Genomic DNA, 72,089 nt, shown 5'->3' with positions numbered 1-72,089 from the left:
GTTTTCCTCATAGAGAAGGCCCGGGAAATGGAATCAATGACCAGCTCAGATAAAACTCTCTGTTTAGATGATAAACATATAGTATTCAGAATGTTTAAGTGCATATACTATGTAACTTTTTATTGCCTTAATAGAAAGTTCGATTTTTTCTTTGGAAAAAAATAAGAATATTTCTAATATAAATAATATAAATAATAACTATAAATTATTTTATCATATATATTAAATTATTTCTAATATAAAAAATATAAGTAATATCTATAAATTATTTTATCATATATATTAAAATAATGATTCATCATATGTAACCATCATATTTTAAAATTTCATATTAAAATTTAATAATTAATACTTATAATAAACTCATTTTCCAAGTATTTATATATATATATATATATATATATATATGAAATCACGTTTTTGGTAAGAGAGACGCTCATCGGGAGAGACGGAGCATTGCGGGGGAAAGCACAGAACGAGGGTTTGGAACAACAGGGGATTGTTGGTTACCATGGAAGGGCGAGGAGGGGGGAGTTCTACTCCCTCCTACAGCCACGTAGTGGCGAACAGAAACAAGGAAGCAGGCTCGAATCGCTTCAAAAAGCCAATGGAGGCAGGAACGGAGAGGATCAGCACAGAAAAGCCGGAAAACAACAGTTCTCATGAGCAGGAAAAGAATCATGAGGAAGTTAGAGGAGAGAAGAGAATAGAAAGCAGCAGTCAGAAAGCTGAGAACAGGAGTGTGACAGGACTCTGCAAACCTAGGTTAGCCATTAAACCTCGGGTTGTTTTAAATAATCCAGCGCTACAGGAGCACAGGGATCACATGGTAGCATATGCAGTTATATGTAAATTTATGGGGATATGACCAACGGAGAAAGAGTCGCAGGTATGGATAAGAAACCAATGGAAACCTAAGGGGGAAATAACCCTCCACCTTGGGTCCAAGGGTTTCTTCACAGTGGTATTCACAAACCTAGAGGACAAAGACAGAGTGTTCGAAGGAGGACCATACTTCTATGCGGCGGCTGGCCTCTACATGCGACCATGGGTGATGAATTTTGTCCCGGAACGAGAAACATTCACATCAGTACCAGTATGGATACGACTCTACTCCCTACCTTTAGATTACTGGCTGTCTAAATCCTTAAAGGCTATAAGCAACAAATTAGGTCATTTTTAAAAATTTCAGAGGTGACTCTACGAGGAGAATACCTCCTTTTCACACACGTGTAGAAATGGACCTATCAGGAGCACTTCCGGATGAAATCATTCTATAAGTTTATGATGAAAAATGGGTGCAGGCGGTCGACTATGAATATGTCCCATTCAGATGCCGCAAATGTCATGAGCATGGGCACCTCATCAGAGATTTCCCTTTAAACAAACTAGAGGACAATATGAAAAACAACAAAGGCAAAGACCCCGAAGGCTTTACTAAGACGGAAGGCAAAGGGAAAGGAGGAAAAAAGTACCAAAGGAAAACTAGCGAGGATAAACACTCAAGTCATAACAGTGTCAGGATTTTAGAAGAAGATGATGAGAACAATGCAATGAACCAAGCATCGGAGGATAATCCTGCAGAGAAGGAAAAAGATGCCAGCATGGAGGATGTACCTGAGAATAGAAAACTAAAGGAAGATATGCTAAACATCATGGAACTTGGCAGGGACCATGAGATGACCCCAAGTGAAGTGGGAACAGAGGACCACGAACTACAGGAGATTCTTGAGAGGGAGAACCTCGATCTAGAAAAGTTCTTGGAGCAGGGAACCACCAAAGGGGTTGATTCTCTACCACAAGAGGAGTTTGACAGAGTACAACAGCTCTTCCTCTGGAGATCTCAAGCAAAGGGTTCTGGAATCAAAAGAAACCATGACAGCCAGGAAAATAGAGGGGTTAAAACGATGGAGGCAACATCAGGACACACTTCCAAGAACCCAGGCAGGAAAAGAGGAAGGAAAAGACAGAATGAGCTGCTGACAGAGTGTGGGACACTCATGATTAACTCAAGTAAAATGAAATAATTTACTAGTGACTCATTTACAAATCTTTCATAATGAAACTCACAACCTGGAACATTAGGGGTCTAGGAAGCAAAAGGAAACAAAGAAATCTTAGCAATAGAATAAAAGAAGAAAAACCAAACATGGTGTTTATCCAGGAGACAAAATGTTCAATAGATAAAATCAGAGAGATACATAGAAAATGGCTCATTAAGTATGAGTATCTAGAAGTTAAAGCAGACAACACGGCAGGCAGGATTCTCACTCTCTGGAATCCTGGACGCTGAGGCATCCAGGAACTACCTTTCAATGGTGATCCAACCTTTGGGCGATAAGGAAATATATATGATCACAAATGTCTACGGTCCTCAAAAACTAGAAGACAAACTCAGGCTTCTCACCTCACTGGAGGAGTTGAGAGGGAGACATCCTATTATGCCCTGGATTATGGGAGGGGATTTTAATATGATCAGATCTCTTACAGAAAAGAAAAAAAAAAATGGGGACCAAAACACTAGGTAAAGACTCCATTGCCTTCCAGAACTTCCTAATGTTGGGTTGTGTTATATTCTTTCCACGACTAGCCTACGTAGTTAACGAGGGGTTAGAAGGGGGGGGGGGGGTTACAGGGGATTTGAGGTGTACCCGTAACCTCACTTTATGGGGTTCAGGGCAGTGCCCCGAAAAATTTTGGTTTTGGACCCTATGTTAGGATGGGCGGACCCACCTATGGTTTTGTGCACGATTTTCGCACATGTTTTTTGTATGCGGTGGTTTTCGGTCCATGGTTTTAGACGTGATGGTTTTTTGATCCATGGTATTAGATGCTTTGGCATGTATAAATATATATTGTAACATTGAAAGGAAAATAATGAAAAATCAAGCTAGTAGTCCCAGTTTTGGGATCCAGGGAAAAATCTTTGTGTATATGTGTTTTATGTGTTATGCTTTCGCATTGTTTATTTTCTGTGTTTTAGAATTTGTATGCCGATAATTTTTGTACGGGGTTAAAACCTACATTTGGTATCAAAGCAGTTTTGGCTTCAAGGGGACACCTTTGTTGTTGAGGGGTTTTGCTCGGGCCTGTGGTAGACCCTGTTCAGTGGAAGATCTACGAGATCGATTCTGGTGGTGAAAGAAGATGGCGAGCAGTGGAAAGATAGAGATCGATAAATTTAATGGTCAGAGTTTTGAGTTGTGGAAACTCAAGATGGAAGATCTGTTGGTGGATAAAGCTCAGTGGATCGCAGAAGATATTGGTACTAAACCAACGGGAGTGTCCGATGAAGAATGGAAGAAGTTGGATCAGAAGGCAAAGAGCACAATACGATTGTGTGTCTCAGATTTAGTATTGTTGAATATATCAGGGGAAGCTACGGCGAAGGCTTTGTGGAACAAGTTAGGCACTTTGTACCAATCTAAGTCTCTGGTGAATAAACTGTTCCTGCGGAAAAAACTGTATAACCTAAGGATGAAATATGGAGACTCGGTGACAGAGCATTTGAACGCATTTAATACTGTGGTAAGTCAGTTAGCATCTGTTGATATTAAAATTTCAGATGAAGATAAGTGCATCAGTTTGTTGTGTTCTCTACCAGATTCGTGGGATAGTCTGGGTATTGCAGTAGGTAGCAATGCAACTGCCTTGCAGTTTGATGAAATAGTCTCATCCTTGCTGACGGAGGAGATGAGACGGAAAAATATGGAGACCCAGAATGGTGATGCATTGTCTGTACGAGGATGGTCCCAGAACAGATACAAAAATAAGCCATCGAGTGGGAGATCTAAATCTCCAGGAAAACCTGTAAAGGTGGTGTGCTGGAAATGCGGAAAGGAAGGGCACTACAAAAGGGATTGTAAATCTAAAGCTCCTGATAAAAGACAGGGATCTGATGATGCTCCTTCTGCATAAGCAAAAACCACCTCAGATGAAAGTGGGGATGTGTACTTGGCTTTTTCAAGTACACATGTAGATCATGAGGCATAGTTGATTGACTCAGGTGCATCCTTTCACTTCACTCCCCATAGAGAGTGGTTCTGCGAGTATGAGAAATACGATGGTGGTGACGTCTTCTTAGGGGATGATAGGAAGGCTAGAATCATTGGTCGCGGAAAAGTAAAGTTGAAGTTGGAAGGTGGAAGGGTTAGAATGCTTCCACGTGTTCTACATATTCTTGCATTAGCCAAAAATCTGATTTCTGTAAGCAAGCTGGATGATGCAGGTGTAAAAACAGTGTTCGAGAAGGATACCTGCAAAATAGTTTAGGGAGCACTGGTATTGATGCGAGGAGTTCGGATTGGAATTTTGTACAAGCTGCAAAGTAGCATTGTTATTTATGGGTGCAATAGTTCTATGGTCCCTGAAAGCAGAGCAGAAAATCTAGTGGTCTCTGGAGAGAATACCATGTTGTGGCATCAAAGGCTTGGACATATTGGAGAGAAAGACCTTCGAATACTTCATGGTAAAGGTATGGTAGAAGGTATGAGTAATAGCTCTCTGGATTTTGATTTCTGTGAAAATTGTGTATATGGGAAGCATAATCGGGTGAGTTTTCCCTCTGGTGCTAAGAGGGCGAAACAGATAATAGAGCTTATGCACAGTGATGTGTTTGGACCTGTGAAGGTTCCATCACTGGGTAAGTTGTGTACTATGTATCATTTATAGATGACTTCTCAAGGAATACATGGATATATTTCTTTAAGAAGAAATCTAAAGTTTTTGACAGGTTTAAAGAATTGAAGGCTCTGGTGGAAAACCGAACAGAGAAGAAAATAAAGGTGCCGAGGAAAGATAATGGTGGAGATTTTTGCAGCAAGGAATTTAAAGAATTTTGTAAGAAGTGTGGTATAGCACAATAAAAGCCTACTCCATATACACCTCAGCAAAATGGAGTTGCAGAAAGAATTAATAAGACGTTGATGGAAAGAGCAAGATGCATGCTCAGTGGTGCTAGGTTAGGACAGGAATTATGGGCAGAAGCGGTGGATACTGCATGTTACCTGGTCAACAAGTCTCATCAGCGTTGGAGGATAAGACTCCACAAGAGGTATGGACTGGTAAGAAACTCTCCCTTTCACATCTAAGGGTATTTGGATGTGATGCATATGTACATGTTCCAAAGGAGAAACGAACCAAGCTGGATAGTAAATCTGAAAAGTGCATCTTTATTGGGTATAAGGATGGTTTAAAGGGTTATAAGCTTTGGAACCCAGTCACACGGAAGGTTGTGTACAGCCGAGATGTGGTGTTCAGAGAAGTAAAAGATGTTATTAAACATGAAGTCCAACCAAAGGAACCTGGGAAGATGGAGTTTGAGCTTAAGGAGGAAGAATCAGACTCTACAACAGAGAAGGAATCAGAAGATAAAAAGCCGTAAACTCTGAGTGTGAGAAGATCAGTTCAAGAAAGAAGGCAGCCAGAAAGGTATAGTCCATCTGCTTTCTATTCAATTTTTTCTTTATCTATTACTTACAATGATCCCAGAACTGTGAAAGAAACAGTGGATTCAGAGGATGGAAAACTCTGAAAATAGGCCATGGTTGATGAAATGGCATCTTTGCACAAAAATGAGGCTTGGGATCTAGTGGAGTTGCCCGCTGGAAGGAAACCCATTGGCAGCAAATGGGTGTTCAAGAAGAAGACAAATGCAGAAGGAAAAGTGGAGAAATACAAAGCTCGGTTGGTAGAAAAAAGTTATTCCCAAGTGCCGGGAATTGATTTTTGGTGATTACTTTTATCTGATGTTGTTGCTTTTGATTTCGAGGTAGAACAGATGGATGTGAAGACAGTATTTCTTCACGGGTATCTGGAAGAAGAAATATACATGAAGCAACCTGAAGGCTTTGCGGTGAAGGGTAAGAAAGAACTGATACGCAAGTTAAAGAAGTCTTTGTATGGGTTAAAACAGTCACTAAGGATGTGGTATCAGAAATTTGATACATTTATAGGAGGACTTGGCTTCACCAGAAGCAAAGCAGATCATTGTGTGTATTTTAAATTAATTGGTGACCGTGTTATTTATCTGGTCTTGTATGTGGATGATATGTTGTTGGTTGAAAATGACAAAGAAATTATCCAAGATTTGAAGACCCAATTATCCTCCAAATTCGACATGAAAGATCTTGGTGCTGCAAACTATATTTTGAGCATGGAAATTAAAAGAGATCGGGCAAAGAGGAAGCTCTGGTTAAACCAGAGGAAGCATGTCGAGACAATACTACAGAGGTTTAATATGCAGGATAGTAAACTGGTGAAGGTTCCTATTCCTGTAGGTGTGAGGTTATCTGCTAAACAGTGTCCCAAGACACAAGAAGAGGAAGAGAACATGTCGCTTGTTCCATATGCAAGTGCAGTCGATAGCCTGATGTATGCAATGGTCTGTACTAGACCAACCATTGCACATGTAGTGGGAGTATTGAGTAGGTTTATGTCAAAACCAGGGAAAGATTATTGGACAGTAGTGAAGCGGGTTTTCAGGTATTTGCGTGGCACTAGTGATTATGGTTTGTGCTACCAAGGAAGACCAGGATTGGACAGAGTGTTGGATATTCATGGCTTTGTTGATGGTGAATGGGCTGGAGATCTGGATGAGAGAAGATCTACAAGTGGGTATGTGTTTAACCTATTTGGAGGTGTAGTCAGTTGGATGAGTAAGAAACAAACTGTAGTGGAACTATCAACTACAGAGGCAGAATATATGGCAGCCACTCATGCAAGCAAGGAAGCAGTTTGGTTGCAGAGAATGTGTTCAAATATGGGGTTAGTACAGGGAGCTATAAGGATACACTCTGACAGCCAAAGTGCAATTTCCTTGGCAAAGAACCCTGCATATAATTCATAGACAAAGCACATTGATGTTCAATATCACTTTGTGAGGGATATGATAGAAAACAAAAAGGTGTTGCCGGTAAAGGTGAACACTTTGAAGAATACTGCAGATGCATTGACAAAATCTGTGAGCTCTGAGAAGTTCTCTTGGTGTAGAGAGACAATGGATGTTTCAGGGCTGGAAAAATGACTAAGCTCTCTTGTGGCCCCCTGTGGAAAGAAAACAACAAGTGGGAGAATGTTGGGTTGTGTTATATTCTTTCCACGACTAGCCCACTTAGTTAACCGGGGTTTAGAAAGGGAGGTCACAAGGGATTTGAAGTGTACCCGTAATCCAACATTATGGGGTTTTTGGACCCTATGTTAGGATGGGTGGACCCACCTATGGTTTTGTGCATGATTTTTGAACATGTTTTTTGGATGTGATGGTTTTCGGTCCATGGTTTTGGACGTGATGGTTTTTCGGTCCATGGTTTTGGACGTGATGGTTTTTCGGTCCATGGTATTGGATGCTTCGGCATGTATAAATATGTATTGTAACATTGAAAGGAAAATAATGAAAAATCAAGCTGGTAGTCCCGGTTTTGGGATCCAGGGGAAAATCTCTGTGTATATGTGTTTTATGTGTCATGCTCTCGCATTGTTTATTTTCTGTGTTTTAGAATTCGTATGCAGGTCATTTCTGTACGAGGTTAAAACCTACACCTAATCGATATGACGCTAGTGGATACAGAGACAATAAATGGTACTTTCACATGGAACAATAAGAGGGGAGGGGCTTCTCAAGTTGCCTCTAAACTAGATAGATTTATAATCTCGGAGGACCTCTTTCTCACTGGCCCTGACTTGACTGCATCAATCCTTCCTTTTGGAGGCTCAGATCACTGGCCTATCCAACTTGAAGCTTCTTTTATAGGTACTCCGAGGAACAGACCTTTCAGGTTTGAAAATGTCTGGCTCACTCACCCTGACTTCATTAGTAATATTGGTAAATGGTGGGTGGAATATTTTCCCGTTCAAGGCACTAATATGTTTCTCCTACAACAGAGACTGAAACACATCAAACTCAGGCTTAAAGAATGGAACAAAAAGGAGTTTGGCAATATTTTCAAAGCTAAAAGAGAGGTTGAACAGAAACTACAAGGAATCAATCAGATCCTTATCACAGATGGCTTTACCGAGGAAAGAAAAAAGCAAGCTGACACTCTGCAACAGGAATGGGATGACAGATGCCAGCAAGAGGAGATCTTCTGGAGGCAAAAATCGAGAGTGTAATGGCTTAAAGAAGGGGACCGAAACACCAAGTTTTTTCACAAGTCAACCATGGATCACAGGGCACATAACAAGATTTCAAAACTTAGAGACACTCAAGGGAAAGAGCTCAGCACCCACAAAGAAATGGAATGTGCTCTAGTACAACATTTCCAAAGCATAGCAGAGGAGCCGCTCATAGACAAATCACAATTTATCAACAAATTCACAAAGTATATTCCAAAGCTTGTAACCAGGGAAGACAATTACAATCTTAACAAGCCAGTGACTGAAGAGGAAGTTACTGAAGTTATTAAAGAAATGCAAAATGGGAAAGCTCCAGGACCAGATGGGTTCAATGTTGACTTCTTCAAAGCATGCTGGGAAATAGTCAAACAAGATATCCTTGAAGTTGTGGAGGACTCGAGAAGATCCAAAACCGTTTTGAGGGCACTTAATACTTCTTTCATAGCTTTGATTCCAAAGGAGGAAAAATCTATGACACCAAACAGATTTAGACCCATAGCTTTATGCAATGTGGTGTACAAAATTATTTCCAAAGTAATTGCAAACAGACTCAAGCCCCTACTTCCAACACTTGTGTCTGAGGAGCAAACTGGTTATGTGGAAGGAAGGCAGATTCTAAACAACATAATTCAAGCTCATGAGGTGGTTCATTCTCTGAAGAGCAATAAGCAAGCGGGGATGATCATACAGCTTGACCTAGCGAAAGCTTATGACAAGCTCAACTGGTCATACATAAGGGAAGTATTAATAGCATACGGCTTCGACCACAATTGGATAAGATGGATAATGGCCCTGGTTAGTACAGCGAAGTTTTCAATCCTACTTAATGGCTCTCCATCCAGAACCTTTACGCATTCGAGAGGCCTCCAACAAAGAGATCTGCTCTCCCCCTTCCTCTTTATTCTCATGATGGAAGGATTAGGCAGAGCCATTAAATCCGCCAACATAGAAGAAAGAATTCAAGGTCTCAAACTCACCCCAAATGGGGATGCCTGGACTCATCAACAATTTGTGGATGACACTATGTTGCAGGGTACACCCACAGTCAAGGAAGCTAAAGCGTTCAAACAAATCTTAAACGACTTTTCTATGGCCGCTGGTACAAAGGTAAGCCTCACCAAATCAAAAATTTTCTTTTTTAATACTGACATTGCTATTCAGAGAAACCTCTCCAGAATTCTCAGCTTTCAAAGAGATCAGCTACCATCCAAATATCTGGGAATACCTCTCACTGATAAACCTCTGAGCAAGGAAGTTTGGGAGCCAGTGACTAATAGACTGCAGGATAAAATCAGGAAATGGACAAGCAGGTCTTTGAATTTAGCTGGACGACTAGTGCTTACAAAGGTTGTCCTGCAAACTATTCCCACCTTCATGTTTTCAGCTCTTCCTGCTCCTAAAGGAGTTTTGCAACTCATCAGAAATATTCAAAGAGATTTTCTTTGGGGCAAAGGGGAAGAGAAAAAGAAATGGGCTTTGGTAGCTTGGGAAAAGCTATGTAAACCTAAGAACCATGGGGGTCTGGGACTTCATGACCCTGAAACCCTTAGCAAAGTCTTGGGGGCAAAACTTTGGTGGAGATGGCTAAAGGAGTCGGAAACCCCATGGGCCAAGCTCTGGAAACAGAAGTATGCAAACAATTGGCAAGAAAGGGATCATATTCAGATGTCTGGGCACATCAAAGGCTCCCACATTTGGAACAATGCTTGGGAGAATAGAGCCATAGTTCAGAAGCACAGTTTCTGGGAGATCAAAGATGGAAACCTAGCATTGTTTTGGGAATATAACTGGCAGCAGAAACCTAACCTGTGTAGAGAAGAATTAGCTAATCTTAAGGATGACACTGTCAATAAAAGTTTACTTAGGGTAAGTGATTTCTGGGATCAAACAAGATACAAGGATAAATGGAGAACATGGAAGAACCTGGGATACAGTGAAGAAACCCCTTTGAAGGCCCAAACAGAAGCTCTTGCAGTGATCTTGGAACAAAGGAAGATATTAACATCTACATTCTCTGACCAACTAAGATGGGGAGGAAACAATGAAGGCAACTTCAACCTCAAAGAAACCAAAAGAATTCCCATTAGGCTTGACTTTCCAGACCCTAATAAGATATGGAAGGACATATGGCAAAACTCGCACTGAATGGAAAATAAATTGTTCATGTGGTTGGCGCATCATAAAAAAATTCCTACTTGGGAGAATCTTTGGAAAAGAGGTCTAGTTGGTCTTTCTAGATGCCAGTTGTGTGGTCTACAAGAAGAAATGATGGATCACCTACTCAACATCTACTCATTCACCTCTACCTTGTGGAATTGGGTAGCCTCAATATTCAAGCAAACTAACAGGGACGAATCCAGCATTACTAGCACTTTAAAGAATTGGCGAAAATATTTCTCAGAAAATGAAATAGTCAACAAAGCATGGACTCTAATTCTAGGTTTCTTGATCTGGGATGTCTAGAAAGAACACAATAACAGGATTTTCAAGAACAGAATTGGCTCGACACAAAGCATCATAGATCAGATTATAAGACAACTCAAAGAAACTGTAAGTACCTGTCTTAAGCAACCCCCCGAAAACCCTCCTCTAAACAAGGATGCACATATACTTGTGCAATTGGGTCTCCAGTTGCTGATCCCCCAGGGCATAAGCAAGAACACAAGCTATACAACAGCGGGTAAGGATTTCTGGCAACCTCCTCCACATGGTTTTCTGAAATTCAATATAGATGGAGCCTCTAAAGGAAACCCTGGAGTGGTTGGTTATGGCGGAGTCATAAGAGATGAGCAGGGATACATACAAATCATCTTTCACAGTCATTTGGGGAATGCCACTAACAATATGGCGGAACTCATGGCCTTAGAGCAATGCCTAGAAATATTGATTGAGTCAGATTTACACAATGCTATTGTAGAAGCAGACTCTGAACTGATAATTAACTCGGTCAAGAAGATATGCAATGGTACAGCACTAGAAAAAGTGTCAAAACACTGGCGGTTATTGTAGGTCTATCAACGCATTCAATCCCACCTGAGAGCCCTAAGAACACTCCAATTTGTTCACATTCGCAGAACAACTAACAGGTTAGCGGATCGTCTGGCGAACGAAGGAGTACTATGTTCAAAAAACAATAGAAGATATGCCTGGATGAGGATGCCATTAGGGCAATTGCGTGAGGACTACCACAGGCAAGCTATCGAAGACAGGGAGCACTTTCAAAGAATGAGAAATGAACAGAGAGAAGACCAATGGAAACAGCAGGTAGTGGACCAATCACAGGGCAGAAGAAAGTGATAAATTGCGGGCAGGTTGGCAGGTGGCTAACCAAAGATTGCCCTGAAATCCTTCATCCTATGCATTTCGGGCGAAAAAATGCACGAAGGTTAATCTTCCAAACGGACCCAAACTATTATAAAGCGGTGGCCTATTTAATTTTTGGGTCCGTAAGAAACGGTAAAAAGTGGGCAAGTTGACGAGATCTCGTAAGAAATCCTTCATCCCATGGATTTCGGGCGGAAATCTGCACGAGAAATAATTCCCCAAACGGACCCGAAAAATTATTGTGTGGTGGCTTATAAACTTTTCGGGTCCGTAAGACAGGTTAAAAAGTGGGCTTGTTGGCGGGATCGCTTTGGTAATCCCCCATCCTATGGATTTTGGGCGGAGAAAATGATCAACAATTAATTCGTCATTCAGACCCGAAATAGTTTAGTGCAACGGCTTATATTCTCTTCGGGTCTGCAAGAAAGGTTAAAGTGCGGGCGAGGTTTAGGCCTGAAATCAATTCAGGGACATTAGATCTTCAAGGGTGAGATCGCACGGTCATTGAGTTTGATAGTTAATCGAAAGTTAAGGATGTTGCTTGGGTCCATTGTGGCATAGGTTTGGGCCTTTGGTTCAGTGGGCCCGCTTTCAAGGGTCAATAGGCAGGTTTTTTAGGCCGACGGTCATACATCGCGAACTATTTGGGTTTAGTTTGGATTCTTTGCCCTCTTTGTATAGTGGTTTGTCTTGTCCTTGTTTCTTTTGTAGCCTTAATTGGAATTCGATTCGAGGTTCTGCGATCCTAATTGTCTGTTGAAGTTTTACAAAGCTAGGTTTTGCCCTACTCAGCTCCGTTAAATAAGTGTACAATATGTATTTTGTTTAGATTAATGGAAGGTTCCACACTTATTTGATCAAAATATATATATATATCACATTAAAAAATTAAATTTAATAAAAAAAATATCAAATATAGAAATTTTAAAAATTAGAAATTAAAATATATTTTACTTATATAAATATCAATAATATTATTAAAAACTAGTATAGATCTATGTTAACTTTGGATTTACCATAAGTTTTAATTTACCAAGTTTCTAAAAGAAATCAAATATGTCAAGATGCAAATTTTTTATTAGGTTCCGTAATATATATATATATACATATCTTGAAATAATTGATCTCTTTGGATGCTTAATAAATTCGAAATTAAAATGAATCTAAATTGGTTAATAAGAAAAAAAACCATTAATAATCCAAAGATCATTTTTTTGTAAGCTTGGTGGTACTCCTTTTTCTATTAATTTTTATAACCAGATAATCAGATATGGTTTTCAAAATAAAGTTGGTGGCCTCAACCTGCCCACAGGAAACCAGGTTTGTTGCCCACCTATCCGCATCAAAAGTTGTCCAAAATTTAAGCAGTTTAATTCTTATCATTCAGACTGCATTTGCTACTTTATCTACTATGTGCTTCATACTTAAAAAGTAAATGTTAATCGACATAATAACAAAATATTTCGAGTTGGACTTCTGCTTCATTCATCTGAGGAATCTACAAGCGTCGGGTCTTTTGCACTTGGCCCAAGTGCTTCACTCTATAACAATGTTTGGAGCTGTTGCTCCATTCTCTTCAGGCAGAGATTGTTATGATATTGTTGCATTTGAACTAACTGTATCTCCTTCTAGAGATCTTTTAGGCTTGGTTTTGCTTGTTTTTCCACCAATGGCTCTTCTCTATCCTTGTAAGTTGCCATTACTTTAGCCAAAAGGTTTTTTATTACCCAATATTGTTGGATGGTCTGCCTAAACAATGTTTGGCAACCTCGGGTATGGCCTGGATCCTGAATTATAGGCTCCCATTCTGCTGCATGAATTTCTTCGTTTTCTATATTGGCATTTAACTCCCCTTCCCATTCAACTATGACTGCTTTTACTTCAGTCGGGGTTCCTACATAGTAGGCATTGATTAGATTCTGCATACTTTCCTGTCCTGTTTTTCTACCCCTTTTCCTCGATGGTTTGCTTGTTGATGTCTCCGGGCCTTTCATTTTCTAATCAGTCTTTTTTCTTGTTCTTCTGCTCCCTTTTCGTCCCTGTTGTTTGCCTTCCTTTACCATCTTTGTCTTCTCTTTGTTCTTACAGTCCCTGCACTCTTGTGCCCTTGCTTGATTCAAGTTCTGGTGCGTCGGGGCCTGATGAACACTGGATTTTATACTACCTATAATGTGAACCAGTAGTAAAACATTAAAATCTGGAATAATTTTGTCCTTAGTATTCTTACTTTGTTTAATGATCTGTGTTTTGGCCTTTTCTCTTCCAATTTTTTCTCTATTCTTCCCATCACTATCAATTTGAAACCCCTTCGTTGCATTCTCAATCCTCGTCTCTATGCCCCCTTTGTTTCTCATTCCCAATAAGGATCCCAGGTAACCCCCTCCACGCTCATGGTCTAGCGGGCTAGAGATTCACTGTCTTCAGGGTAGTTGAACTTTGTCGGCCATTCCGCCACTGGGACAGACCTCCCTTGGTTGTTTTGTCAGTTCCAGTGTCTATCCTTCTCCCCTCCTCAATCCAAGGGGTAGCAGCGCCCTCAACATCTCACAGAGGCCTCCAGTGCTTTCGTCTTCTCAATTCTGTGGCGGTTCCTACAAGCAGGCAGTCTATAGTTTTCTTCAAGTTCTGTTTTCCCCTTGGGCCTCTTACAACGCCCTTTTTTCCCTACCCACCACAACAAGATAGCCATCCCTTTATACCATAAGATTATCCTCAAGAAATTATGGAGGGAAAAGCTTAAAATATTGCTACTTTCAGCATCTATATGGCCCAACAGTCTTGTTCTTCCCCAGGACCAGTCGGTCATCTTACGGGGTTTGATTTTTCCTTCCCACCCTTCCCAGAAAGCTATCAGGTCAAACCCATTCTGGGTTAATAGACAATTATCCTTAAATACTCTAAATTTTCCATTCCTTCTCTCAACTGGGAGGCGAGTAACACAGAGCCAACATTTTTCTAGAGTATTCATTACTTTTCTTCTTAAATTCCAAATTCTTCTCAAATTCCATGGCATTGTTACCCTATGAACACAGGGGGAGGTTGTAAGTACATACCAAGTGTTCTTTACGAATTTCATTCGCTGGTCATCATGCTTCACCTCTCAGCGTTCACCAGCTTCGCCTGCTCGTTCTTCCTCCGCTACCTGCATGCAATTGTCCTTCACCCTTACCACATTTTTCCTTAACTTACTCTCCCACCTACCTATCCTCATTATCGAGGTACCCTCCACTTGCCTTGTTGCATTGTCTGCCTCCCTTGCCTTCGTGTGTAAGTCTCGATCTAAGTGCCCAGTTGCCATTTATTGTCCTCCATCATCTCCTTTCCATTTCCAGCTGCTCTTGTCGTCTTAGATTTTCTGTTTCCCTTAGACAGCGTGTCTGCCCTCCTACCCTCTGTCTTGTCTTGCTTACCTCTGCCCTCCATTGCCCTCCACACCCCGATCGGGGATTTTGTCCTTATTCCCTGTCTTTTCTCAAAATATCCATGAAGCTATTCATTCCTTCTGTTCAACTTATATCTTGCCGCGGTATATCTAGATTGCTTCCGGGTTTGCCACATCCCCAGTTGCCACATTCCCCGATCTTCGGACATGTCCCAGTATGATGTAGTCATCCCTTAGATTAGGTATCCTATTTCCTGTACTAATCATGCCATTCTCCAAATTTGATTTATCTTCTCCCATTGGGTTCCTTGTTGAAGTTTTTTCACCGTGTCTATAACCAGTGTAGAGTCTCCTTCCACCTCTATTTTCTGGAAATTTTCTCTTTGAGCTATTTCTAGCCCCTGCTTTAGCGCATAGAGTTCTACTTAATTGTTGCTTGTTGTTCCGTAGTCCATAGCAAACAATCAGATGGTGTTGCCCTGGTGGTCTCTGAACACACCTCCTGAGCCAACTGCACCCGGATTTCCGTTAACTGCACCATCGAAATTTAGTTTTATGAAATCCTCCAGGGGGAACACAAAGTGGATTGAGGAATCACGGGGAGTAGGTTTCTGTTTCCAAGAATTGGGCATCAGCATACGAGGACTTAGGTTTAACCTTTCCATTATTCGGCGTTCCTGCGGCATGGTTTCCCAATCATCTAGGTACCATTTCTCCGCAAGAATCGTCTCTCTAATGTTTTGAACTATCATTTCCCATAACTCCATTGTTGTTCTTTTTCCCCTTTAAAAATTCGTCAATTCCTTTCCTTCCACACTGCCCATAGCAGGAATCCTAGGGAGATATTCCAGGCTCGATTCAAGATGGGATTCTGGTATAGCTTCTTTCGCCATTTTTCCATTATTGTTTTCGTACTTGATTGATCCCTGTCTGTGTGGCCAAATAGTTTTTTGTGATTCTGCTATAGGACTTTGTTGTAACTACAAGCATTTAGTAGGTGTTCCATTGTTTCCGTTTGTCCTTCACATGTGTAGCAAACTGATGGACCCTGCATCCCCCTTACCTGTAGTTGATCCCATGTTAGGGCTCGGCCATGGAGGACCACCCATAGGAAGAAGGTTATTTTCGGACACAGTTTGTCCTTCCATATCTGCTCCCATATGGGTAACCCTTGTTGTTGTTGTTGTTTTGCTTGCAGATAATATCCTTCTTGCATAGTGAACATCCCTTTTATTCTGTATCCCCACCTTATAACGTTCAATCCTTCTGCAGTCGCTATTCTTCTAGATTCCATCTCCTTAAAAATTTGGACCATTTCTCGATTTGTGCGTGTCATCCTTGCGCAGGGGCCATGCCAATCTTCTTTGTATCGTTCCAATTTTATCGAATGTCTCCGAAGAGACAATCCAAAGATCAATTTTAATATGATTAAAACTTCCTTTAAATATAAGATATTAATCCAAGGATCAACTTTTTTTTTAGTAAACAATCAGAGATTTCTATTATCAAGTTTACATTGAGTGCAATGGAGATACAGCGTAGAAGAGGGCTATACTAACCCTGAAGCACATAACATAAAAAACTATCTTCACCATGTAGATTATAAACATTCATGAAGAGGCAAACCACAGAAATTATGCACACAAATAAGGAGATGAGCACCCACCACAGAACTTCCATCAACCTCAAAACTTTCATAAGCATAGAAACACTAGAAATGAACAAACACGATAATATATAGAAACTGAAATATACACTGGAGCATAAATTTCAAGGTTCGTCGATGGAACACTCTAGAAACAAGACCAACCGCCCACGCCAAATAGACGCGCAAAACCATTACCAAAATACCAAAACACCATCACCAAGCAAACATGCGCATAACCATGACCAAAAAATGATTGTAACCATGATGTGTGTATAACTTAGATCAGATGTGTGCCGAAACCTACGTCATAAGACATCCTTGGGGTCTCGGGTCCCATATTTCATGTGTCAAACAAGACCCCACCCATAAAACGTGTCTAACATGTTTTTCAACGTGTCCTAAAATCAGGACACATGTTTGGGCCATGTCAAACACATGCCCTAACATGTCTTGATTTAAGGACACGTGTCCCACTAAAATCCCAAAGTAAAAAGTGTCGCATCCGATTAGCAGGCGGGTAGTTTTGTGATTCAAAGTGTCGATCATAGTGCCGTGTGCCATCCCTGCCGTGTGCCGTGCCGGGGCTGTTTCGACGCGGTCTGTTGGAAACTTGGCTCTATCTAATCAGTTGGAGAACTTGGGGGACATCTCTCCTCATCTGGTGGCGGTAAGGATGCGCAAGCAGGCTCGACCATAAGGGAGAGGACTTGACTCTCCTCTGGTCTGGCGGTGCGGACTTATCTTATTTAGATCGTGTATGTTGGAAACTTGGGGGTCTTGATTTTTTTTCATTTTTGTTATCAATTTTGTGTTTGTTCATGAGGCATTAGCCAACATAGATCTTAATGACCCTGTGCTAGAGCCAGTGACTTTTGATGATGAGTCTCTCGAGGGGTCATCCTCCACACTAACAAATGCAACAAGAAATCTTGGACTGGGCATAGAAGAGGATGGAACAAAATCAAGGGGCAGTGGTATTGATGATGGTGATTATAACATGGCGGACCTGGACTATTGATAGAGTCATGACTAGTGAGTTATGACCAATACCACTGACGAGCTACGATATTCCTACCTATTTTGTATCCACTATATTTTGTATTTTCTAGTGGCATTCCCTCAGTATCTATGTAATACGTTTTGATTTTCAAGACTTAATGAAAAATCTACAATTTATGGTTTTAATATCGAAGTTGTACTTCTAAATTTCTAGTTTTATTTTATCAATCATGATATTTCTAAATTTCTAGTTTCGCATGTGCTTAAACAATCATTAATAGCATGAACTATGAACACCATTTATGTAGTAAATTAATAAACTATTTCTAAAATTGTAAATACTAAATTACTAAATTACTAAATGGATATCATCATGATTCATATATGTAAATGTTCTAATTTCTAAAAAATGTGGATCCGACACTATATTTCAACATTTTAATGTGTGTGTGTGTGTCTATACAGGGTTTTGAGATGAAAGACCTTGGAGATTTACACTATTGTTTGGGTCTTGAAGTCTGGAGGGATTATGGCCAGATTTTTCAGTCTCAAGGAAAGTATGTGAGGAGCTTATTGAAAATGTTGAGAATGGATCAGTGCAAAGGTACCTCAATGATTTTATAGCAAAATACCAAACTTCAGAAATATATATAACGTGTCCCTTGTCTCATGTTTCTGCGGTCGTTGTGTCTACTGCCGAATACTCATATTTACGTGTCCTCATGTCATGTGACTTAAGCTGAAACAGAGCAAAAAGCTATATATATATATATATATATATATATATATATATCCTGTCCTGTTTCTGAGGTTGTTGTGTCTTGTGTCCAATCCTCGTATTTATGTGTCCTCCATGTCCCAGGTCTTCGTGTCATGTGACTTACACCAAAACATAACAAAAAGCCGCAGAACCAAGCCATAGAACCTCAAGTATCAACTTTAATATGTCATAGCATCTAACATTTAATCGGATTTTACTATAAGATAACAGCTTAATTTAAATATAAGAGCCCTTTCTCAGATTTTAATGTAAGCAGCTTCGTACGTGAAGTGAATCAAAAATCTCAGATAGATCAACTTCAATTGGGATTAAAAAATGCTACACATCCGGTCTCATGATAGCAAAAAGGAGAGAGCATGCAAGGTTCGCTTGTCCAGCCACCAGGCCACCGTGAAGATCATCGGCTTTTAGACTATCCATTTTTTGTTTGAAACAAATATGTAATCAACCAAACCTGCACCTCAATGTTGGATTAGCATTGACGTGAGTGAGAAATCTAATTATTGTATCTATGTTTTATTTTTAAAATTATATTTTCCTAAAAGCCCAAGACACCACCCAGTTGTGTTCTTATTTTTATTTTTTTTAAATTAAAAGAAAAGATTTAGATGTTCAAGTTGTTCGATCAATAATAATAACTTTGTTTAGCTTTCTTAAATTTCAATGTTCTCTCTTATTTATTTCATTATTTACACTTCCAAATTATTTTTTTTTAAATCAAGAATGCTTGAGGCAACCTGCAGTTTTATTCCGAATGGGCGTGAGGCAACCTGGCTTGACTTAATAGCTAGGATGGTAAACTGATCATTTTTATGAGATTTAAACCCTGGTGGAAGTTGAAACAAAACCCTACATTACCACCCTGGTTGACCTCTCATGACCGAACATTTTCATTAGAAATTTGTGCAGCCATTATTCCATTATTAAACTTGGAAATTTTAAGGCCATGCCAATAGGGCTTTCTGGCTTGGTGAGATAGGCGGGTGTTAATACCTACATCCGGGTTGAAGTTCCTTCAGAAACATGTTTTACTGTGAGCCACTTACGCTCATTCTAATCCGTGATGTTTGTGGCAACTTTGGGAAAATAGATAGTGCCACTCACGGCTTCTTAGATGAACGATCTAATATGAATGCCGTACGCTAGATACATTAACCGTAATACTGCAACATTGAGGAAGGGAGAACTTGCCCCATCAAGATAACAAGAAGTTAGAAGTCACAAAAACAATTTCAAGGGTACAAGAACCAAGTCACAACAGACTCATGGACTAAACGACGTGTGGTTACTAAATCCCTTGACCTAAAATTTATACAAGTGACAGTTTGGTTTTCTAGGCTTGCTCCCTCTCTCTCTCGTGTAGCTATTCGAGATCTATTAAAAGCAATTATGCTAATGCTAAGTGCACAGGAATCTCGCCAGCTCAGGTCACTGCCAATTTGGTGTATGTTCCTGTGAAAAAAGAAGAATTGTTTGAGGGCACTTCAGAGGGATTAGGCCAGTGCACATCCTTGAAGCCACAATAGATAACAAGCAAATGCGCAACCGCACAAATATGGACCCCAAGTATAAGTAGGCCAACCAAATAGAAAAGCTTCCCATTCACTCCAGTCAAAGTTAAAAATTACTTTGATGTCACACAGACAAATCCTGAACACACACCTCTACATTCTTCATTAAGAAATACCTTCCTCCACGGATTTGCACATTAGTCCCAAAGAAAACACACAACACGAACAAGAGGTGTTGACTGGTATATTTGAAAAGCAATACCATTTTACTCAACATTTTCCCTTCAAAAAGGAGACTATTATTAGAGATTCATGAATTACAAATGTTTCTCAATCATATCTTCGCCCAAACATTAATGTCCCAAAGTGCAACTCGCTAATGTCAAAAACAAATCACAATTGCTAACAATCTTGCGAGGATAGAGAACATATATTTTCGAATTATTATTGCAGTCACTGATATCATACGATGTCCATGACCTTTGAAGATCATTCCATATTTGACTGGGCCTTAAATGGGAGTGAGTCCAACCACACCTGCAAGTCGTACCAGAGACCACTCAAAGTTAGACGAAGAATAATAAAACAACGTAAGTTATGTGGGCACTTTAGGAGAGTTGTAAAACAAGACAGAACATTATTAAACTACATTCCAAAATATTTAAGTTTTATTCAAGTGAGAGTATGTAAAGTGGACAACTATGGATTAGTGCAATGATTAATGTAAAGGCCACCCTTTGTATAATTAAGTTATACAACGATATACTACAGATCCTCTACAACGGTATAAGAAATTTACAATTACAAACATTACCCCAATATTTTGAAATGCAAATGAGAGTAATGTAACACCAAGGTTATAATATTTCCCTCGCCCACACGAAAAACTAAGGAATTTGAAGAGCACCTAAAAGCATAAGCAAAAAATTCAAAGAAGAATGCACAATAAAAGAGTTGTTACGTGTAAATACAATCAATCTTGCCAGATACATAATTTTCTAGTGTTTCAATCTGCAGTCTGTACTTATAAGGCTGCCTGCTGTCTGTACAACTAGTATCATACTTGCCTAAATACAGTAAAGACAAATTATGCTAGATAATTTCCTCATACTCTATATGCAAACACTGAAATGTGTTTGTATCTGGAATAAGATGAATAAATTTTAAAGCCTTCAAAGTACCAAAACAAAAATTTCAGGTGTTCCCATTTTTATATGAAAAGGAATTGCCCTGTTAGCTGTGAATGCCAACTAGAATTTGCTATTGTATGAAGAGGCAATCTACTTTTGCCTTGCAACCATTCCATGGTTGTCTACGATGTTTGTTTATTATCTTCATCTTTGTTTAGTCAACGTCTAGTGTAGTATTAGTCATTACAGTTTTTGGTTGGCAATCTACTCTAAAGTTTGAGAGCACTGGAAAAGTTTTAGAGGATCTAGGGCATACACCCTAGGGCACAACCTTTTTTCATCCCCGAATCAATTCATCAAGTTGACCCCTGAGATTTCTTCGTGAAGCAGGTTGGCCTCCAGTTCTTAAAGTTGGCACAATCAAACCTGCAACAAGTCAGCCTGAAATATGTTGAGCCCTGTTCTCAAGGAAAGTTGGCCCTAAAAGCCATTCATCTACTCAGACCTACCTGAATTATGTTCAGCCTTGTTCTAAAGGCAATTTGTGTTAGAAAATGTAACTATGTTTGGTCTTCAATAATGTACTTGCGTCATATGTAATGTACTTGTCAAAAGAATAAAGAAAATAATTTTTATTATTGTAACAATGACTTATTAAAGCATTGCTTTCATGCTTGGGTCATCATTATATTAGTCAAAGTCTCCATTGTGGACTTCTAGGATTAATATTGAGTTTATAGAGTCATTGTACATTCGAAGAGACCCTTCTTGGGCTTTTGGATCATGTAAAAAGGTTTTGTATCGAGTCAAATATGAATTATGTACCCTCCACATCATGTCAGCCTAAGAGAGATCAAGTCAGCCTAAGGACCCTCATTCAACCCACAAGAAGCCTATATATACAAGGAGGTCAGAGTCATTTGGAGCATTCACTCTCAAGCAAGTTCGATATGTCAAGAAGAGCTGGAGAAGTGGGAAGTCTGTTCCCAAGAGGTGGAAAGAAGGGAGAGTTTGGGGAAGTCTTTAGAGAAGAAAATCAAACTTTCGGTGTCTCTCTCTCTTTGTTTCGTGGTTTGTGTTGGGAAATCGAAATCTCCTAAGATTTCGTTGTTGCCGGAAGCTGTTGCCTAGCCGAAATTGCTGGAAGGGGTCGAAGATCTGAAAGGCTGACATGGTGTGGAAGGCCAGTCTGGTCTTGGTCTAGGGTAAAGAGTCTCAAAAGAATACTATTGAAAGGAAAAATTATCTTCACTGGGTTTTCCCCTCGAGGGGGGGTTTTAACTTTTGCCCTAGCATGTGCCCATATCTTGTGTCTCTTGTTTTGTGATCTTCATATACGTAACTTTTGCCCTAGCATGTGCCCATATCTTGTGTCTCTTGTTTTGTGATCTTCATATACATATAATATGGTAATTGCTTGATGAAAGATAAGATAATAAAGAAGTAAAAGAAGCCAACACACTCACAAGTAATTATCAAGAAAGGAGAATCAAACCCTAATATAATATCTTTAATTTTCCAACAAGTTTGCCCTAAAGCCATTCATCTAGTCAGCCTAAAAATTTTAGGCATTGCAATTCAACAATCTGTTCCCTAGATAGTCTAGTTTGAACAGTAGGTCAATTTAATTATGAAGTAAATTGTGAAGGTTTAACGAGTTGTGGAGCCTTCCAAAGCCATTCATCTAGTCAGCCCCTAAAAATTTTAGGCATTACAATTCACCAATCTGTTTCGTAGATAGTCTAGTTTGAACAATAGGTCAATTTAATTATGAAGTAAATTGTGGAAGTTTAATGAGTTGTGGAGCCTGCTTGAAAGAGAAATACATTGAAGCTGCAAAGGATTTCCTTTAAACCCAACTCATCAGCCAGCATATATAAGTAGCAATGTCAATCTACTACAATCTACCCCCTTATTCTTGACCCAGCGCTGATATTTCTTTTTGTTCTTAATATGTGCAGTGAACTGAGATTTGTCTTTGTACCTGTCTGACTTCAAGAATGCTACTGTCTGAAAGCTATCCCATCAGGTCAGCACCCTAGAAACAAGCCTCAGCAAGCAAGTGCAAGGTGAGGAGTTCCAAGCATCCCTTTGGAAGTTACAGTTGGAAACTATTTGTGACCCTTCATGTTGGTGGTTCCATAATTCAGAACCTTCAAGATGAAATGAGGAGGAGCTTAAAGCTTAAACTATTAATATTTGTTTATGGTTTCATTCAAGCTGAGATGTTAGATCTTGAGGATCAGCAAGCCAAAATCCTTAACACGTGAAACAACATTACAGAGTGAAACTATAGTGAAAAAGGAACTAGTCCAGAAACAGATAAATGAACATAACTACTGGGTCCAAATCATCAAGGGGAAGAAAGCCCTGCCAATATTGTATAGCTTGCTGTCCAAGCTAAATTTGAAAAAGAAGGGCCAATCAGACTAAGTAGCTCAATGAACATATTCATGGTCTTCCAAAACCAAACATCCTTTCAGAAGCAGGGTGTAGATTTACTCGTGATACCATTTAGATGCATGACACTTCAGATAAAGCTTAGGACAATTGTTAAAAATGGTCAACTAAAGTCAAATTCCACCATAGACAGCTCCTTTGTATGAGATGATGATGGCATTGGATTCCTCTTCTTGAGAGGACCAATTTTGACACAAGGCACGATAGATTCTGACTAGTACTATATTTTTGAAGTCAAGCCCACAATGTTGGTTTTGATCAAGGTTGGCCCCACAGTCATGTAGGCTCATGAAGCCCAAGAGACATGACCTTTGACCCACATTGACTTGTATAAATATAAGATGAGTTCACTCCATTTTGGCATCATCACACACATGATTTTCTCTTTCCTCTCATGATGGATTCGACTTTCTTTGGGCAGCTATCTCTCTCCCACACGTGTGAATTTTTGGAGGATGAATTTCCTGTGATTTTCTGCAATTTTTCTGCGGTTTCTGAGATTGACTTTTCCAGTACACAGAGCAGCGTTGACCAGGCACTTTGACCAACTGTTTGACTGTGATTTTGATGGATTAATACTCTGCCAGCTAGGCCGCACTTGTGGGCACAGAAATCGAGGCAAACTGAGGTGTTTGACCTGCATTGACCACAGATCTGAGGCAGGTTTGACTGCAGACTGTTGACCGAGTTTTGACCAGACTTTTGAAGGCTGTGTTAACTGCATTTTGACTGCGAATTTCTCTCTCCTTTGACCGAATAGATTTGGGCTGATTTGGCTCAGCTGTTGACTGTTGACTGCTGACTGGTTAAGTAATCTTTGACTGCTGTTCACTGCTGCATTGACTACTGTTGACTTCTGCATTTGTGACTTTGTCTTTTGGACAGTGGATTGGGATCATCTATGGCAAGTCAATCTATTGACTTTGTCTAATGTATCATTGTACTTATGGATTTCTCTCTCTCTCTGAACATTTGATATTATCAAGAAGAAAAGATCTGTGGGTTTTCCCCCTTGTGGGGTTTTGCCCTGGTTTTAAGCCTAAATCATGGTGTCCTCTTATGTTGGCTTGTCTTCTGTATTTATGGTTGTTCTTTCATCAGTTACTGTCATATGATATTGATTAATGTGATTGCTAATGGAAATATAATGGAATAATAATGGTCTAAAGGATTAATAAAGTAATTGTCATAAGCAAAGAACATGTTAAGCTAAAATTAACAGCAATGCACACTCCAAGCAAGAGCAGGAATGTAATCACAAGAATGCAATCACAAGAGACGTTGTCAAGTTTCCCTGAAGTCAAGATGAAGCAGTGGACTGTTAATGCATTTGAAGTATCTTGTTGCAAGCCCTATAAAACATGAGAGATCTCGAAAAATAATGCAAGTCTGGGCCTATGCAAGAGCTGGGTTAAATAGCTCATGAAAGCCGTTAATCAAATCTGAAGATGCTAAAGTTCTACTTCAGCAGCTAAGCTACCTATCACGATAAGAATTCTACGAAGAGTTTTTTTCAAGAATTTGTTGATCTGAATCCAATCTTCTCCTTTGTTAAAGCAGCCAGCAGTATGTTTGAAGATCTGATCCCTTTGCCACCTCTGCATCAAAATTCTGAAGCTAGCAGTCCTTCCATCCAGTCACCTGTGCTCACATAAATTCAAGTTCTATGAACAAGGATGTCCAGCAAAGCAAATTTGTTGAATCAAATCAGTGAAAGTCTGATGGAAGGGTTACAATCAAGGTATGTTGTGTTAATTATGACTCTAAGGATACATATATTTATTTGAATTTGATCTATGAATTAAAGAGAGTCCTGTGAAGCAATTAAGAACAGCTGTTGGCCTAGTTCTCTGAACCATTCAGAGGGAGCCAAGTGTTCCTATTGTTCTCACCACAAGGAACACTAAAAGGTCTGCTATGCAATGGAGCTATCTCTTTTACATTCTGGGCATAAGTATGCTTTTGGAAAAGTCTCAGTCTTTTGAAAAGAACTTTATTCTCCTAAGAGGCCAAGAAAAGTGCAAGAACATAAGAATATGTCAAAGGTCATTTCATGAAGCCAACCTTGGATTACTCTGCTCTGCGATCTTGTGGTATAAGGGCCAAAATGCTGTGGCTCAGTGAACTCTGTCTTATATTCTCTCTCTCGCTCTTCAATTCAGACAGTGAATCCGACCTATTCATGCCTCTTTGTTCTCTGAGTTATTGAAGAGAACAAGTTTTGGTTATGCTGATTGTTTTATCTCAGAAGATGCCTACTTATTCCTAATGTGCTTGTAATAAGGCCGAGAAGCCTATGTCACATAAAGTGCTATATACTATCACACTCTGTGAATTTGGCCAACTAGTATAGGTCACCAGGGCAGTGATTTCTTGATCTCTGGGCTATAAAAGAAGAAAGGTGCTGGACTTCTCATTCCACATGTTTGTAAGGAAGCCGAGAATTTATTAAAGGACAGTTCTAAGGACCTCCATAATTTAAGGAAGCCGAGATTTTGTATGCATATATTTGCAAAGTATGAATTGTAGCCTTGAAAAGACAATCAGTGGGCATCCTATGTCATCCATATCAGCAAAATCAAGGAACCCTATTCTGTGTATTGAAAAAGAGACCGAGTCCTTACCACTGTTACAAGTGCATATATATATATATATATATATATATATATATATATATATATATATATATATATATATATATATATATATATATATATGTTATAAGCCAGTTCCTTTGAAGCCAACTTGCAAATCAATTTGGAATATATATTCATGTCTTTAAAACCTTCATAAAAGGTGCCCTGAATTCAATGAAAATAGAGGATGCAGTTATGAGAAGGGATGGTCCATTTAGACATCAACTTGGAAATGATTTTTGAAGAATAGTAAAAGCCCTCCATAATGTCATATTGTTGACTAAGCTGGTGGCAGCCCTCCATCTGGTCCTATTTTTGTCTAGCAGCTGAAGCAAAGGAAGTTCATCTAAAAAAAGTATGCAGCTCCTTTATGTTGTCACTTTTGGATAAGCATGATAGTACCCTTGAAATTCTGACAGATAGAAGAAGGGCAAGGCACTTTGGAGCAGACCCCTATAGCAGCCTGTATGAACATAAAATCAGAGGTATGGTATCTCTCAAGGTACGTGCAATGCATTTATTTTTATTTGTTTTAAGGGTCTTGTTAGCACTCAAACTAGCAGGGGTCCTAGGAGGGGATTCTAAAAGGGCAACTACTAGGTCAATGGAAACAATGGAGCGATAGCCCACTCTCACCTCAGCTAAGGCTCCCTGCTCTTTACAGACTTTCACCGATGGGAGGAGACCCGATATGAAGGGAATCACTAGATGGATGAATCAATGAAAAGGTAAAGAGTGATCCCTAAGGCCTATTCACAAGAGAGACCCAATTGCATGGTTTACTTGCTTGAGAATCAAGGGTGTTCTTGACCTAATTGAGGGGGAGAAGGGGATCAAAGGGGAAATTTTCACTAATTTTGATACAATGATCCCAATGAGGTCACTAACCAAGGGAAACCAAGGGCAAGAATCGATCTCGGAGCAAGGGCTTGGAATATCTCAAGATCCCACTGTCAGAATTGCTTCAATTTTAGAGGGCTTCTAGGAGACACCACAGCGCAGTGGAGGGCAAAAGATCGAAATTTTTGAGTGGGTGAATCGTGAGAAATTTGATGCCCTAGGTCACCTATTGGGGCTAGGCCTAGAAAGAAAGTGAGAAGGTGAGAAAGATATGCTTTAGAGTGATCACCAGTAGAGGATCAGTGCCTAATCCTTTGGGAGAAAAGGAGTTAAGGAGGCCTATAGAACAATTTCACATGGCATTAGGGCATGAGACAATTGCTTCAAGGTCTTTAGACTTCAATTTGCAATATATGATGACATATCAAGATAAAATTTCAACAAAATATCTCTAGGAATATTCACTCATTCATACATGGCCCATGACATGATGCAACGCTATAAAAAGTCAAATTTCCACAATTTCGCATAAAAAAGCAGTAAATTTCAGCCTAGTATAGCGAAAATCCCCAACAACATGCATGTGACATAAGAAAGTAACAAAAATAGCATTAAAAGAATATTTACATGTAAGAAAGAGTATATCCAATCATCATTATATGCCAATAGTGAAGCTCCAAGGCAAAAAATGAAGAGATCCAAACATCACAATTCCTCCATTCATCCAACTTCGTCCTCCAAGACGGATAGCGAAAATCTCACACGAGAGAAAGATCCAATCCAAGTGATGATGATCAACATGAATCATCTCACTTCTATTTATACACTCTCTAATGAATTCGATTTAGCTAAATTGGCCTAATTGAGCCCCTAAAATAAAATAATGTGCATAATAACAATACTTTTGGTGACAAGCCCACCAAATAGCTCAATAATGTAAAGATAAGCTTCTCAAGAGGGTTGAATGATCAACAAAGTGAGTTGTTGGGCCTTTGTGGAGGCCTAATTTAGTCCAAGAGGTGCCATGATGGACCAAACATAGTGGACAAGGAGTTGGCCCCTTGTTTACCAATCAAGAACCTATGGTGCTCCCAAGTGGGTGTGGGGGCACAAGGACATCCTCATCGGTCTCCAAATGGATCAAATATGCTTGTAGACCATCTCTAAGGGTTGGAGTAATGACATAAGCCCTCCCTCTGCAGCAGGAGGCATCCTAGAGCACCTACCAAGTATATGGTGCAACTGTGGAGCCGGTTGGGCATGGTGGACCAGGTGTATCATCCTCATCCAAAAGGTGCAACATGAGCAATCAATGAACGCCTTTGGGGATCCATGAAGTAATATCTGCTATGGTGGAGGCCCATGGCCCTCAATGCTCACCCTAAAAGTGTCAATGTGGCCCTCTGGAGGGCTAGGACCCCATATAGGGAGACCAAACTATTGAAGAAACGTGTAACTAGGTTCGGTATTCGTCAATGTAATTTTGATCTTTCTACTTGTCAAGAAAAAGTAATATTATATGAATGAGTTTCTTGCTCATTCAATAGGTCTAGAAAAGTCAAAGAGTCAAAATCCTGTTAAAAAGCTCTTCTCGAGCATTTATGTAATGTACATGGGTCAACCTAGTGTCAAGTAGCCCTCCAAGACAAGCACCAACCTCCAAAGAAAAAGATAGCCAGCAAAATGATGTGAAAGACAGTCAAGTCGGCTTCAAAATATATTAATGACAAGTCATTTCAAATAATAGACACAACACTTCACATATGTTTCTCCACATATGATGCTAAGGCAACAGGGTCATCATTTTTCAATTCAAGATTGAACAACTTAATCACCAATTAAACAACTTCAAGTTCAGAGGTGTGAGTCATATGGTTCCTTCAACTTCTTTAGGGCTTCAAAAGCATTTGAAAATGGAGAAATATGGTGACTCACCTCTTCATTTACGGACGCTACAATCAAGGCATAGGCCTTGTTGTTCTTGTTTTTCCAAAAGGCAAGCTCCTTGTCTGAAGTGGGATTTTCTAGTGCATTGTCTCCTTCTCCTTCACAAATTCCCTTCCACAACTCATTGAAAATAAGTGTGTTTTATTTTCCGGGACCACTCATGATAGTTCTCTTTTTCAGAGAGAACTACACCCACAATGGATATGAGTGAATGCATTATCAAAAATACTACCTACTTTCGATTCAAACTCACAACCTTACTTGATGTCTTATATTTACCAATGTTGACACCTAATCCGAAAGGATTATTGTAAATATTGTCAGTTATGCATTTGAGCAAACCAAGAGACCTTGGAATTGGAATCCCAAGAGTCTCTCCACTCATGTATAAATTCATGATATGGGTAATGCAATAAACAAGTTCATTCGGAGTTACCCTCCTGGCCTGACATGGTATCAGAGCCAACTCCCAAATTAGCCTCTTTTTGTTGTAACTCCTGCCATTCTCTGCTACATACTATCCCTCTATCATAAATTTATGTATGTTTAAGTAGAACATTGAATTATCTTTGTGCTACATCCTCTCTCTCTGCTTGTGTGTATTAATATCAGTATTGGCCTGGGCTTCCTTCATTTATCTGTTGTCTGTCTAATACGAGAAGTGACTGAATTCTCTCAATTCTTAATTATACTCTTCTGTTGCTGCTTGTATACAACTTTCTGGTAAACTGTTAAGGTGGGTCCTAATACCACCACCTATCATTTGCAGTGAAGCATTGCCCTAAGCACTAAAGGCGCTATTGCATTAACCTTCTAGCTTCCCTGCACAAATAAAATAAGGAGAAACTGCATCTTTCTTCTGATATATAATCGTCATTTTCAGGGGTTGAATCACTCATTTTAATTCTGGCTCACACACTTCAATTTTGCGACACCTGAAAAGTCAACTGTGGTAATATTCCCAAGTGTTTCGGCAAAGAGGGTCAAGTCGCGGCAGCCACCCAAATCGAGAGTTTTGAGTTGATTCATGTTCATAAAGGAGTTTGGCAGCACCCTCAAGTTCAAAATGAAGTGAGTGCGTTGATAAACCGTGGTGCCTCCAGGTCCCAAGGACGAAGCACAGTGGAACCATGGTGCAGCGTAATTGTGGTGCAACCTTGGTGCAGTCTTGTGGTGTTGCGTGGTCATGTTGACCAGTGAGTACGTTTCATTCAAACGATTGCTTGGGTTGTGTGTTGAAAATTATTGACATGTTGTGTACTTTAACCATTTTTGAAGACCCAATATTATATAAATCATGAAGCCATGTTCCATTAAGTTCATTTAGAGTTACCTTCCTGACCTGACAAGAAAAAGAAAAAAATCCCATTCTAATCAACTTACCAGCTAGCAACCCTATGATGATCTACAAATAGCTAGCCTCAAGGGCCCTCCATCCAATGCTTCAATCAATATTTTATGACATCTAGCTTATTACATGAAGGTGGTTCATCAATTGCAAGGTACATCAACCATTTTTGTGATCAAGTGATTTCATTTAATGTTTAAGGCCATTCTCACATTGATCACAAGTTGAACTAGGTGATGGACCGCTTTTGGTAGTATTCGTGTTGCCATGCTTCACCTTTGTGGTTATCTCCTGCCCCTAGTCCAGTGTGACCTTCCTTGAGGCCATTGTCCAGGAGGGGCACAATAAGATGCATTGAGTAATATTGTGTCCATTGTAATCCATACTTTCACCTTCCATCTTTTCCTTGTTTCATGTATATAATCTTTAAGCTTATTGCTATCTGTCAACAGTAGTGGTCCCCTGTTTTCCTCATTCTTAGTAGGGGCCAAAAAAAATTTCCCTGAGAGGTTGATGCAAAAAATAAAAATAAATTAAAATAAACAAACAAACAAAAACAAAAAAAGAGCATGAGCCATGATTATAAATGCAAAAAATTAGCTAGGATATAATAAAGTATGTGGAAAAATGCCAACCCTGAGCTCTACCACCCTCATTAGCCCTCAGCCAATCCCTAGTTAATGCATGAGCAAATCAAAATGAAAGGAACTTTGATATCCCAACACCCGATGAGCAATAAATCGCTTCATCTTCAAGGGGTGAAAGATGCATAAATGAAAGCTTGTAACCCAAGCTATGCAAGAAAAGGAAAACCAAAATAAAGAAAAAAGTGAACAAGAGGGGTGGTAAAAATAGGCCAAGCAAAGGGTAGCTCAAGTCCTACAATTGCTCCCTATTCACATTATAATGCTCAAGAATTATGTTAACTAGTACACAAATGGTGGCATCCACCATGCAGTAAACCCCCAACATTACCACTATCCATTTGCACCTACTAATTGATGTGTCGGCCTGGGACCTATCCCTCCCCTTAGGGTTGGAAGCACCTAGTAGGGCCTCTGGATAACCCTCCCATATCTTGTTGATTTTTTAGTAGCTTGGAAGGTACTCCAAGCCCTAGGGTTCGAGGTTTGGAGGTCGAAGCACCACAATAGTCACTTATGGGCTTGGAACCCAAGGCTGGGGTTTTGCACCCATCGATTTTTGGGCCAAAACCATGGAGCATTTTCTACATGTGATAGATGGAGATGATGGAGGATAGCGAGGAGAATCCAACGCAACAAGAATCATCGAAATCTGAGTTGTAGAAGATGAGTTATGAATTTTTGAAGTTGACAATGGATTTTTGGACAATCAAGTCATGTAGGCTTGAAATGGTGAAGCTAACCTACAACAGAGTTGAGCTAAAATTGAGGTATGTTATAAGTTGATTTAATGTTGAATTGTTGCTAGTTGGGTGGTGTCCAAGTGTGGACAAAGTTGCAGCATGTGGGAGCCAACTGTTGAGGTTGACTTAGGCAATTGGAAACCTCAACTAGGAGCAAATCTTACAGTGGAAGAATTGCATGCCATTGCACTGGTGGAGGGGAACATGTTGGCGACCCAAAGTAGCCCTTTACAAGTAGTCATAAAGAGAACTTGCCACCTAAAGGTTGGGTGAAGTTGATGAGCCTAATGTGCAATACATTGATGGACTAGTGGACTGCTAGATCGGTAGATTGGAGCTCAGGTATTGACCAGCCTAGAAGAGCAAATTGGATCAGCCCATGTTCATTGTAGCAAAAGCGACTTGCAACAGTGATAGGTGGCAGCCCTCCTGGAGACTCTAGTGTTGTTCTTTGATGGACTAAGGGGCAACTAGAGAGCAGATTGGGAGCAAAGGACCAGTAGGAGAAGATACGACATAGAGACTAGAACGAGATTGTCAATGTATATTGTATTCTTGTACTTGTGGATAATTGAGGGTCATTATCCCTTGTATGGGAGCCCTAGACAGTTGTATTATATGTTGATTAATATAACGAAGTTGAGTTGAAATTTGTAAAAAGTTGTCTACACTTGTGCACGTGTGATTTACTGCTTTATACTATTCCGTTGGGCAAAGTAGCTTTGTTAATTTTCTTGGTTTGGTAGCATCAAAGATTCTAAGATTCTATCCTAGACCCAAGATCGTGGAAATTCAACATATCTAAGCATGGTAAGTTGTTTACAAACCCTAAGCTAGAAATAAATTTAAATATAATGTGTGTGAGAAGTACTTTGCTACCTTTCGCATTAGATATGGCCCACTTTGCCAATTTTATGGTTACTTTACTTATGATGATGATCTCACTTGATTTTGAAGGTATTTTTCAGATTAATGTATCCAACATTAATGTTAACATTCTCCTCTCCTTCCAGAACCTTAAACACTACTCAGTAAGCCAAAACATTGCCTAGAAAGAAGACGTACCTCAAAGACCACAAGACGCCCCCAAGCTTGCATTGCACCACCTTCATGGGCATTGCCCTATTATTGGACCACTTTGAAAATGATGGCGACTTGAAATCCCTCTAAAAGAGATGGTACCCCTTTCTAGATGATGATGTCATGCCCTATCCTTGTGACATCACCCTCATAAGGCCTAGAGATGACGTGAACTTGATTGATGACCACATGATGATGAGGAGAGTTTTGTTTAATGATGCACACTTGTTAATGAGGAGATGGCTTTGAGTGAGGAGCACTCCTTGACCCATCCTTAGCACCTTTTGATGGAGATCTTCAAAATTGGAGGACGACGTCACCCTTGGGGGACACCTTTCGCTCTCACATGTTGGCTAAAGGAGGCTTTCGTGTTTTATCATTAAGATCGTTATTTTTAGGTCAATTTGTGACCTACTTAATTTGTAAACACTTAAGTATTATTTTTAGGGATTTTGGTCTAATTTTGTCCTCAATCAACTTCATTGCCCTCATATAAGTGGAGGGAAGCCAATTTAAGTCCTAGGATATTCATTGTTACACACACTCATTATTTCGCACTAGAAAGAGTGTGCACTAGTTCTTTTGTCTCTTGGAAGCAATGGAGCACGAGCGTGGCAAATTGTCTTGGGGAAGATATTTTTGCTTGGAGGGATTTTCCCATGGAATGATGAAGTGATGCTATGGTGAATTGTGTTGTTTTATTGTGTCTTCTTCCATTTTGCAAATGTTGTAGAATTAGGGTTTTTATGAAGTTTTCATGATATGTTGAATATTTTATGGCTCTAAAATCTCCTTTGCAAGATTTGTCACCAAGTATCCATGAAGGAAACTTAGAATTTCAAATCTCCAATCCAATTCAAATTCGTTGTGATTAGATTGAGAGGTTTCTCTCTCTTACTTGCTCTAATCAAAGTCCTCCACCTTTGACCTTGTCCTTTTTGACCCCATATACCCAAGATTGATAACTAGTCTTTGTGTGTCAATCTTTCAAAATTGAATCTTTTTTCTCTTTATAATGGTAATCTAGGGTTAGGCTATGGAAAACTCTGAATTAAATAGCATAAAATACCTTTAAGGCCATAGTCTTAGGTTTACAGTGTACACTTTGCATCTTTTGAATTGAAAAAGGAAAAATATCATCTTTATGTATTTTTCAGCCACTTTTTAGGGCTAACGCCTAGGATTTATTGGTTGTTTATTGCATTTTCAGCCATTGAAAAATTGTTGCAATATTTTCCGTGGTTTACTCTTTAAATAGCCTTTGTTTATTTATTGTTTGTCATTAATTACAAGGTGTTTTGCCATTGCTATCATACATTTTGCATTCTATAAATTGTCTTCACCTAAACCGTAATTTATAACAGCAATCTTAAATTCAAGTTAACATGCATTTCGAATCTACTTGAGCACCTCCATGATCATATTGGCCCTTAGACTTAGCCATTGGATTTTTGAACTCGTTGCTGCACATCACCCAAAGCCCTACCTTATTGAATGTTATTCTAGGGTGTCTATTTAGCAAAATCCTTGGAAGGCATTTAGCCTGAGAAGTCTTGGATTAATCCCCAAGATCTACTAGGGAAGCCTCCCTTATGAGGATAACATCCATCCACAAAACAACAGGGGAGTAGCTACTAAGGTGACAGTGGTGGTTGATCCCATTGTTGCCCTTAACCTAGGGTGCCTAGCGAGGCTTTGCACTAGGGTGCCAAATTTTGCTATAACAGGGACATCATAAAAAACTGAATCAAATCTTTATAAACAATTTACCTATTGTTTTACACGTGTGCAAGCCTCTTTAGGTGTGACTTATATCATTACTTCGTTGGGACTCCTATTCAACAAATATATTGCTATATTCATCACTTCAAGCCAATACTCATCCAGAAGCAACTTGCAACATTTTCTTCATTATTTCCACAACTATATTAGTCCACCTTTCACTATCACCTCTTTGTCTTTGGACTCCTTTTACAAAAATCAGCGAACATAACAAACTAATCTCCATGATAGAACTAGAAGAAACTTAGCTTCCTACCACGTTCTTCCTCTATCTTTGCCTTAAACTTCATAAAAGCATTTAATCCATATCTCTTCTTAAGAAAGAAGACCCATGAATTTTATGGAAAATCAACAACAAGAAGCATAAAATACCATGCACCAGATAACGATGATGTTCTTATTAGAGTCCAGACCAACAGCTTCAATGTGTACAAGCTCCAAAACTTTGTCTGTGTTGGAAAATCAGAAAGGCAGAAAGACTCTCTTATATAGATAATTACTTGTGATTCTTTTATCTTTATGTTCTTCTTTATCTTTTAGTTCATCAAGCAATTACCAAAACAATAACACAAAGACAACAAATGTAGGCGGACAACCAAGGGAAAACCTATTCAACAATTCTTCCTTCAACAGTTTCTCGAGATAATCCAAGACTATAGACCCAGACAGAGATTCCTTCCACACCAACTCAGCCCTCAATCCTTCTTGTAAACGACAACCCTTCACAAGCAACTTCAACCTGGCAGCATGAGCAGCAGCTTTGACCCAACAACAGTAGCAACAGCGACTTCAACCAAACTTGGAGAACTTTGATCTGCCTTGATACACCTCAGAACAAGGTGAGAGTTGTCCCAAAATTTTGATCATGAGATTTACTATCTCCTTCTAGAAACTCACACTCCTTTCCAGCCCCTCCTTTAGCCCTTTCTCAACTTCGCACTTTTCCAGCTTCCATCTTCAGAGATCGAACTATGTGAGAGAAAATGAGATGCTTCAAATGAATTTGAACTCCTTGTAATTATAGCCCTTATGTGAGGTCGAATTACTTGTCTTGAGGCCGACATGGTGTTGGGGAGAATAAATTCATTTTTGTCTCAAAAATATTCTTTTTACATGATCTGAAAGCCCAAGAAGGGTCTCTTTAAATGTACAATGGCTCTAATGACTCAGAATAAATCCTAGAAGTCCTCAATGGGGACTTTGACCTAAAACATGATGACCCAAGCATGAAACCCATGCTTTAATAAGTCATAATAATAATAATAATATTTTCTTCATTCTTTTGATAAGTACATCTCAAATACATTTATGAAGACCGAACCTAGTTACAAATTTCAACACTCCCTCTTAACTAGGGAGGTATTCATCAGTACAAGTACAAGGAAGATCTTAGAACACATGAACCGTGAAGAGCTTTAGGCACCGCAATGCCATGGACTAGATTCCTGACCAAGGCAATCTATCAAAGGTCCTCCAATAGTTTAAGCACCACAATGCCATGAACTAGATTCCTGACCAGGGAAATCTATCCAAGTGGGGCTAAGATGAACTAAAGCTTTCAACCTCTCTAGGTACCATCAAGCTTACTTACTAACCATCAAGCTTTCAACACTCCCTCTTAACTAGGGAGGTATTCATCAGTACAAGTACAAGGAAGATCTTAGAACACATGAACCATGAAGAGCTTTAGGCACCGCAATGCCATGGACTAGATTCCTGACCAAGGCAATCTATCAAAGGTCCTCCAATAGTTTAAGCACCACAATGCCATGAACTAGATTCCTGCCCAGGGAAATCTATCCAAGTGGGGCTAAGATGAACTAAAGCTTTCAACCTCTCTAGGTACCATCAAGCTTACTTACTAACCATCAACCCAAGGAACTAGATGTGTATCCGAGGTCAAAGCTCCATGACCAACGCCACCGTCCCTACTTCGAGAACTAGACATCAACACAAAGTGTCGGCCAGATGTCCTCCAAAGCAATGTCTCACACAAAGCCTCAACCTTTCAATCGATAACAAAACCTCCCCGATCAAACAGATCAGCAACTAATCTCTCCAATCAAACTGATCGTCAACTCTAAACATGTAAAGACATGCTATCAAACTTCCGCGAGATTTACCTATACAAATACAACCCCAATCAGTAACAAACTTTCAAATGTACATATATACAAACCTTCGGGGTATTCCAAACAACTTGATGTTGCTTCTCAACTTTTCATACTAGGACTTAGAGCTTTTCCAATGAATCTTCACAGAAGATTCCTTCAACCATGCAACTTCCTTTCCTACTTCTCATGCAGCAACATATTCCATATATCGATTTGCCTTTTCTTATCTCAACAGCCCTTCAAAAAATACATTCTCCATTTTCTTCTATCAAGGTTTCCATCATGACTATGATATGACCTCCCTCTCAACTAGGGAGATTCCTTTCATCCGGGCTCCCTCTCAATCTAGGGATAGATTTCATTCATTCAAGCTCCCTCTTAACCTAGGGAGATTTCTTTCAATTAAGCTCCCTCTTAACCTAAGGAGATTTCATCCAAGGTCCCGCTTAACTTAGGGAGTTATACTTCTTTACGACGTCAGAGAATCTTTCATGGCTTTATCAGAGTTATTCACATCATGCTTATCACATCAACTTTTCTTTACGAGTGTCTTCACTATATTAAAGATCACATACCTGCACAACTTAGATAGCAAGTACAATTAAATCTATAGAAGCATGAAGTTAACCATATCAAAATCACGGAAGCATTCAAATTTCAACTTTATATATCAGATGCCCAAACTTAATTACAAATAAGAGACACATACTGTTCACCTTCTTGCTAGAGATTTTGTCATAAACCCTAGACTACTTCATCAAAGCTTCGAGCATCTCATAACAACTTTCATTACATCTAAGGTTTCAATGTTTCTTCCAAAGCAAACCCTAGAAACAATTCAAACAAATATACATCTACAATGTATCTAACAACTTCAAAATTCATATGTTAGACTTCCTACTAGGATTTCATACAAACCCTGGATTTCATACATGAGATTTGACAATCAAAACCAATCACAACTCAATCAATAACATGACTAGCTTCCACTAGGGTTTGTTGCAAACCCTAGATTTTCTCAATCAAACATCAATCACAACTGAAACTTAGATTTCAACAATCTTACACAAATCTCAAATTATCATATTGTCATCATATATCAGAGATTTTCACTTCTACTAAGGTTTAACTCCAAAACCCTAGAATTCACAAATATTATCATCCTAGAGAAAATAAATTTCAACTACGACTTAGTTCCAAACCCTATGACTCATGACCATCAACAATTAGGTCAACTCATATATCTAGGATTCCATCATCATGCACAAGCATATCATAACATGTGTTAGTCAAACCCAACTACACCAATATCAATAAGAGTTAGGCATATAACAAACTTGATCATACTAGGGTTTGATTGGACAAACACACACATCCCAAGGAAATCATTTTTAAAACATTATAAGGGTCTTGCTTATACATTCTACCAAACCCTAAAGTTCTAGGGTTTCAACACAAAATATAGCAAACCTTGTCTTGCTTATACATTCTACCAAACCCTAAAGTTCTAGGGTTTCAACACAAAATATAGCAAACCTTAAATTATCAATACTTCAAAGGCTCGAGATTTCAAACATTACCATTCAACCCTAACAAGTTAGGGTTTCCATAACCATACCAAAACCCCAAACAAGACATTATCAAAGCATCAGTTAGTTACTTTAGACTTCATCAAAACATCAGACATTTTCTTTCAACAATAACCCTAAGCAGATTAGGGTTTCACACATAATCATCGACATACCCTTAAGTTAGGGTTTTTCACAATGAACCTTTCTAGGGTTCCACAAGAGCAATCAGAGATATGAGGGTAGATTTATCTAATGATGAATCACCCAATCAAGAATCTTTAAGATTCTATAGAGCTAGATAAAAAGATGTTAGTAATAGTTTATCAAGAATGAATATGTAGAGAGCAAGAACTTGTAATTCCAAACATACCTCTTATCTCTTAACAAACCTTGTACTTTTAATACTTTGTTTTGTGAGACCTTCTTCCTCTAGATTTATCTAATGATGAATCTCCCAATCAAGAATCTTTAAGATTCAATAGAGCTAGATAAAAAGATGTTAGTAATAGTTTATCAAGAATGAATATGTAAAGAGCAAGAACTTGTAATTCCAAACATACCTCTTATCTCTTAACAAACCTTGTACTTTAACAAGTTTTCCTAGACAAGGAAATAAGAGGAGAAATGTGATTAGTAATTTATGCAAACAAAACCAGATAAGTAAGGAAAACTAAAAATGAAAATAGTAATAGGATACTTATCTTTGGAGGTTGATGAGAGCTCCCAGCATCCCTCCAAGCTTGAGGGATACCTATAACCTTAAGAACAAATAAAAATGTTTTTCCATAATGTTAAACCTACAAAAATAGAAATCAAAAAGAAATAACAAAAACTTAGATCAAAAGACTTTAGTAGTGTAAGTCTCTTAAATCCAATTCTTTGGGATGTCTTCTTTGGAGATCCTTCTTCAGCTACATTGGCTTGATCCCTGCTTCTCTTCTTGTTCTACGGATTGTCAGGGCATTCATTTCTATATTGACCCATCTTGTGGCATTTGTAGCATTCTATTTTGGACATATCAACCTTCTTTCTTGGCCCTCTTGACTTCTTGGAGTGACTTTTCTTGTGAGAGGCAGAGTAAGCATTTGATACCTTTACTTCTTCATTGTTGGATACTAAAGAAATTCTCATTTCTTCTTGGGTGCAGGCATTCCACAGTTGTTCAAAGGTGGGAGCTTCTTTCCAACTATTGAGACCTAAAGCAAAAGAGCTCCAAGTAGGTGGTAATCCCAACAATGCAGTGATTACTAGCTCCTTCTCTGGCACTATTTCATCTATGGCTTGAAGTTCATCTCTAATCCTTGATATCCTTACAAAGAAGGAAGCCACAGTATCATCTTTAGTCATCTTTGCAGTCCTCAACTCATTCTTTAAGCTTGCTACTTGACCTATGTTCTTGATAGTGAATAATTTTGTCAATGCTTCATACATTTCTTGAGCATGGTCTATATTGGAAATGTATGGGACAAGATTGTCCTTAATGCTTTCTACCATCAGAGTCATAGCCAATATTTCCAATTCCCTATACTTCACCTTGTCTGCATCACTGGATTCTTCGGTAGGTTTCTTCACCTTCCCTCTGACCACATCCAAGACCTTGTTCTTTTCAAGAATGATGTGAATCCTCTTTTTCCAAGATTTGTAGTTTGATGCTCCTTCCAACTTGTTCTCACTCTTTAATGTGTTAGACATTGTCCTTGAAGATAGAGAGCCTCTTCTCTTATAAGAGCTCCTTATATGATCCCTAGATCAATCCTTTAGATCCTTCTAGTAGATACTCAAGATTGCCTTTTTCCTCCTTCACCTTAGCTCTAATACCATGTTAGAAAATCAGAAAGGTAGAAAGATTTTCTTATATAGATAATTACTTGTGATACTTTTATCCTTATGTTCTTCTTTATATTTTAGTTCATCAAGCAATTACCAAAACAATAACACAAGGACAACAAATGTACGTAGATAGCCAGGGCAAAACCCCTAACTAGGGGAAAACCCAGTCAACAATTCTTCCTTCAATAGTTTCCCGAGATAATCCAAGACTCTAGACCAGACAGAAATTCCTTCCACATCAAGTCAGCCCTCAATCCTTCTTGCAAATGACAACCCTTCACAAGCAACTTCAACTTGGCAACGTCATCAATAGGTTCGACCCAGTAGCAACTTCGACCCAACAACAATAGCAGCAACAACTTCAACCAAACTTGGAGAACTTTGATCTCCCTTGATACACCTCAGAACAGGGTGAGAGTTGTCCCAAAATTTCGATCTTGAGGTTTACTATCTCCTTCCAGAAACTCGCACTCCTTTCCAACCCTTCCTCTAGCCCTTTCTCAACTTCGCACTTTTCCAGCTTCCAGCTTCAGAAATCGAACTATGTGAGAGAGAATGAGATGCTTCAAATGAATTCGAACTCCTTGTATTTATAGCCCTTATGTGAGGTCGAATTACTTGTCTTGAGGCCGACTTGATCATCTTGAGGTCGAGTTGGTGTGGAGGAGAATAAATTCATTTTTGTCTCAAAAGTAATTCTTTTTACATGATCTGAAAGCCCGAGAAGGGTTTGAGGCTGACTTGATCTTCTTGAGGCCGACTTGGTGTGGAGGGGAATAAATTCATTTTTGTCTCAAAAATAATTCTTTTTACATGATCTGAAAGCCTGAGAAGGGTCTCTTTAAATGTACAATGACTCGGAATAAATCCTAGAAGTCCTCAATGGTGACTTTGACCTAAAACATGATGACCCAAGCATGAAACCCATGCTTTAATAAGTCATAATAATAATAATAATAATAATTTCTTCATTTTTGATGAGTACATCTCAAATACATTTATGAAGACCGAACCTAGTTACAAATTTCAACAGCCTGCTCCCACATCTGTAGCTTCTTTGTGTTACCTTCCATCTAAGCATGTATTACATATCCCTTATGTTTTCTTCATATCAGGTAGGCCATCAACCATCTGGAACCTAATTGGAAGGGAAAGATGTGGATAACACAAGTGCTCGTATCACGAATGCCAAAGTGCATTAACACCAAACTCTCTTTCATTTACCATTCTATGGGAAATTACTCTGCCATTATCTATCACCTTAAATTCACAAACCAGTGCAATAATAATGTCAACAAACTCAAACTCCGATCACCACACAGAAATACTTGCTGCCAATCTCATAACCAAATTTCATAAAAAGATTATTCTTCTGAAGAAAAATATGTTCTCAAAATCATAAGCTTCAAAGACTTGAACAAATTGTTTTTTGAGATTACATACACTTCCTCTTTTCTCTCCTACATGCTACCTATTATGTTCCCATGGCAAAATTCACTCCTTCAACAAGAATCAATTCGCCCCCACAACAGCGCTTCTTTAACACTGAGCAGCTAGCTCTTTGAGGCATCACCTTTACACAAAGGACCCCACACAATCCTTAGACCAAGTACTCTTTAAAGTTCTTCATTCTGGATTCACACCTTTACTCATTGGCAGCTCCAAGCTCTTTTATCCAAATTAACATCTTTGCAAGCTAGCTCCAATCAGCATAACACTTTTTTATTTCACATGGTAACACAAGTTATACACAATGGTGACTTTCTGAAGCTGGTCGTTCTTCCTTCACAGCAGATCTTTCTTTCAAAGTGTGGTGACTTGCTCCTGGCAGATCAATTCCTAACAGAACAAGATGGAAATATTTATTTCAATCAAGGTGGCCCGCAACTCTAACAAGATGATTCTCCCCCAAGATATGACAAGGTTTCTGCTCTTCTTGTGTTCTGACAGCCTTTGACCACGATAACTCTGTCTCAATTGTGCCTGTGTTATTCCTTGGTGGCAACTCTCCCAACAAGGATGGGATTCTTCACACAGTGGTGATTTAATTCTTGTTTGGCTGCTCAATTCCTAGCAGCTCCAGCTAGGGCTCTTCACACTTTCCTCAAATCACACAGATGGAAGGGCTCTTCACTTTCCCACAAGATGTCTGACAAAAAATATTCGCAATGCACATTGTTTTTTGTATTTAATTCTCACTTCAATCACATTCGCATACAATCAGAATAGCCTCTTGTATGCAGTTTGCTTTACCTACTTTGTCAAGCGCTTGATTTGTTTATGTAGTTCTTTGGCCTATCTCTGATCTGCAATGGTCCTTGGGTCTTCTCTCACTCTCCTTGGCTCGTCCTCAACATCGCTATAATACCATGTGAGTTTTATATAACGCAAACTATCATACACTGAATGAGAGAATGATGTGCTTGGTTCGTCTCAATGTGGTGTGTATGTCAATGCATACAAAGTCCCATATAACCACTTTATTGATTAAGTTCTAACCTATTCTAACACAACTCTATTCATGACATGTGACATAAATCACTAATTTACTCACTTAAAGTACATTACAACTTTATTAGACAATATATGCTAACTCTAACACAAATTACAGTGGGCACTATTCCCAATATTAACCAGCTCGGAAGGTAGAGATCTAATTTGAATTAAATGATGATACAACAGTTTCAAATTACTTCAGACACATGACACATCACAGCTTCCTCTTCTCACTTAAAAACCATAGCACCCTTACACAAAAAGTGGGAAGCAAAGAAGGATTTGTGCATACCACAAGCCAACCTGCCCCCAGCATTGCCAGTTGTCAGACTAAGTTCATGCCCACCTGAGACCAAAGCAGGATGTGTAATTCACAGAAATTAGTTGCATCCTCATGGATCCAGATTTCAAATTGATGTGTGAGAGAAAATGTAAATCGTTGGAAGCGCGTCCTACCTTTCCCCAGGTCATCCTCTAACTCATGGACAACAAGTGCCCTACCAATAACTGAATCAGGTCCACTCAATGGAATCTGCACATATAAAAAAAAATAGGTCAGGGAATCGATCCCGAAAAGGATGTTACAGAAAAGGATATAAATCTTAATGGAGTGCAAAATAATAGATTATATAACTAACAGAACAGATACTCTCGCACATCCAATACCATCTTTAAAGCCATTTGGCAGTTGAGCGTAAGTCACTTGCTAATAAGAATAATGCTTTAGTTAAAAAATAAAGAAAGCTTCACTGAAGTAAATCAAATTCTTGAAAAACTACCTGATTATCAACAATTGTTGCCTCTGCAACTCCTGTTAATAAACATAAAACCTTTAAAACCAAGTCCTTTAATCAAAACAAATTATTTTTCTGGTCAGAGAAAAAAATGTTACAAATATGAATTACCATCAGAACCCGCAACTATGTTTCCCAGGTCACCCGCATGGCGTACATCATCCTCAGGAGCACCATGTGTCAATTTTTTTGGATTAAAATGTGATCCTGGAGAACAGATAAATTTTTTGAAAAATAGCCAAACCATCAGCAAATACAAAGACATATATTGGTGTTAATTCAAGAAGCATCAAACTACAAAATATTTGCTAAATCACAGAATAGAAGTCACCTGTTGACATGCAGCCATTGGTTGTGTCACCAAACTCATGCTATAAACAACAGAGAAAAGGTAAGGTATTAGCTCTAAAAATGTGTGTCAAAATAAATAATTCAATAATTAAATCATTCCTGGTGTATTCCAAGGAAAGACCTTAGTCCGTAGTACCACACATGTACATTTTCAAAATAATAATTAATAAGCACCATTAATCTGAAATTCACTCACAAGTGCCAAAGTTCATCCTATACTCACTAGATGAAAGCCATGCTTCCCAGGAGTCAGTCCTGTCAAACGGACCTTCACTGTTGTGGGACCTGTCGCAAAATAACCAATGTTTTCAATTGCAGTATCTTGGTAGCCAATATAGTTGCAACAAATGAAATATTTGACCTAACCCAAAAAGTCTATTAATTCTGCCTGTCAAATGTGATAGCTGTTGATCAATTAGAGTTCACGTTCATAAGGACAAAAGCTGACAAGAAACCAAATTTGCCGACACCAACAAAACTGATATGATTGTCAATGTACCAAATCTTCAAACATTTGCTTTAGCAATGAAGAACAGAGTTTCAACTTTCAACTACCAGCATTAACCCAAAACATCTTTTACTGGCCACTACAGGAGAAAAAATCACAAACCTGTGCTTTTCTTAAACAAAAAGGTTGCTTAGAAATAAAGTTTTGGGGAAAAACTTATGTAAAGCTTGAAATAGAAATAAAATATGCCAACAAGTTAAATACTGAATTGATTACAACATTAACTTAAATAGAAACTTATCACTTGCACATAAGAATGTGGTGTGATGGAAATGCAAGAGGACTTTTCCCCTGCCCATCCAGATTCAAATCTCACTGATTTGTTCGAACAAGAAAGCGGGGGAGTCTTTGAGCTAATCTCAGAACACATGTGAGTTGCGTGTTTATTGGGGCTGGAAAGGTACCAGCAACCTCACTCTTGCTCAAGTGCTTGAGGGTGGGATAGTACTGCTTCAAACATTTCAAGCCCAATGGGTTGGCTCAACCAATTGTCGCAATGTTGCTGGGCATTTTGCTACTTCTGAACTGGCAAGTGCCCAATTCAAACTCCCTCCAGTGAAGCACACTAGTCTATACTGACAGGTTTAATACTAGGGAACCCATCCACAAATGTGGGGAGATATCCTTTGGGTTTTCCCACAAGGTTTTCCTTTGGAAAAAGATTAGAACCCTATCGAAGTAAGGGCACTAATGTAAGCCAAAATAGTAAACAGTAACACTGCAGTTTTACCTTTTTTTAATAGCCAATTAGTTACGTTATTTGCAAGCACTTTAAAGTATGCATCTTTGCCAAAGATATATCTGCTATTTCTTTTCTATCAATATTATGTATGCACAGAACTGCTGTGTTGTTGTGCCGTCCATTTTACAAAATAATTTTTCCTAGTTTCAGTAAAGATATATCTTCTATATAAGACCTTGAAGCACCTACCCAATATGTCATCAATTTGATATAGACAGTACTTCCTAGAATCCAAGAAACCTTAGTCCTCTTCTCTGATTATCTGGTACAATGTACTCACCTACCAAACTGATAAATATATACTGTGTTCAGATAAAGAATAAAGGGATATTACAATGGCAGTCACTCCATCACGCTGTACAAATGGGGGAGCGAAGGTTGATTAAATGGGTTAACTCTACTTGTCACAGACCTGCAACTTAAAATACAGTTTAAACTGCATTGAATATTTTCTAGAAAGACTGGATTAGAGGAACAATATTTAATATATTTATTAGAAAAAACATTACGGATAAAATATAACAAATTAGGGAGCCAATAACAGAGATCCTTGATTTTAGGTCCTAAACACACATACAGCGAAAAGTATTGTTACAGCCTCATACACCTTCTTGGTCTGGCTGGGCACTAAAAATATTAAGAAAATAAAGCAAAATTTTACGCTAATAGACAAGTTATGGAAAATTTTAGACATATTCGACCACATAAAGGGGATCCATATGAATCACATCTGATGCTGTGCAGGTCTGAGAGAAAAATGCCGGTTGGGAACTACTAATAGAAGAAAACAAGGACGTTTGGCCCCCAAGATCCCTTTGAATGTATTGCGTTACATACACCGCAATTAAAGCCATTATGTTTTCACCATACACAATCATTGTCAATGCAGCATGGTTGACTAGAGAGACAAATGAGCATTTTTAGGATCAGTAAGACCCTTTTGATTGAACAGGATACAGAACTCATTACCATATCAGCTCTATATGACAATGACGTTTGACCAAGAAGCCATGACTTCGGGACCTTGGAAAGACTTGAGCAACCGCATTATCACCGGGAGTACTCTTGCTGGGTTTTGAACACGTGTCATCATCACGGCAAGTGTTCCAACTGTCACATCTCAGCAAACTTGACTCAACAGAGTGTTCAGCTGTACAGCAGGGTTCCACTCTTGCTGGGATTGTCCCGCTACATATCATAACTTTCAAAGAAACCAGGCTGTGTGCACGTCCTGGGCAATTTTGGCAGGATGAAAAACCCTCAAACCTAGAAACTAAACCAATGGAAGTCGGCTCATTGCAGTGTAACCTCCCACGGAATGTTTCTTGAAGCAGTTATAAAATAATAATAATAGAAAAACATTGCCCTACAGACAGCAACATAGTTGGGGAGCTACAAACCCCAACTCCACATGACAGCGGCACCTAAGTTGCACAAATACGGACACAGTATCTGAAATTAATACAACAATTTTCAAAAAATCAGAATAAAAGACAGCTAGGATACATCTAGTTCATACATAAATGTCTGTGTTTGTGTGAAAGAGAGAAAGAAACCATGAGACATTAATAAAATTCAGAATACCATTCATGAATTTCGAATTTGGAAATAAAGCCAACAAAAATTTATCATTGAGAAAGAAATTTGGAAATAAAACCAACAAAAGTTTATCATGGAGAAAGGCACAAGCTCTCTATTTATAACTTGATTTGTAACAAATTAGTGTGAGCAATCCTTTTTTTTAATATTTTGTTTTAGTTTTGGGTGCCATATTACGCTGACTCAAATGACTGCACAAATGGTCAAAACCTTGGCTCAAACAATCCTCTGAATCGAAGGATACAGCATGTCAAAATTTTGAAACGCCACTGAAATGCTCCAGTTGTGCTTCAGAGGCACTTCGTACACGGAAATGTTTCCAAAATGCCTAAATGCATTTCTAACACTTCCAGGTTGAGTAACTGATAACATATGGTACAAACCCACTTTAATATGGACGGATAAATATGAATCTTCTACATCTCCCAAGCAAGTGCAACGCCTTTACCAACTCACCATAGGGTAATCCCCCAGATACAGTGCAAATGCATGAGAACGGAGAATGTAGCTTTCAGTGTTAGTGCTAAGAGATTGCAAAAATTAATCCAGTGCACCAAACTCTTGCGAGTCCAAGTCTACTCCCCAGTTTGACTCTGCTGTTTGAAAAAGCAAGTTAAATTGGCTCCTTTGAATCTGACTCAAAATTGCATAATCAATATGACTCGAATCAAATGCCACTCAGATTGACTCAGTTACTCGGTAGCCTGATGCGCAAACTCACTTGTCCATCGAGAAAAACACTCGAAGAAACCAAAAATTAAAAAGTCACTCATTTCACCTGCCTAGCCCGATTCCAGAGCTGGCAAGTAGCAGACTATAAACTATCCAGAATCAAATTAAAGGAGCTATTAATAAAAAATTGCATCATACAGCCCAGGTTAAACTTTTATTTTTAAAAAAAATCAATTTAGTGGGTTTTTTCAAAATTTCCCAATTCAGTTCCTGAATTGTTCCTCACTCTTCCCCACAAAATACAGCATTCCTTCTAAAAAAAACAAACGAAAATTAAGTAATAAACAAATAACTTAGTAAACCTTTGATAATTAATAGAAAACAATCAGACACCACTGGTATTAAAGAAAATGCAAATCATACATTAACAGTTCAACTGATGACAGGGAAAAAAAAATCACTGGCACTTGTCTCATTGTCCCATATTGCTGTCAAAACCAAAACCCTTGAGCAAAAATGACGCAAACGACGGAAAAATTGAAGCTAATGAAATACCGTTGTCTTCCTGCGAGAGAGTGACAACACCCTCGACCTGTGAATTCCCTTTGAGCACGGCAACGGCCTTCTTGGCCTCTGCGACGACGGTCAGCGCCCGGGCTGCAGGCGCGAAGGAAAATGCCCTCTGCGGCATTCGAACCACGGAGCCCTTGAACTCGGACTGAAACGGATAGTGGCCATTTGATAATGTTAGAGGAGATGCCATAGAGGCAGCGATGATAGTCTGGGCCGCCATTGCTGCTGCCAGAGCTTGTTGCATGTATGAAACAGAGTGGAGGAGATAAGGGTGCTCTCGGCTATCGCGCCGTCGAAGGGCTCCGCTAAATTTAGCGGCTGGTGGAGTTTTTGTTGTCCATGATTTGGGATAAACTGGAGGTGACTTTGTCTGCTTGCCACGTGCCGTCTTGCGAAACTTCTAGCTAGATTCTCTTCGATGATTACGTATATAAAATTTACGAGTGTCCTAAACGTTTTAAATTTTCGATATGTTTTGTAATTATTATTATTAGTTTTACCTATTGGAATGGCAAATATGAAGAGTTAAAATTTAGAAATTGAGTGATTTAAGATGTTGTTTTAAAAAATACATTGTAAAAATAAAATCAATCTAGATTTATCTTGGATTTATCTATGGAGAGGATCAAATTTTTTATGGTGTAAATATTTATTCAAGTTTTGCACTTAAAAAAGAGGTTCGCACTTCTACAGATTTGATCCCTCTCGGTGCTTGATAGATCTAGAGTTAAGATGGATTTAGGTGTGGTCATACAAAATTTATTGAACATCTAATTATTTTGATCATTTTAAATATGCTAACTCGATTTATTGTAGTAAACATTATACCTTGTCTTTGTTGTTCTCGAATATTAATAGTAGTTTTTTGCAAAGTCAATCATTCATTTATGGAGTGTTAAACTTCAAATAATTTTCAATAATAATTATTTTCTATTGCCTCGTTTGAATGCAAAGTGAATAACATAGTTAATGATGGCAAATGGGAATAATAAGAATGTAGCCAATTACAAATAGTTTACAGTGTCAGGAAGCAAACATTTCGGGTAAGTGAACATCTTATTTAGGATGAAAATTCAAAAGTATTGCATTTATGGTTGAATTACTATAACACATTAGTCAATGCACATCGTGAATAATTTTTATGTGATTACACTCTAAGAGAGTGTGTATGTTTTGGGGGTGAGAATGAGAGACAAGAGGAGATAATGATATAGATGGAAGCGCGGGGGGCAAAGACAGGGAGGGAGTAAGAGATATAGATATGGAGAGAGAGAGAGAGAGGGAGGGGAAAAAGGAGGGAGGGAGAGAGAGAGATATAGCTATGGAGAGAGAGTGTGTGTTTAGCGGTGAGATAGAAATATAATGAAGGAGAGACAATGGGAGATAGAGATATAGATGGAGAGGGCATAGATATGCTTACACTGAATCAATGTACATTATTAATCTAATTACTTTGAAATTAATGTACATCATACATCTAGTTGCATCAAATCAGAAATCAACATTTATACTGAAATCAATGCATCTAGTGCAAACAATCAAATAGGATTAAAAATCAACATCTACATTGAAATCAATGCATGCGAGCAATCGAATATGATTATAAATCAATATCTACATTGAAACCAATGCATCTAGTGCGAGCAATCAAATAGGAGTAGAAATCAACATCTATACTAAAATCAATGCCTCCAGCGTAAGGTATTAAATAGGTTAGAAATTGACATCGACATTGAAATCTATGCATCTAGTGTAAGGTATTAAATAGGATTAGAAATCGACGTCTACATTGAAATCAACGCATCTAGTGTAAGTGATCAAACAGGATTAGAAATCAATATCTACACTAAAACCAATGCATCTAGTGCAAGCAATCAAATAGGAGTAGAAATCAACATCTACACTGAAATTAGTGCATCTAGTGTAAGGTATTAAATAGGATTAGAAATCGACATCTACACTGAAATCAATGCATCTAGTGTAAGCGATCAAATAGGATTAAAAATCAATATCTACAATAAAGCCAATGCATCTAGTGCAAGAATCAAATAGGAGTAGAAATCAACATCTACACTGAAATTAATGCACCTATTGTAAGGTATTAAATAGGATTAGAAATCAGCATCCACACTGAAATCAATGCATCTAGTGCAAGCGATCAAATAGGATTAGAAATCAATAACTACACTGAAATCAATACGTTTATTTTAGTGAAAAACAAAAATATTCATGACATTTTAGGTCTAACTCCTATGTTTGTATTTGTCTCTATGTGTCTCTTTATTCTTCCCTTTCTCTCCACCTTCCATTCTGTGTCTATCTCCCTCCCTCTCTCCCGTCTCCCTCTCTCTCTATTGCTCCCTCCCTTTCTCTATCTTTCTCTTCTTCTCTCTCTCCCTCTCCCTCCATCCCTCCTTATTTGTCCCTCTATCTCAGCCCCCTAAACACATCTCTCTCTCTCTCTCTCTCTCTCTCTCTCTCTCTCTCTCTCTCTATATATATATATATATATATATATATATCCCTCTTCCTCTTCCTCTCCCTCTCTATGTCTTCCCTCTCTCTCTCTCTCTCTGCCCCCTCCATCTATATCTCTATCTCCTATTGTCTCTCTATCTAAGTCCCCAATCTCTCTCTCTCTCTCTCTATATATATATATATGTATATATATCTATATCTATATCTATATATATATATATCTTCCTCCCCCCTCTCTTTGCCTCTTTGTTCTACCCTCTCTTCCCCCTCCATCTATATCTCTATCTCCCCTTGTCTCTAATTCTCACCCCAAAAGCATACACACTCACTCTCTATATCTATCTATCTCTCTCTCCCTCCCTCTTCCTATCCCTCTCTCTCTTCCCCTTCTCTCTCTAGCTTCCCCCCCCTCTCTCTCTCTCTCTCTCTCTCTCTCTCTCTCTCTCTCTCTTCCTTCCTCTCTCTCCCTTTCTCTCTCACCTCCCTTTGTCTCTCCCCACCATCACTCTCTCTCTCTCCACCCTCCAACTATGTCATTATCTCCCTCGCTCTCCCCCTCTCTGCCCCCTACATATCTATGTCTCCATGTCTCTCTATTCCCCTTATTTCCCCATCTCTATCCTCTCATTTTCTCTCTCTTCCCTCGTCTCCTCTCTCCCTTATTCCATCTTGATATGTCCCTTGTCACTCCCTCTCTCTCTCCAACTCTATCTCTCAATGTCTTTGTTCTTCCCTCATGTTGTCGTTGCTACAACACCCTCCAAAATTTTGGATTGCGCTCAATTTTGAAGCCTTCCTTGGTCTTGTACATTGTCATTGCAAACTTTGAAACTCATTCCATGTGATTTTATGAGGAGTTTTTGTCCCCTTTGCAATATAGGAAAAATGTTGTATTTTTGCATGTTAGTTGTCTCATCATATATATAAGCATGTTCTGGTGGTTTCAAGAGATCTCATTTTTGTAAATGACTTGTTCTAACCATATAAACATTCATTGCAGTCATTTCCAAAGTTTTAAGCATTGTCGCACAAGTGTCGTCACGGTCATCACAAAGTGTATCTTAAGTGTCGCACTTATTGTAAAGTTGTCGCACCAAGGGAAATGCATTTTCATGCATCCTGGATGATATATGAGTTGTATCATCAAGTATTCTAAGTGTGTGATCACAGTCAAAGTCTTATCATTGTTCACATCAGTGTCACTGATCCTGCACAATCATTTTCTGAAAAGTTTCCAACCAAGTAACCTAGCTTCACCTAGCCTCACTAGAATGTGCACTGTGCAGTCTCAATCCTTTAGTTGTGACATTTCTTCTTGGCACTGCACAATGCATAGTTCTTGCCTCCTAGGATTGCTGCACTGCACAGTTTCTATGCTCATGCCCTGAACTTAACTCCCATAATTGTGTGATTCCTTCTCCCAGCCTGGCCTTATCTGTGCATTGCGCAGTCTCTAGCTTTAAGATCATCCTTAAGCTCCTGAAATGCGCAACTTCTTAATGGCCTAGCCCCTATTATCTCCCAAAACTGTGCAATGTGCTCACCCATTGCTCATCCCCTCAGTCGACCACATTGATCTTCAAAATTGCGCAGTTCGCTCCCCCAGCCCAGCCTGAATAGTGCATTGCGCAATCTCAAGGCTCAAAGCTCCCCTTGACTACCTAAATTGCACAACTGTGCAGTTACTGAGCCTTTTTCCAAAACTTCCATCCGGTTCTGACAGTCAATGGATCAATATGCACAATCTTAGACTATGGGGTTTCAAATAGATGTTGTCTCGTCATGAGTGAATTTCAGAAATAGGTACCTTATCATGCCATGGCAAGATGATGAAGAAAGAGATGAAGGAGCGCAAGATGCTGAAAGGCATTCTTGTAGCTGAGTATGCAAACTTATAAATCAAGAGAAAGAAAGGGGACACCAGTTTGCGATGGCCACTCAAGACTTGAGATCATTGAAGATCCCTTATCACCAAGCCATGCGGAGGTCAAAAGAAAAGTATTCTCAAGCAAACCTATAGCACACAGTAACAACAGTGGTTTGACATTGCCACATCATCAAGCATTCTATGTCAGCAGTATCATGTCATGTCATGCCATGAGTTGTCACATGCCACACCATTGTGGTAAATGATGTAAATTATGTTTCGAAAATGTATTGTAAAGTGAAAGTCCAAAGGACATGTATGGAATATGAAGAGTCATTTGAAGTTCAAAAGTCATAGGAAGTCAAATGATCACGAGGGTAGATGAAGAGTCATAAGGAAGGTGAAGCATCACTTCCTCATTGTTATATATACACCCTCATTCTAAGAGCAAAGGAATTTTCACCTTGATTCCTCCCTTAAAGCATTAGAGAGACAAACTAATTCTTTTGAGGAACAAGGAGTAGCTTCAACGCTCCACTATTGGAGCTAGTGATGTTCATTGTATACATGTGTCTTGGAACTTTTACTTAATAACGTAAGCCTTCATGGCTGACATGTTCTTCATTCATGGATTATGAATATTTGTAAGACTATTTTGCGGATGTTGGTATTTCATGTTTCCTTTCACCTCTGCTAAAGTAGTTGAAGTATTTCGTTTATTTTTAGTACTTATCTTATTGTGAATGTGTTGTAATGGTTATTATTGTTGTCCCATCCCTTGGACTATTTCGTAGGATGTTAGACAGATCTTTCTCATTGATTGGTTGTAATGACTGTCGCATCTTTTGTGGACTATTTCGTTGGATGTTAGACGAATCCCTCTTGTTTGTGTGTGTCTCTTCTTGGGTGGTACTATTACCTCTCTCTTAGAGGCTCACTTTACTCTTTCCTTATGCAATAGAAGAAATTTGGCACACCTACAACCAATCACTCACCAGACACACCTTCTTGCTTTCTGAAGGCACCATGCATTCCTCTATTGCTAACAATTAGAGCCAAGGCAAATCTATAAGAATACATGGCAGCCAGGCCGATATTTCGGATGGGGTTCCTACTCCAAACGGTGTGAGGTCTGATTGGGACTACACGTCGAGGAGACCCCTTGGTTGATATATTTCCAGCACCGTCAACAAATGGAACTAAAAGGAGGGTCAGATGACAAGTTGTGTCCGTTGAGTGTGTTTTAAACCTCTTATCTAAAATGTCTCATCCTCAAATCTTACTCTCGGGGTGTTGCTATAATTCATCCATTTATCAATTTTCAATCCTCGATGAGCCTCTCTATCACTTGCCTCAATTAAAGTTTGATGGCAAGGATGGAACATCCATAACTGTGCACATTTCTAATTTTCTGAAATTTTGTGAATCTTACGAAATCAATGATGAAGAGTTTGCTTGTGTGCTTTTATTCCTCCCCCTTGATGGTCGTGTTAATCAATGGTGCCATACCTTACCACCCGCCTCCATCCATTCTTTCCATAATTTCCTCAAGGATCTGTTGTAGCAGCTACAATCACCCTCCAAAATTTTGCCTTGGCTTCGTTTTGGAGCCTCCCTACGAACCATCCTCAACAACATGTCTTGCATCGTCAAGTACATGAGCTTTAGTGGTTTTCTAGCATATTGCCAGCCTTTGCATGATAGCTTGCTTCACTCCCCTCACAAGTTGCTACTCCGGACTTGGTCCAACTGTTGGATGAGCAACTCCCTCAAGAAACTACACAATTATGGAGGGGAACTAGTCTTCCCTCCAGAAATTGTGCAAATCTGACTGGCAGCCTGTTGGGCTCAGAAACTGCGCAATCATGTTAGTCAACCTTCCTAGAGAAAACTATGGAATTTGGCCCAGCAGGACTACTTAGCCCAGAAATTACACAATTTTGGGCAGCAGTCAGCTACTCCTCCTAGAAATTGCACAATCCCTCTAGACAGCTAGCCCAACTGCCTCCCAGAAATGTGCAAATTTCTCCCTCAGGCAAGCAAGTTGTTACATGTGCCTTTGGGTTGACCAGTTCCACCCGGACCGAGAAAACTTGACTTGCATGCATGGGCTATTTTTTCCTGAAATAGCAAAAAGCAACATGCAAAAGGCATCCCTAGAATTTAGGGAGTTATTTTTAGCAGTTGGAGATTACATGCAAAGATCGTTTTAGAATCTTTCCTCCAAGTGTCGTTTTTTCCTAGATTTGTGGCATGTGCGTCATGAGCCTCAAACTTATTTATTCGATGCTTCAGAGCTCACTTCTTCACATTGATCTTGGAGCTCTAACATCCCACAACACATCTAGGAGTCTTCGACACATCCAACTCAACTATTTTCAGGTAAGTCTGCTTAACTTGTCTTTTGCAACATTTTTGTCGCTTTTTGTGTTTTGGCTTGTGTGAGTGTTATCTGCTTGATTTCTGTGAATGCTTGTTGTCGTTTGCATGCATATTAGCTTGTACTAGCACTGTTTCAGTTTTCATTAGCATCTCACTGTTGTCGCATGCATGACATTGTTTTGCACGAATGGTCGCCAATTCGGCAACTCGTTTCACACACATGCATGTTGTTCCATTTTATGAATCTTGCATTCACTATTTTCATGCACGATCATTCACTCCTGCTTACACTCAGTATCTCATGCATTCACATCCACATTTGCTTTCAGTTGCCCATCGGCGGGTTTGGGAAACCTTAGCCCGGACTCTGCCTCACCAAGACAGTGTTGCGCAATATTAAGAGGGAAGGCTTTGCCTTCCTCCCAGAAAATGTGCATTTCTAGCCAGTGATTGTCCTCCAGTCTTGCCTTGCGCAATTCTGAGAGGCAGTGACTGCTGGCCCATAAAATTGCGCAATGCAGTCCCTGGGCCTGCATCACTTGCCAACTGGAATTATGCATTGCGCAATCCCAACACCCAATAGGGCAGTCTGGATTGCGCATTGTGCAATTCCAGCAGTCAACCATCCTCCCAGCAGTGTGGACTACCTTTTGCGCAGATCTAGCACCTAGTCTCTCAGCCTCCTAGTGAAAATTGTGCAATCCTTGTCAGTTAATCCCCAGGTATGTAGCATGTCATCCCTCAAGTTTGTTTTTCTTTTAGCTAACAGATTTTTTGCCATGCATGTCGCCATGTCTCCAAATATAGCAAGTGTTCGTTCGTCGCTCAGCAGTTCAAGATCAATGGCCTCAAAGAGAGCAAGATCAAAGCACACGGACATAAGCACAACTGGGGCAGCAGTTGAGCGAATGTCTACAAGTTTGTTGATCTATGAAGACACCAAGTTGATTGTAGACAAGGACATCAAGCTGAAATGGAAAGAGGTCAATTATGCATTCTCAGGAACATTTGGGGAAGATCTCAAAGACCGCAAAGTCTATGCAAACATTCACAAGTTCGTCTTGTATCGAATTACACGCAGGTATCCCGCGTTCCCATGCATGGACATGATACATTGAATCATCTCACACACTAATCCTTCTGGGCACAAGATTATCAACAGATGTATCATCTGTCGAAGCTAGTGATCACCATGGAGTCACCTTTCAACCTACCCAATAGCAATGCCAACTCGAGGGATATCTTGAAGAACTAGGTAAAGGAGCCGGCCAAATTCAAGATGACACCTAACCATATCTACAAGCTGAAGATATTGCGGAAGGCGTATCAATACTTGGTCATCTTTGTATGTAGCTTGTATGGCCAAGAGAGCACGAAGACCTTCCCACATAGTTGGGTGATCGTGTTGGACCAACTGGCCAATGAAGGCAAAGCATGCAACCGGTCTGACATGTTGGCTCACAGGCTGAAGGAACAAGCAACAAGAGCTCGGCAACCGCCCAAAGGTTAGCAAGCAGAAATCTACATGTTCGCTTACATCTTGGATGCAATTTGTGCCCTTCAGCAGTTCTCGTGCATGAAGTGGGCATGGACATCGGCAGAAACCTCTGGGAACACATTGTAAATTGTTTTATGAATGCAACTTTAGAGGAGTTATCACACAACTGTCAGATCATTTTTTCACCTAGGCGTACAAGACGATATTTAAGCAAGATCCACCTTGCATGTCAAAGGCAGCAATGGAGGAATTGATCAATATTGTGAATTGGTATGCCTCACCGTCCAGCACTTTCATACGGATGTACAGCGTGAAGAAGCCTCTACATGTTTTGCCGAAGTTTGCCATGGACAATCTCGTCATGCAGGAAGTATCATATCACATCTCCTCTGGACTATCAGCTAGGTTGCACCGAAAGAAGAAGGCACCTTGGCCCACTCTTCCGTTGTGGATCAGGTTGTACGAGATACCAAACCTCAAGCATGCAGATGTCAAAACAAAGGAGATCAATAAATATCCTTTCGACATCCGAAGCTTTAATCCGTATGACCCGCATTGTATTGTGAAAGATCACTGCGCAAGAGTACAATTTCAGTGGATCCATGATCTGTATTTAAATAGGAACACAACAAATTATAAATATAACCATAAACACAGAGATGCAGCGGAAATAATACTTCATTTCATTAATGTAAAATACTGAAATATGCTTACAAACAGCAATGGAAATAAACCAGTTAGGGCAATGGTAGCTTATCTCTGAGAAGAGATGTGGCGGCTACATGCCTCTGAACTGTCTTACACTGAGGCTCAAGGGCCTTTTTATTATTGAAAAATAAGAGCAAACCCTAAACAACCAAAACCCTCACCCGAGGAGATGTAACACCAAGAGTTTATGGGCCCCGTTGGGGTGAGTTGGACAGCTAACTTCCCAGGGTCGTGACTTGGTCATATTATCTCTGTTTGACGCGCATGATAGCCCATTGGAAATATCTCTTTGAGGACTACGACAAAAAAGACAATTTTAGATAGCAAATCGTTGGCGGTAGATTTCCCAAAAAACGCCGTTTAGGGCCTCAAAATGGCTCCGGAAGTTTAGGACCTGAAAAAACTGCTAAAAACAGTAAAATGTGCTATAATTAAGGAAACTAAAAAACTGAAAGAAGCAATGGTGGGGATCCAAGTGGAATTAGCGGGTGGCCACCAATATCTACCTGGATCATTCCTCCCCCCTTAGGAAGCAATGGTCACCATTGCGTTGAGTTCCTTCATGAGATGAGGAAGCTGCTACTGAACTTAGTCCCTGGTGAGTTGTTCTGCAGTCTCTAATGTGTCCAGTAATGGTGGGAAGCATGGTCGACAATGGCCCACATTGAACACTCAGTGCAAGCGAAGGAATGGGGGAGTGCTGTGCTCCAAAGCATTGTTTCCCATAGCCTTGGTAATGGTGTAAGGACCATGTCGGCGTGGTCTGAGCTTCTAATGGGCTCTTGTAAGGCGTTCTTTCTACAAAAGCAACCTGACTTTGTTGCCCTACTTGAAGCTTGTGTGGTACCCTTGTGGGTGAGGAGAAGTTGTTCCTGTGTTCTTTCATGACCATATCCCTTTACTGCTGCTGCTACGTGGAGGAACCCTTCGAGGGGTCATGGATGTGGTGACGATCTTCCCCTTACTTTGGGAGCGAACCAGACAGAAAATGAATTTCCTAGTCTGGGAGATGAGCTTGCTACCTTTCTTGGCAATGATCAAAGAGGCGGCGGTAGGTGGGGCTACCTCCGGTATCTTATATAATGAATTATTCAAAGAAATAATGACAACACGAGGCCTTGACTCATACACAGCATGTCACCTCCACAAGAATGACTGGCCTAATAATACGTCACAAACATCCAGAGGTGTAACATCACACAATACCTCGTCTGTGAAGGGTTTGATGCTATAAGGAAGGCGGCACTGCTGGCGAACTTTGAGATCTCGTCCCTCATGAAGCCACCCGATACTGTACGGCTGCGGATGTGGTGTAGTCGGTAGGCCCAACCGCTTCATGACCTCTGCTGAAATGAGGTTCTTCTGGCTCCCACTGTCAACAATGAATTGCAGCGGTGAACCCTTCACCCACATCTGTGAGTGGAAAAGACGCTCCCCTTCCTCTGGATCTTCGAGCTCATTCTTCTGGATCTTGGTAGTGGCAACAGTGGCACTGGGCTCTGCATCAATGATATGCTTTCCTTTTCCATTCCCCTTGTCAGGTTCTGACTCAGGGTCGGAACATGCATCTGATTCTAAAGCCTTCAACTTGACCACTAGAGACTGTTTGGTCCAACACTCACTTGTGTTATGAGTGGGACTCTTGTGGAACTCACACCACTTTCCTGTGTCCCTCTTCGACTTCATGGTGTTGTTCTTTTCTTGCGGCTTCGACGGGTTGTCTTGGGTCACCCCGCCTTGGCTTTGTCCTTTGGTCTTTGAATTTGCAGATCCAAAGTCTCGCTTCTTCTGTTTGAACTTTTGCTCGATTTTGAAAGCGTATCGGTACGTCGTGCCGAGTGAGCAGATGTTCAGGTACTCCATCTCTTCCTGGATGTATCTATGTAGGCAGCCACGGTATTTGAGTACTAGATGCAGCTCAGAATCTTTAATACCCAACTGTGTGCGAAGGGTATGAAAAATGTTTGTGAACTCTGGCACATCTTGGTCCCTTCCCTGCCACAGTGTGGTCCATTTGATGTATTTGTCCTCATAGCTTTTGACAGGGTAGTATTGTTCCTTGACGGCATCCTGGAATGCATTCCAAGTGGGTGTGGCTGAAAATAGTGAGCCCGTGCTTTCATCCTTCTGCTCGCAGTAGGTTTCCCACCAATCCTTGACATGGGGGGCTACTTTGAGAAGAGCGAAAACAATCTTTTCCCGACTCGAAAATTCATGAACAGGAGAATACCCATCTAGCATATTTAACCATTTATCTACGGCATCTGCGTCTATTTGACCCTCGAAGATGGGGATTTCAATATTAACTTGTACCTTAAAGGGTGTGGCATTTCTAGAGTAGCTGTTGGAAGCCGATGTGTCGCCTCTGCGTAGTCGCTGAAGGATCTATGCAAAGATGTCTATCATCACGTTCCTTTGTCGCTCAAGGGCTTCTTCGAGCAAGATTTTGATAGGATCACCTGCCCCCTCGTTTTTCTTTTCATCCGCCATGGGAGGCCGTCGGGATTTGCGAGGATGGTCTTGCAAAGGTTCGACCAGTTCAAGCCCTAACTCCTTATATCTCGACCTCGTTGGGGACATGCAAAGAAAAACAGAGAAAAAGCAGACCGCTTTGATAACATTGATCCAGATTTAAATAGGAACGCAACAAATTACAGATATAACCATAAACATAGAGATGCAGCGGAAATAATACTTCATTTCATTAATGTAAAATACTGAAATATGCTTACAAACAACAATGGAAATAAACCAGTTAGGGCGATTGTAGCTTATCTCTGAGAAGAGATGTGGCGGCTACATGCCTCTGAACTGTCTTACATTGAGGCTCAAGGGCCTTTTTATTATTGAACAATAAGAGCAAACCCTAAACAACCAAAACCCTCACACGAGGAGATGTAACACCAAGAGTTTATGGGCCCCGTTGGGGTGAGTTGGACAACCAACTTCCCGGGGTCGCGACTTGGTCATATTATCTCCATTTGACGCGCATGATAGCTCGTTGGAAAGATCTCTCCAAGGACTACGACAAAAAAGACGGTTTTAGACAAAAAATCGTTGGTGGTAGATTTCCCAAAAAACGTTGTTTAGGGCCTCAAAATGGCTCCGGAAGTTCAGGACCCGAAAAAACTGCTAAAAATAGTAAACTGTGCTATAATCAAGGAAACTGAAAAACGGAAAGAAGCAATGGTGGGGATCCAAGTGGAATTAGCGGGTGGCCACCAATGTCCACCTGGATCAATCCACGGGGCGTGTCATTGGGCGGAGGAAAACCCATGGAGATATTGTTATATATTATCCAGCCCCAATGAACCAGTGAGCATCGTTGTGGAATGGCTAACGAAGCAGCATGAAGTAGCATCCAGGAGAGAAGCAACAATAGAGGTAAACATACCGGCTTGCGACAAAGGCAAGAGGAAGATTGTCGACAATGCAAAGGCAGAACAAAGTTGCAAGTTTAGAGCAGACCCACTTGTGCAAAAAGCAACTTTGGCAATTGAGGCGAAGAGGAAATAGCGCGACAAGAGGAACGCGCAAAGGCAGAGAGAGAAACAGAGAATGGAGGAAATAAAGGAGGAGTTGCATGAGTTGAAGGAGAAACTCCGGAAGGAACAGGAGTTGCGCAAATAGGAAAGGAAGAGCAACAAGAACAGGTACAATAGGGGGTGCAACATGTAGAGACAGATGAAATTGCACCCGTACAGGTGGTAGACGCATTAGAACAACTGGCACCAAGCAGATAGGGTGAGCAGTCGCAGGAGCAGGACTTCACTCAAGAGATAGAATAATCACTTGAACAAATGGATACAGATATGGAGCAGCAAAAGTTAGAGCAAGACATCAACCTCGTGCCTTATCACCAAGAGGTCGACCTACCAGCTTCACTAGATCCGGAAGCGGAGAAAGTCCTAAGCAACCAAGGAGACACTAAGATCCTTGGAGATAATCCAGAAGGAGAGATGCACAACATATCATTCGACAAGTCGCAACATAGAGTTGTGCAATATCACAGAGTGTCTACTCCGGATGAAAACACATGTGCTACGTAGTTTGAGGAACGAGTGATCGTGTCTGATGTGCACAAGCATCCAACAACATTAGCCAATGCTACCAGAGCATATGCCGAAGCCACTAGCTCGAGTGTTCGCTTCTTGATAGCTGAGAACGAGCGAATGGATAAGGAGCTACAAATGGCTAAGCAAGGAGGAGAATAGGTTACAACATCTGCCCAAGCAGAGTTGAAGAAGGTAATACTAGATGACTTATTGTCCCTTGAGGCTGTCGTGCAGGCGTTGTATTCCAAGTTTGGTACCGTGCATAAGGCAGTTGTCCATCTCAACGGTTGGCAGCAGTGATGTGCTAGGAGAGCACATATCTTGTCAAATGTGCATGTTGTTGTTGACTACATGCAAACATGGACAATGAGATACAAGGGAGCCCCATTACACTTGCCCAAGATGATGAAGCCCAAAGCGGTCAAGCTGAAGGCACACATCCGGAGTCAAATTCAGAACTATGAAGATCTCCCACAGCTCATCACTAGTTTGTAGGCTTCCCATGCACAGGTATTCAGGAGTATGGATGTTGTTGTGCACGCACATGCGATCCCATCTATTGGGACACTCACCGAGGCAAAGACAAAGGCACAAGTCCGACTGGAGCTTGAATCATACTTTGACGAGTTGATGCACATAGCCACCAGCCCAGACTTGGTGATCAATGCAGACACCATGCATCAGTATGTCGTTGGTCTGGCCGCACTCAAGACAATGATGTGCATGTTATCAGACGAGTTGGACAAAGGAGCTAGAGTAGTGTACCTGGATGCTATAGAGGAAAGAGTTCAGTTCCAGAAAGATATCACCATAGAGTACACAGACACCATCGCAGACTACCGAGCTTGGCATCATTTCGCTACTGTTGACCACCGCGAGGATGTCGAAGAGCTGGTATTCCCACAGTTTTCTGAGTCATATTTATGTCTTGAATGACTTGCTCAAGCCTGTTTTGTCTCACATGGGTACATGTGCAGATTGTATGTAACGTCTTGTCAAGTGTAAGTTCAAGTGTCAATAGTTGGATGTAACAATCACAGAGTAGATGAAGAGTCATGAGGGTAGATGAATTATCACAAAGGGGAATGTTAAGGGCCACCCCACCCTTTGCTATATATAGTCCCTCATAACTCATTGTAGGGGCTTTTGGTCAGCTGAGCTTCCTATAGGAGTGCCTTAGAGAAAGCTTGGAGAGTATTGTAATGAGTCTTGGCTTCTCCACTGTGTAGAGCTAGTATATCTCTTTGGAGGAGCAGGCGGCGATGACTGTAACGTTCTGCTGTCGGAACCAGTGGTTGGTCATGGTTGTATTATATGACTGGAACCAGTGGTTGGTCATGGTTGTATTATATGACTGGAACTTTCACTTCTTACTATAAGAGATCCAACATGTTTCATGCATATGTTGTATTGTATTTCACTATCTTGTTTACTCTAAATGATATATGTATATGTTTGCTTAAACATGCATGTGTAACTATTTTCTGTATATGTATGTATGAATCTTATTGAAATGTGTTGTTGGTTTAACCATCACTTTTGGATTGCTAGCTTACTTGCCTTCGATGTTGTGATGCGTCTTTGCTTGTGTGTTCCCTTCTTAACTTTGTGCTTTCACAGGTTTCCAAGGGGTGCACTCACCTGACCCTCCGCGTGTTAGAACCGCTCATGCATCTCCCTTGACTTGTTGCATATGTCACACTCTTGCTACCAACATGGACATCTTACTTACCTCTGTGCGAAACCGCAGTCAAGGCAATATTGTACGACCCACTGCTGGGATTCCTACACCAAATGGTCTAAGGTCTTGTTGGGACTTCTTACCAAGGAGATCCCCTGACATGTTGGCGGGTCCAGCACTATCAACATTTCTGGTGCTAGAAGGAGGGCCAAATGACAAGCTGTGTCCTCTCATCGTGTTTTGAACCTTTGTACATCTATCATGGATTCTGTCACACTCACCTATCTATGATGTTTTTTGCATGTTGAACCTCTCAACATCACGAGGCAATTTTTTGATCTCTTGTCCAAATTCACGTATGATGGTGAAGGCGAAGTGGCCTGGCCTGTGTTCTTACAAGACTTCATTGCCATGCTTGACAAGGCAGATGAATATTCTGATGAAGAGGCCATCCTATTGCTTGCATACACACTTCATGAATCCCTAGAACAGTGGTGCTGCAGTCTGCCTGCTGGCACTGTGCACTCACTTGAACAGTTTTGTGATCTCATTGAATCTACTTTCCATCATTTTGATCCATAACCTCTTGACCAAAAATATTACAATAATGGAAGGCCCCGCATGAATCGCCTATGGATTATTGGCAATGCTTCTGTGAGTTGCAGTTTCAAGCTTCGAAAATCCAGATGAAATTTCCATATCTTTGGGATAGATTCGAATACTATCTTAACAAATCAGTCCATCCAAAGAAGAAGTGTGAGCCCAAGCCTCTCTCAACGTACTTCAGTGATGGAGCTGCGTAATCACAGATGGACACGGTCGCTGTCACGAGTGATTGTCCGCTGTCCCCTCATCAAACAGCTCCACCACTGCAGAGTGATGTAAGAGAGCATGCACACACATTTGTTCAATTGTCACATCCTCCCAACATCACTTCACTTAATTTTCGCGCAGATTTGGTTGTGAGTCCATTGAGTTGTCACATGCATTTTGTACCTCAACCTCCGTCTTCGTACTTGGATGATCCTCTAGATGATATTATCTTGTGTTCTTCCATTCCAGACTCTACACTTGTTGTGAATGAGGATCAAGCCATTGACGGAGTTGGTGTTACACAACCAACATGCGATGTCATTCATGAAGAGTATGACTGGGAGCTTGAGCATCAATACTCGGTAAAGGATGAATCCCTTCTGTCCGAGCCTCCTTTGTTCTTTCCTGACATCTTTGGTGAACCTACCATCCATGATTTCACATGTGTATCTCCATCTATGGATGCACCCATTGTTGATCATTCGCAGGACACACCGAATGTTAGTCCATCATCTGACAACGGAGAGGATAAATTATTCTTTGAAAATCCACTTGACTTTTCATCTACTTTTTCCGGAAACACAAAGGGTGAATTTGTTTGCTTCTCATCTACCCCTCTGTTTGATTCATCAGATCATGAGGATGCTGATGAAATCATTGATTTTGCTGATCGTAGCTGTCGTGATCTATTTACTCCCGTATTCGATCACGATGATGATTCTATCGCAGTTGATTTTTCGAAGCCACCTGTTTATGATGATCTATCTGTCGATGAAGTCGAAACCCCCCAGACTATCGAGGCACTTCAGCCCGAGATGATGGTTATGTCAAGCCCTTGTTGTCCCGAGGTTGGTTTCACTTCCAATTAGGAAATTATTGAAACACCCAAGGCTCCTCATCACTCATCTGTATGCATTGAAGATCAATCTCACACACATATCATACCTCCTCCACTCGAACTGCACGATCCTATCGCTCATGCATTGGAGGAATATTACATTGTAAGCACACGTGCATGACGCAAGTTGTCTTTGTTTCTTTCGTTTGCTTGCATGTCACAGTCAAGAGTATGTGTATGCTTCATAGCTGCACGTAGTGTCACACAACACCATGATAAGTCCACGGATTTCATGCCATGTACTTGCACTCACTTATGTTTAGTGGACGCATTTAAACTTGGAGTGTATTTGTCTTCATTGTTATATCTTTCATGTTTAATATTTCGCACAGCTGTGTTGTTCGGGAACCATGCCTTCACCAACATGGGTCAACCAATGCGTCGGTGGTTGCATTGGAAGTATCACTTCATGTGATCAGGCCCATGCACTGTTAGCTTAGGAGTAGGAGTTAGCTTAATTTGTTTGCTTGCATGCTTGTTTGCTTACTTGCTTTACTTGTTTGTTTGTTTGCTTGCTTGTTTGCTTACTTGCTTTGCTTCTGATTTTACTTCTACTTCCGCTTTGCTTTATGTTTATTTGCTTGTTTATGTTCGTAGGTTAGTTTCGCATGAAACCGTGTGTGACTCTTGAAACAAGTCGGGTAAAGTACAAGAGGACTTGTGTAGTTATCAATACTTGGTCATTTGTCATCTTGCATATATATGAAGAACTTGTTATCTTCAGTCCATGATACGCCAATGGAAAATGCGTATTGTTCGAAGTGAACCTTGGTGAGAACACAACACTTGTGTGCTAACTAGTGTTACCTACTCTAGTTGGTTGTTTTTGGGTTAACCCCTGGCAGCTTAGTCAAGTAGAGTAAGGTGAGGGGGAAAACCTTAACAAACACGTTAGAGGTATATATAAACTACTTCTCTAAAGGAACAACCTCTTTTGATCTCAATAAGTCAGGATCCCTGTTCCGCCTTTGAAATGAACAAGTGTTATGCATGATTATGAAAATGAAAAATGAAAATTGAAAAAAAATAAAAATGAATAAGGCAAAAGAAGAGAAAGGATTCCTGCATAGAGAGGTGATGCAAGTAACTTCGTCGGGGTACTGACCATGCTCACTAGCAGTGAAGCGATGCTTGTGTTCTTGCGTGACTCCGCTGAGGCACTGTCCAAGCCCGCTGGCAGTGGAGCAACACCAGAGATGGAACTAAGACTTTGACGACCATACTACTTGTGCATCAATATACCCCTCATCCCTAATCGAAACAACTGTGTTGGCTTGGATTGGAATGTGTGTCGACTGACCAAGAGCTTGGCAAATGCTACATTTTACAATTAAGCAAGTGTGGAAACCAAGACAAACTGAGAAATGAATAATACTTCCAGAGGTGTTAGACTCGCTTTTCATGAACAAGGTCCATTCAGAGAGTTGGAGTTCTACCAGTGTGTCGCCAAGTGTTGTAGCGGATACAACCACCCTCCAAAATTTTGCCTTAGCTTCGTTTTGGAGCCTCCTTGCCAACCATCCTCAGCGGCATGTCTTGCACTGTCAAGTACATGAGCTTCAGTGGTTTTTTGGAAAATTTCTAGTCTATGCATGATAGATTGCTTCACTCCCCTCACAGGTTGCTACTCTGGACTTGGTCCAGCTGCTGGCTAAGCAACTCCCTCAAGAAACTACACAATTCTGGTGGTGAACCAGTCTTCCCTCCAGAAATTGCGCAAATATGATTGGCAGCTTGTTGGGCTCAAGAAACTGCGTAATCCTGTCAGTCAACCTTCCTAGAGAAAAATGAGAAATTAGGCCCAACAACACTGTTGAGCCCATAAATTGAGGAATTCTAGGTAGCAGTTAGCTTTTGCTCCCAGAAATTGCGCAATCCCTCTAAACAACCAGCCCAGCTCCCTCCCAGAAATGTGAAAATTTCTTCCTTAGGGAAGCAGGCTCTTGCATGTGCCTCCAAGTTGACCAGTTCCACTCGGGATCGAGAAAACTTGACATACATGCATGGGCTACTTTTTCCTGAAATAAAAAAATCAACATGCAAAAGGCATCCCTAGATTTTAGGGAGTTATTTTTAGTAGTTGGAGGTTACATGCAAAGATTGTTTTAGAATCTTTCCTCCAAGTGTCACTTTTTCCTATATTTGTGGCATGCACGTCATGAGCCTCAAACTTATTTATTCGATGCTTTAGAGCTCACTTCTTCACATCGATCTTGGAGCTCTGACATCCCATAGCACATCCAGGAGTCTTCGACACATCCAGCTCAGCTATTTCTGGGTAAGTCCGCTTAACTTGTCTTTTGCAACATTTCTATTGTTTTTTGTGTTTTGGATTGTGTGAGTGTTGTCTACTTGATTTCTATGAATGCTTGTTGTCATTTGCATGCATATTAGCTTGTACTAGCACCGTTTCAGTTTTCATTAGCATCTCACTGTTGTCGCATGCATGACACTGTTTTGCATGAACGGTCGTCAATTCAGCGACTCATTTCACACACATGCATGTTGTTCCATTTTCTGAATCTTACATTCACTGTTTGCATGCACGATCATTCACTCATGCTTACACTCAGTATCACCATGCATTCACATCCACATTTGCTTTCAATTGCCCGTCGGCGGGTCTAAGAAACCTTGGCCCGGACTCTACCTCACCAAGACAACATTGCGCAATCCTGAGAGGGAAGGCTCTACCTTCCTCCCAGAAAATGCGCATTTCTGGCCAGTGACTATCCTCTAGTATTGCCTTGCGTAATTTTGAGAAGCAGTGACTGCTGGCCTAGAAAATTGTGCAATGCAGTCCCTGGGCTTGCATCACTTGCCACCTGGAATTGCGCATTGCGCAATCCTAGCACCCAGCAGGCTAGTATGGATTGCACATTGCGTAACTTGAGCAGTCAACCAGCCTCCCAGCAATCAAGACTGCCTTTTTCGCAGTTCCAGTAGCCAGTCTCCTGACCTCCCAGTGAAAATTACATAATCCTTGCTAGTCAATCCCCAGGTATGTAGAATGTCATCCCTCAAGTTTGCCTTGGTTTTAGTTGACATATTTATTGCCATGCATGTCACCATGTCTCCAGATATAGCAGGTGTTCATCTGTCTCTCAGCAGTTCAGGATCAATGGCCTCAAAGAGAGCAGGATCAAAGGACACCGACAGAAGCACAATTGGAGCAACAGTTGAGCAAATATCTACAAGTTTGTCGATCTATGAAGACACCAAGTTGATTGTAGACAAGGACATCAAGCTGAAATTGAAAGAGGTCAATGATGCATTCTCAAGCACATTTGGGGAAGATCTCAAAGACCGCAAAGTCTATGTGAACATTCACAAGTCCGTCTTGTACTGGATTTCACACAAGTATCCCGCGTTCCCATGTGCGGACATGATACATTGGATCGTCTCGCACACTGATCCTGAGACGATCACTTTGAGTAGTGTTAGCGGGACGAATATTGCTACCTTCAGGGCATAGGATTATTAGCAGATGTATCATCAGTGATCACCATGGAGACACCTTTTAGCCTACCCAGCAATAATGCCAACTCCAGGGATATCTTGAAGAACTGGGTAAAGGAGTCAGCCAAATTCAGGATGACACCCAACTAGATCTACAAGACAAAGATATTGTGGAAGGTGTATTAATACTTAGTAATCTTTGCATGTTGCTTGTATGGCCAAGAGAGCACAGAGACCTTCCCGCAAAGTTGGGTGATCGCGTTGGACCAACTGGCCAGTGAAGGTAAAGCATGCAATTGGTCTGACATGTTGGCTTAGAGGCTGAAGGAATAGGTAACAGGAGCTCGACAACCACCCAAAGGTCAGCAAGTAGAAATCTACATGTCTGCTTACATCTTGGATGCAATCTGTGCTCGTCAGTAGTTCCTGAGCATGAAGTAGGCATGGACATTGACAAAAACCTTTAGGAACACTTACTGTAAACTATTTTCTGAATGCAGCTTCAAAGGAGTTATCACACAATTGTTAGATCATTTTGTCACCTTGGTGTACAAGATGATATTTGAAGGATCCACCTTGCATGTCGAAGGCAGTAATGGAGACATTGATCGATATTGCGGATTGGTATGCCTCACCGTCTGACACCTTCATACAGATGTACAGCATGGAGAAGCCTCCTCATATTTTGCCGAAGTTTACCATGGACAAGCTCATCATGTAGGAAGTATCATATCACATCTCGGCAGGACTGTCAGCTGAGCTGCACCAGAAGAAGAAGGCACCTTGGCCCACTCTTCTATTGCAGATCGGGTTGTACGAGATACAGAACCTCAAGAATTAATATGTCGAAACAGAGGAGATCAAGAAATATCCTTTCGACATCTGAAGCTTCAATCAATATGCCCCCCATTGTACTGTGAAAGATCACTATGCGAGAGTACAATTTCAGTGGATCCATGGAGCATGTCATTGGGCCAAGGAAGACCCATGGAGATATTGTTACAGCTTCTCTAGGCCCAATGAACTGATCAACATCGTTGTGGAATGGCTAGCGAAGCAACATGAAGCAGCATCCAGGAGAGCACTAGCAACATCAATGGTATACATATCCATGCATGACAAAGGTAAGAGGAAGATTGTCGACATCGCGGAGGCGGAACAAAACTGCAAGTTTATAGCATACCCACTTGTGCAGAAATCAGCTTTGGCAATAGAGACGAAGAGGCAACAATGTGATAAGAGGAATGCACAAAGGAAGAGAGAGAAATGGAGGATGGAGGAAACAAAGAAGGAGTTGCATGAGTTGAAGGACTAACTCTGGAAGGAACAAGAGTTGCGCAAGTAGGAGAAGGAAGAGCAACAAGAACAAGTACAACAGGGGGTGCAACATGTACATATAGATGAAATTGCGCCCATACAGGGGGTAGTCTCATCAAAACAGCTGGCATCAAGCAAACAGGGTGAGCAGTCGCAAGAGAAGGACTTCGCTCAAGAGATAAAACAAGCACTTGAACAGATGGATACAGATATGGAGCAACAAGAGTTAGAGCAAGACATCGACCTCATGCCTTATCACGAAGAGGTTGACCTACCAATTACATCAGATCTGGAAGTGGCGCAAGTCCCAAGCGATGAAGGAGACATTGAGATCCTTAGAGATAATCCGGAAGGAGAGATGCACAACATATCATTCGATGAGTTGGAGCATAGAGTTGTGAAATCTCTTAAAGTGTCTACTCTGGATGACAACACATCTCTTGTGCAATTTGAGGAACGAGTGATCGTGTTTGACGTTTGTAAGCATCCAATAGCATTGGCCAGTGCTACTAGAGCATATGTCGAAGCCACTAGCTCGAGTGTTCGCTTCTTGATAGCTGAGAACGAGCGAATGGCTAAGGAGCTACATATGACCAAGCAAGCAGGGGATCTGGTTACAACATCCGCCCGAGTAGAGTTGAAGAAGGCAATACTGGATGAATTATTGTCCCTTGGGGCAGTCATGCGGGCATTGTATTCCAAGTTTGGCACCGTGCATAAGGCAATTGTCCATCTCAACGGTTGGCAAAAGAAATGTGCTAGGAGAGCACATATCTTGTCAAACGTGCATGTTGTTGTCGATTACATGCAAACATGGACAATGAGATACAAGGGAGCCCCATTACACTTGCCCATGAAGCCTAGAGTGGTCGAGCTGAAGGCATGCATCCGGAGTCAAATTCGGAACTATGAAGATCTCCCGCAGTTAGTTTGTAGGCTTCCCATGCACGGGTATTCAAGAGTATGGATGTTGTTGTGCGCGCACATGCGATCCCATCTATTGGGACACTCATCGAGGCAAAGACAAAGGCACAAGTCCGACTGGAGCTTGACTCGTACTTTGACGAGTTGATGCGCATAGCCACCAACCTAGACTTGGTGATCAGTGCAGACACCATGCATCAATATGTCGCTGGTCCGGCCACACTCAAGACAATGATGCGCATGTTATCAGATGAGTTGGACAAAGGAGCTAGAGAAGTGTACCCGGATGCTACAGAGGTAAGAGTTTGGTTCCAAAAAGATGTCACCATAGAGTACACAGACACCATCACGGACTACCGAGCTTGGCATCAGTTCGCTACTGTCGACCACCGTGAGGATGCCGAAGAGCTTGTCTTCCCACAGTTGTTCGAGGAATATTGGTGTCTTGCGTGGCATGCTCAAGCCTATTTTGTCTCACATGGGTACATGTGCATATTATATGTAATGTATTGTGAAGTGGAAGTTCAAGTGTCGATAGTTGGATGTAACAATCATAGAGTAGATGAAGAGTCATGAGGGTAGATGAATTGTCATAAAGGGGAATGTCAAAGGCCACCCCACCCTTTGCTATATATAGTCCCTCATAACTCATTGTAGGGGCTTTTGGTCAACCAATCTTCTGATAGGAGTGTCTTAGAGAAAGCTTGGAGAGTATTGTAACGAGCCTTGGATTCTCCACTGTGTAGAGCTAGTATATCTCTTTGGAGGAGCAGGCAGTAGTGACTGTAACGTTCTGCTGTCAGAACTAGTGGTTGGTCATGGTTGTATTGTATGACCAGAACTTTCACTTCTTAATAGAAGAGAGCCAACACATTTCATGCATATGTCATATTGTATTTCAACTATCTTGTTTACTATAGATGATATATGTATCTGTTTTCTTACGCATGCATGTGAATCTATTTTCTGTATATGTATGTATGAATCGTACTGAAATGTGTTGTTGGTTTAACCATCACTTTTGGATTGCTAGCTTATTTGCCTTCCATGTTGTGATTCATCTTTGCTCGTGTGTTCCCTTCTTAACTCTGTGCTTTCACAGGTTTCTAAGGGACGCACTCACCTCACCCTCCATGTGTTAAAACCGCTCATGCACCTTCCTTGACTTGAGGCATATGTCACACCCTTGTTACCAACAGGGACATATTACTTGCCTCTGTGCCAAACCGCAGTCAAGGCGATGCCGTATGACCCACTGCTGGGACTCCTACACCAAATGGTCTGAGGTCTAGTTTCTTACCTAGGAGATCCCCTGACATGTTGGCAGGTCCAACACCGTCAACTGGACTTTATCAATCCTTTGATAGGTATGATTATCGAGATGTTTATGAAAGAATCAATCAGTTAAGAATGAAGCCTGATGAATTAGTTGAGGATTTCTCTAATCGATTCCTTCACCTTTGTTATGAATTTCCTAAAGAAGATGTAGATTTGGATTTCTTTAAACAAAAGTTTCAGCGTTTGGTTAATTTCTCTTTGCATTGTGAACTTGAATGCCCTGATGTTTCTACTTCCCCAACTCTTGTGAATCATGAGACACCTATAATTTCAGAGGAGGAATTTACTGCTCCTTTTGTTCTTTATCCTCCTCCTTTTCCAGTTCCGATGAGGGTGTCTCTGTGCGATGATAATAAAGTTGGGAAATCTGCAACTCAAGTTCCTAATTCGTCTTCACATTCTTCTTCCACTTTGCATGACTCGGATTTTATGGAGGAAATAATAGAATGGCTCATGAAGCCCATGGTGAAGACTAACTCCTCCATTCCACAAGATGATGTTACTATTCATAACTCTAATCTCGAATCTAATCTAGATTTTTGTTATCCTCTATCATCTACATGTCATGACTCTTTGTACCGTGATCCACCTGATCAACCTGCTCCACTAGCTAGTTTTTCACACTCTCTCAATTTTCGAGTTCTGGTTCAAATTGTGATCAGATACAAGGAAATCACATTACACAGGTAAGGGAACAAGAAGGTGAATATGATTTCAATATTTCTTCCCTTTTCCAAAATCGTCCATGTGAATATGACGTGCTTCCATTGTTGGGTGATTTTCAATATGCTAAAGATGGTAGTGGATCAAATGCAATCAATTCTTTCAATCAATCCGTAGCCTTAGGAAACAATCATTCTAATGATGACGACTCTGTTGATGTATGCAATAATGAATGCCCAGGTGCATCATATGATCTTTCAATTTCTTATGAAGACTTTTCTTTAGATCTAGAATATGATTCGGTAAAAAGAAGATGTCCTTAGTGGAACTTCCTCTTCATCTCATTGTCCCTTGTGCTTTATCATTTTCGACGCATATACTTGTGATGAAG

General features: G+C 40.3%; 1 protein-coding gene and 1 non-coding gene across 2 annotated transcripts; both read right to left on the bottom strand.

The window, feature by feature from the left end:
- Window positions 1–16,118: 16,118 nt before the first annotated feature.
- On the bottom strand, window positions 16,119–16,221 carry LOC149171802 (U6 spliceosomal RNA). Its single transcript, XR_016259920.1, has one exon. It is a non-coding gene; the product is annotated as a U6 spliceosomal RNA (small nuclear RNA).
- Window positions 16,222–19,815: 3,594 nt separating this feature from the next.
- Window positions 19,816–47,929, bottom strand: LOC149171801 (superoxide dismutase [Cu-Zn], chloroplastic). Its single transcript, XM_089424118.1, has 8 exons — window positions 47,600–47,929; window positions 43,747–43,808; window positions 43,504–43,543; window positions 43,284–43,379; window positions 43,158–43,189; window positions 42,835–42,910; window positions 42,671–42,724; window positions 19,816–20,294 (listed from the first exon to the last, which is right to left on the bottom strand). The coding sequence occupies exons 1-8, from the start codon at window positions 47,859–47,861 to the stop codon at window positions 20,269–20,271; spliced, it is 648 nt and encodes a 215-aa protein (XP_089280244.1). The 5' UTR covers window positions 47,862–47,929; the 3' UTR covers window positions 19,816–20,268.
- Between the last annotated feature and the right edge of the window lie 24,160 nt (window positions 47,930–72,089).

This window comes from Pinus tabuliformis, chromosome 4_2, assembly GCF_031772625.1.
Source record: "Pinus tabuliformis cultivar Carrire ecotype Pingquan chromosome 4_2, CPIR1, whole genome shotgun sequence".
Lineage (NCBI taxonomy): Eukaryota > Viridiplantae > Streptophyta > Pinopsida > Pinales > Pinaceae > Pinus > Pinus tabuliformis.
The sequence above is the reverse complement of the archived record's forward strand: the minus strand, read 5'-3'. Positions and strand labels throughout refer to the sequence as shown.

Coding starts and splice junctions, on each gene's coding strand:
- LOC149171801 (XM_089424118.1), bottom strand. CDS start 47,861: ATGCAACAAGCTCTGGCAGCAGCAATGGCGGCCCAGACTATCATCGCT. Junction 43,380..43,503: donor CAATGGCTGCATGTCAACAG/GTGACTTCTATT, acceptor TCTGTTCTCCAG/GATCACATTTTAATCCAAAA. Junction 42,725..42,834: donor AGAGGATGACCTGGGGAAAG/GTAGGACGCGCT, acceptor CTTTGGTCTCAG/GTGGGCATGAACTTAGTCTG.